Source organism: Phocoena phocoena, chromosome 17 (genome assembly GCF_963924675.1).
Source record: "Phocoena phocoena chromosome 17, mPhoPho1.1, whole genome shotgun sequence".
Lineage (NCBI taxonomy): Eukaryota > Metazoa > Chordata > Mammalia > Artiodactyla > Phocoenidae > Phocoena > Phocoena phocoena.
Window position 1 is genome coordinate 28,999,652 of NC_089235.1, and position 72,089 is coordinate 29,071,740.

Here is a 72,089-nt window from a genome sequence, read left to right on the forward strand (position 1 = left end):
ATCATTTTAAATGTCAATAGACTAAATGTTCCAAGCAAAAGATATAGGGTGGCTGACTGGATAAAACAAGACGCATTTATATGACATTTACAAGATCCTCACTTCAGAGCTAGAGACAAACAAAGACTGAACGTGAGGGGACAGGAAAAGATATTTCATACAAATGGAAATGACAAGAAAGCTGGGGTAGTAGTACTCATATAAGACAAAATAGACTTTAAAACAAAGTCTATAACAAAAGACAAAGAAAGGAATTATATAAGAATAGAGGGATCAATACAAGAAGAGATATAACACTCATTAACATATATGCACCTAATATATAAAGAATAGAATAGAAGCACCTAAACGTATAAAGCAAGTATTAACAGACATATGTGGAGATATTGAAAATAATACAATAATAGTAGGGAAATTTTTAACACCTCACTTACATCAATGGACAGATCTTCCAGAAAGTAAATTAATAAGAAAACAGTAGCTTTAAATGACACATTAAACCAGTTGGATTTAATAGACGCCTACAGGAAAATCTATCCAAAAGCAGCAGAATACACATTCTTTTCCAGTGCACATGGAACATTCTCCAGGATAGATCACAATGTAGGTCACAAAACAAGTCTCAACAAATTCAAGAGGATATAAATTATATTAATCATTTTTTTCTGACCACAATGGTATGAAACTAGAAAGCAACTACAGGAAGAAAAATGGAAAAACACAAACACATGGAAACTAAACAACATTTTATTTAAAAACAATGGGTCAGGACTTCCCTGGTGGTGCAGTGGTTAAAGAATCTGCCTGCCAATGCAGGGGACACAGGTTCGAGCTCTGGTGCAGGAGGATCCCACAGGCTGTGAAGCAACTAAGCCCATGCACCACAACTAATTAGTCTGTGCTCTAGAGCCTGTGAGCCACAACTACTGAGCCCATGTGCCACAACTACCGAAGCCCATGTGCCTAGAGCCCATGCTCCACAATAAGAGAAGCCACCGCAATGAGAAGCCTGCACATCGCAACGAAGAGTAGCCCCCACTCACCACGACTAGACAAAGCCTGCATGAAGCAACAAAGACACAACACAGCCAAAAATAAATTAAATAAATAAATTTAAAAAACCAACAATGGGTCAATGAAGAAATCAAAGAGCAAATCAGAAAATACCTCAAGACAAATGAAAATAACAACACAAATTTCCAAAATCTATGGGACACAGAAAAGCAGTGCTAAGAGGGAAGTTTATAGCAGTATAGACCTACCTAATGAAACAAGAAAAATCTCAAATAAACAACTTAACCTACCATCTAAAGAAATTAGAAAAAGTACAAACAAAGCCCAAAGTGAGGAGAAGGAAGGAAATAATAAAAATCAGAGTGGAAACAAATAAAATAGAGACAAAAAAACATTAAAGAATATCATGAAACCAAGAGGTTTTTTTTAAGATGAACAAAATTGATGTCTTTAGCTAGCTCATCAAGAAAAAGAGAGGACTCAAATGAACAAAATAAGAAATGAAAGAAGAGAAATAGCAACAGATACCACAGAGACACAAAAAATCATAAGAGAATACTATGAGCAGTTCTATGTCAACAAATTGGACAATCTAAAAGAAATGGATAAATTTCTAGGCATATGCAAACTTCCAAACCTGAATCAGGAAGAAATAGAAAATCTGAAAAAACATTAGTAGTGAAATTGAATTTATAATTAAAAAAAAACCCGAAAAACCCTCCCAGCAAACAAAAGGCCAGAACTGGATGGCTTCACAGGGGAATTCTACCTGACATATAAAGAACAGTTAATACCTATCCTCCTCAAGCTATTCAAAAAATTGAAGAGGAGGGGACTTCCCTGGAGGTCCAGTGGTTAAAATTCTGCACTTCCATTGCAGGGGGCACAGTTTCAATCCCTGGTCAGGGAACTAAGATCCTGCATGCCACATGGCACAGCCAAGAAAAAAAAAAAAAAAATGAAGAGGAGGGAACATTCCCAAATTCATTCTACAAGACCACCATTACCTAATACCAAAACCAGACAAAAACACTACAAAAGGGCTTCCCTGGTGGCGCAGTGGTTGAGAGTCCGCCTGCCGATGCAGGGGACACGGGTTCGTGCCCCGGTCCGGGAGGATCCCATATGCCGCGGAGCGGCTGGGCCGGTGAGCCATGGGCACTGAACCTGCGCGTCCGGAGCCTGTGCTCCGCGACGGGAGAGGCCACAACAGTGAGAGGCCCGCGTACCGCAAAAAAAAAAAAAAAAAAAAAAAAAAAACACTACAAAAAAAAGAAATTGCAGGCTAATATCTCTGGTGAATATAGATGCCAACATCCTCAACAAAATATTAGCAAACTGAATTAAACAATATATAAAAAAGATCATACACCATGATCAATGGGATTTATTCCTGGGATGCAAGGATAGTTCAATATCCACGAATTGACCAAAGTGATACACTACAGTAAGAAAAGGAAGAATAAAAATCACATGATCATCTCAATAAATGCAAAAAAAGCATTTGACAAAACTCAACACCAATTCATGACAAAAACTCTCATCAAAGTTGGTATAGAGGGAACATATTTCAATGTAATAAAGGCTATTTATGACAAACCCGTAGCTAACACCATACTCAATGGTGAAAAGCTGACAGATTTTCCTCTAAAAACAGGAATAAGACAAGGATGCCCACTCTTGCCACTTCTGTTTAATATAGTATTGGATGTCCTAGTTACAGCAATCAAGTAAGAAAAAGAAATAAAAGGCATTCAAAGGGGAAGGGTAGGAGTGAAAGTGTCACTATTTGCAGAAGACACAATACGGTATATAGAAAACCCTAAAGTCTCCACCCAAAAACTATAAGAACTAATCAATGAATTCAGCAAAGTTGCAGGATACAAGATTAATATACAGAAATCTGTTGCTTTTCTATACACTAAAAGTGAACTCTCAGAAAGAGAAAACAAGAAAATAATTCCGTTTGAAATTGTATCAATAGAATAAAATACCTAGGAATAAACTTAACCAAGGAGGTGAAAGTATTCTACTCTGAAAACTATAAGACATTGAATGAAGGAAGATGACACAAATAAATGGAAAGATATCCCATGTTTATGGGTTAGAAGAATTAATATTGTTAAACTGTCATTACTACCCAAAGCAATCAACAGATTTAATGCAATCCCTATCAGAATACCCATGACATTTTCACAGACTAGAACAATAATCCTAAAATTTACAGGGAACCACAAAAGACTCCAAGTAGCCAAAGCAATCTTGAGAAAGAAAAACTGAGCTGGAGGTATCATGCTCCCTGACTTTAGACTATACTACAAAGTTGTCAAAACAGTATGGTACTGACACAAAAACAGATGCATAGATCAATGGAACAGTAGAGAGTGCCCAGAAACAAACCCACACACCTATTGTCAATTAATCTATGACAAAAGAGACAAGAATATACAATGGAGAAAAGACAGTCTCTTCAATAAGTGGTGCTGGGAAAAATGGACAGCTACAATAAAAGTATGAAATTAGAAATTTTTCTCATAACATATACAAAAAAACTCTCACAAAACCAAAAACCTCAAAATGGATTAAAGACCTAAATGGAGGACCAGAAACTACAAAACTCCTAGAAGAAAACATAGGTAGAACACTGTTTGACAAAAATCATAGCAATATTTTTGGCTCTATCTCCTAAGGCAATGAAAACAAAAAGCAAAAATAAGCAAATGGGACCTCATCAAACTTGAAACCTTTGCACAGAAAAGGAAACTTCAACAAAACAAAAAGACAACCTACTGAATGGGAGAAAATACTTGCAAATGATATGTCCAATAAAGGGTTAATATCCAAAATATATGAACAGCTCATACAACTCAATATCAAAAAACCAAACAACCTGATTAAAAAATGGGCAGAAGAACTGAATTTTTCCAAAGAAGATATATAGATGTGCAGCAGGCACACAAAAATGTGCTCAACATTACTAATCATCAGAGAAATGGAAATCAAAATCATAAGAACATATCACTTCACTCCTGTCAGAATGGCTAGCATCGAAAAGTACAAATAACAAATGATTGGCAAGGATATGGAGAAGAGCGAACCCAAGTACACTGCTGGTTGGAATGTAAACTGGTGCAGCCACTGTGGGAAACAGTATGGAATTTCCTCAAAAAACTAAAAATAGAACTACCATATGATCCAGCAATTCCACTCCTGGGTACATATAAGAGGAAAATTAAAGCATTACTTTGAAAAGATGTATGCAGCCCAATATTCATAGCAGCATTACTTACAATAGCCAAGATATGAAAGCAATCTAAGTGTCCATCAACAGATGAATGGATAAAGAAGATGTGTCTCTCACACACACACACACACACACACACACACACACACACACAATGGAATGCTGCTCAGCCATAATAAAGAATGAAATTCTGCCATTTGCAGCAACATGGATGTACCTGAAGGGTATTATGCTTAGTAAAATAAATCAGACAAAGACAAACACTGTGTGTTATCACTTATATGTGAACTCTAAAAAATAAAGGAAACAAATTTACAAAACAGAAACAGATTCACAGATATAGAGATCAAACTAGTGGTTACCACTGGGGAAAAGGAATGGGTGAGGAGCAAGATAGGGATAGGGCATTAAGAGGTATAAACTACTATGTCTAAAATAAATAAGCTACAAGGATATATTGTACAACAGAGGGAATATAGCTGATATTTTATAATGATTTTAAATGGAGTATAATCTATAAAAATATACATCTGAAAATATTGAGTTGTATACCTGAAACTAATATAATATTGTAAATCAACTATACTTCAATTTTAAAAAAGAATTAGAAACGTAAGGATGTACGCATGAAACTTACATAATGTTATAAACCAATGTTACCTCAATAAAAAATAAATTATAAAAGAGATAAACTGAAGGCCAAAAATTATTTTTTTTGATTTTTTATTAGCCATATTTACATTTGTATCCCAGAATTTGTTCTCTGAAAATAAAAATGTGGTAGAAAATACATATGCCTATAACATATAAGATATTTAAGCATAATTATGTAATTATTTCAAATCCTAATTTATGCTTTGATCTCAGAGGTGAATAGGCAATTTCTCACTTCTTTTGTTTGTTTCTGATGCACTAGAAACACGAAATGTATCAACTTGCAGAAGATTTGACTTGGTTATATTACCTAGCATCTTGCAAAATAAAATGCCAAATCAAGAGTAAAAATATGTCTAAATTTTACCAACTTAGATATTTCGAGTTTATAATTTTAACATACCACCTGAAAGTTCTACATTCAGACACTCCCTCCTCCCAATAATTTTATTTATCCAAATTATCTTCCTTGATTACTCTGTTCTCTCTCTCTCTCTCTCTCTCTTCCTTTCTCTGTATGAACACACTCATTTTGGGGGATAAATCTTACAAATTGCCCAGTACATCAACTTTCCAATAATAGTACTAAGAGAAATACTATGTACTTGCTAAGGGATAATTTGTAGCTCTTTCTCTGGCATTATTTTTCTCAATGTATACCTATCAGTTTTCTTTTTTTAAGCCAACTCCAGAAATCTCAGTGTCTTGGACACAATTTAGATTTTTCTCTTTGCTCTGTTAACAGGGAATTTTGAAATTTATAGACAAATATACTGGAGTAAATCAATTAAGATGCAGATAATTAATTTGGGGTTGCTGAAAAATATATTATGGTCTAAAATGACATGATATAAACTGGCTTGAAATTCCAATTTTGATTAACTCTCACAAGAAAGTACAATGAAAAAACCAACATTAGTTTTCAAGACCACAAGCCCAAACCTATTAAACATTTCACTTTGCAAATTCTAACTAGTGTTTATGTGAAATTATGTGCTACTGTGCAAGTGTTTAATTTATTATTTTGCCGTCTTTTTAAAATTTTAATTAATGACAACCCATTTTAAAACTCTCTGCATAAATAGTAACAATATGATGAATTCCTGGATTGTTGGCCTTGCTTGGTAGAAAGACTTTATTAAAAAACTTTATCTGTATCATTACTGTATCAAATAACATGAAATTTAGTTACCAATCTTCTAAACACATATAGCAGAAAAAGAGAGATGGAAACAATTTCGTGAATTGGCACAGGATCGTAGTTTACTAATACAAATAATTATGCAGAATATAACCTCTATTAACCACAAACTACAGCAGCATACTATCACAGTGAAGCAGAAAAATGGCCCAGATATACCAACTCAGTAGCCTTTCTAATCCAACACTGACATATTTGAGCTCAGAGTCTAAGGGTATTTGCATTGCTGTTTGCTTGGATTTTCCAAACCATCTCAGTTCTTGATTCCACATCGCTATTGTGTGGATCAAATAATCCCTGGTCACAAAAATATGTTGGGGAGTGACTCCCCTGGCGTCCAGGTTATGAGTGTGGTTAGTCATTCCACATGCCTTGGGGATGAGCTATCTTTACCATGATGAGAGATTTCCTTTTCAAGTTTTGTAATCTCCAAATGCAAAAACCTAACATCAATAAAAGTCAAAGTAATTAAGAAAATGTATATTACAACCTTGTTCAAGACAGCACTGGAATTAGGCTTATCTCTTCTTGCTGTCTTTTTTAGAAATAAAATTAATACTGACCTGGAACAAAGAAAAATTTTTATATACTCTTAAAACTGTAAATATCTACTACACTGGTTCTTCAGTGTGAACTACAACCAGACATTTAAAAAGATATCTTCGACATGTGCACACTGGATATTCCAGTTCTATTCTCCTTTTGCGTGGGTTATCGTACTATAAAACAACTTGGGAGGGGGAGAAAAAAAAATACAAAGCAATTCTGGAAAACTTTTCCTCTCTCTTTTCTTCCAGTCTTTCATTATGTCTTGGAAAATGAGGTCATACGTTTTACACAATATTGCTCACTTTATGTTCGTGGCCTTCCAACAACCCAGAAGGTTCTCGACTTTTCGTGAGCAGACTTACAGCTCACGCAGTCGGTAAATCAGGCTCCTGCTCTGCGGTAACCTGCATCCAGATCTCTTCCCGATTCCTGAGACCCAGCCCTCGGAGTCCTGAGGACCAAAGGGACCCATGAGGTTAAGAAATGCTGTCTGGTGTGGTTCCAGGGATCTGGCATCGTCAATCTCTCAAGAATAACAGAGTTAGAGAGCCTGCCCTCCGGCCTCTTTCTTCCCATCCTTTGCTGCTAGGATTTTACAAGTTGCCTGCAAGGGAGTCAAACATGGGTCAGGCAAACAAACGTGTTCTTTCCAGCCACCGAAACCGGATCGCTGGAGGGAAATAAACCCGCAGAAGCATCTGGAGACCGCAGCCAGACCGGCAGCCTGCGCTAAAAGCAACTTCTAAGAGAGGCTGCAAGTGCCGGCGGGGTGCAGATTTTAGTTGGAGGCTAAGCACAACTACCACGCCCCATCCCCCATTACCAAAAAAAAAAAAAAAAAAAAAAAAAAGCTTGCAGGAGGGAGGGAGGAGAGGAGGAGGCGAAAGTCGCCGGCATTTCTGCACATCGGCGCGCGGGGTTAGAGAGCCGTGCAGCTTTAGGAGCCGGGAGGGAGGAATAGAAAGGCCAGGAGAAGCGCTTCCCCGGAGAGGGGAGGGGAGGGGAGGGGAGGGGAGGGGAGGGGAGGGGAGGGGGAGGGGAGGAAGGGGAAGGATGCCCTCCGCCCATCTCCCCCCACCCCGACAGCTGTCCAGCTCTTGGAATTCATTGGCTTTCCCACTCCGCCTCCCAAATACCACCCCAATCCTGGTTAGCCCCCCACCCCACCGTCGCTGACCTAATAAGGCCATGCAAGTGTGGGGGGACCTATATAAAAGGTGAGGGCTCGCGGGGACTGTGCACGGCGGAGGAGAGAAGGCAGCAGCCGTCCAGTGCCCAAGAAAACGACCATGGCCAAGGAGTGGGGCTACGCCGACCACAATGGTGAGTGTGGGCAGCGGCTCCCGGTCAGTCCGGGATGGTGCTGCTCAGAAAGTGCGCAACTCCAGCAAGTGCGGTGGAGTCGATGGAAACTAACATTTACCGAGCACTTCCCGAGTGCCAAATACTGCTGACCCTTTTACTTTATATTTGATTTAGTTCTCCGTGGTGTGGAGCTGTTTTTACTCCCATTGGAGGAAACTCAAGCGCAGAGAGGTTCGGTAACTAGCCCAGATCACAGTGCCTCTGACGGAGAAGTCAGACCACCGAGGGCCAGTTCTCACTGTCCCCTTCTCCATGTACTGGGCAAGCACTTAACCTCTCTGAGCCTGGTATTGGTCTAAGCTGCTCTGCCTGCAGCTCTTGCCTACCCATGGGAAAAGGAATATGGATATGCTCTGAAATCTACTTAGGGTCAGTGTTATTTTATTCCAGCTATATGACAGAAGATGGCATTGGTAAAACGTGATGAAATCCACTTCAAAAATAAGGCTCTAAGGCTATATTTGAGCAAATACATGGAAAATTTGAGGAAATACACGGAGTTAAATACAGTCTCCAGGTACACTATTAACAAAACTATGAACAGGTCTTAAACACTAAGCCTTGTATTGCCCAATCTGATATACAAGACCTTTTCATAATCACTGGCTAGCCTCTGTGTATTTTGCTGGTTTAGTCACTTAGAAAGAAGGCTTGGATTGTGCCACCAAATAAATAAATCCCCTCAATTTGATTTCCCAGGTCCTGACCACTGGCATGAACTTTACCCGATTGCCAAGGGAGACAACCAGTCGCCCATTGAATTGCACACTAAAGACATCAAGCACGACCCTTCTCTGAAGCCATGGTCAGCATCTTATGACCCCGGCTCTGCCAAGACCATCCTGAACAATGGGAAGACCTGCAGGGTGGTATTTGATGATACTTATGACAGGTCAAGTAAGTATCACACTTAGGTAGAGATACGTGACCATTTTCAACGTCCATATTGGCAAAATGTGATTTATGACACAGCAACAGAATTGGTGGGAAGCAGGGGGCACTTCTTCTCTGAAAAAGGAGATGACATTTAACTTTGCTCTAGTCTTGAAGAATTATATTTATACACAGAAGAGGAATGTCTCACTCTCTAATGCTGGTCACCCAGGCTGCTACAAAATGGCCCCATGCCCAAGCTAAAAGTTGGCAATGCATTCCTGAAATGAAGCTTGATAGGGAGGTGATGGTAATGAGTCCAAATGAGTGTTCTTCAGGCTCTGATGGTCTACACCTGAGGGGTTTTCTGCTTCCTAACCAAGGCCTGGAGAGCAAGGCTCCCAGTCCCCAAAGTGGCACAGATTCCATTCTACAGAGCAAGGAACATAGCAAAGAAACCAAGTAGGTACTCTCTTCCTCTGCTGTGTGGGTAGGGGCCAATCCAGGGGAGAGAGTAGACCCACTGTATGAATCAAGAAGACTTGCCTTCAATGCTTCAGTGGGGTTCATCTGACTAATCATTTTGGTGAGTGTTTTTGAAGAATCTGACAATTTCTCCTTGAGTTGTGATTTGTATTTGTGTGAAAATGAAAAATCTTATGTTTAAAAAAAATCTCTTTATTTCACCTACACTATTAAGCAAATCAATGAAATAAAAGAAGGCTAATTAGAAATGCTTTATTTCACTGTGATTGAAGTAAGAATCTACCTTTAGCATTTTGGTGCTTGACATACAGTAATACATTTTCCTATAACCACATTTGTAAAAAAATTAAAATTATCCTTACTGATGTATAGGAATGAATATTCTCAATGATGTTGTAGCTAAAGAGTAATAGTTATAATTTCTAACTACTAGCAGGTTCCAGGTAAGGAATATCATAAAAATATATTTTCTTAAACAATAATCTCGTTGGTATCTGCTACTTTTTTTCTCTTCTCCATTTAAATCAAGTTCCATTCTGAAGGATTAGTAACAAAATTAAACAGTATCTGCTAGGTTGGATCACATGAAAATGACTTTTTGTAAGCAAAAATGATTGACTATTGACAATTTCATATAATTCATCCTAATAAATTGGACTCATATGACCAAATAATAACTGTTCCTAGTGGTTGGATAGAAAAAAATGCAGTTAAGCAAACCACTCATTCCTACATGACCAAGCTTATACAAGCCTTGTTCTATTGTTTTAGACCTATACTATGGCTTTCAGTGTGCCATTTCAGCACCAACAGTTGGCCAATCTTTTCTAGAATAGCTATGCTCTGAATTTTATTTTGATCTAGCTTATGTTGCTAAATTTTGATTTTAGGGTTTCTGTATAGTTTCCAATATCCTTCAGAAAATATTTGAACTTCTAAATCATTCCGCAAGCTGAATGAAGTGAAACCAAGTTAAGTGCCAGGTTGAGGTATCTGGACAGCAAACTCACATTCATGCTATGGAGAATCATCTTGTTTAGGGGCCCACATTGATTGATTCCCTGGGAAACTTCTGAATTTTCCATTTCATCTCATTTGAGTAAACACAGTCTGAATTAGACATGGATGAGAGCTCTTGCCTGTAGTACTAAAGAAAAGTGCAGTGAGGCAAGACATGGAGAAGGAATTCACATTTGTTCAGTGATGACTGTGCTGGGCACTGTGATGAGCAGTTTAAAGCCCTTAATCTCATTTAATCCTCACAGCAGCTCTGAAAGGTCAGTATTATTATCACCTTCAGAGAGATGCAGAAACGGGTTCAGAGGAGTTTAGCAATTTGCCTGAGATCACACAACTAGCAAGGGGTGGGGCCGGGATTGGAACCTAAGTCTGCCTGGCTCTCAGCTATCCTGTTCTCTCCAATGCACCCACACAACAGACCTGTGCTTTGCTTGTTTTCATTGCCCATCTCCTGTTTTAATTGTATTTTCATACATGTTAAATTGACATTTAAAAAATAATCAAACAAGCAAACAAAATCAGAAGGACAGAGAAGAGAAAGCATTTATTTTGATATATCCCAAGACTTGACTTTGTGAGAAAGAGACCAGTGTGCTTGGGAATGGCACCATCAGCCCAGCCCATAATGCTTAGGCTATAAGGGCTGTTTAAAGCAGGGCTCTGTAAAAGAAGTGTGAATTCACTGCTGACCTAGCTTCTCTGAATCACAGTGCTGAGAGGTGGTCCTCTCACTGCACCCTACCGGCTTCGCCAGTTTCATCTTCACTGGGGCTCCTCGGATGATCACGGCTCTGAGCACAGCGTGGATGGAGTCAAGTATGCAGCGGAGGTAGGAGGAATTGCCGTTACCTACTCTGGATCTCACCCAGTGAAAACTGAAAACTGAACAATAATGACAGAAGAGCATCCAATGCGTTTGCTTCAAGCCTGTAGTTATGAAGAGAGCTGCAATAGTTTAGCATAAACTGAAGCTGCCAAACATTCTAGGTTAGACAGCTAAGAGAGTGTAGGTGAGTTAGTGTCATGCATGAAGAATTTCAAGGTTGTATTTAGAAACTGGATAGCAGCTTAATAATAATAATGTTTAAAAAGCCAGGGACCTGACTGGAACTGAAAAGATAATGGTAGCTAATACTTATTAAGTGCCTACAAGTACTAACTCATTTGATCCTCTCAGCACACTATGAGATGGGCTACAGACAAGGAAACTGAGGCACAGGAAGGTTACATAACAAAGTCACACAGCACATGAGTGCTAGACCTGTGCTCTACCTTATGCCGATTGGCTTCACAGTTCATCATCCTGCCTAGTGCTCTAAGCTGCCTCTTTTACAAGACTGTGGTGCTTTAAAAATAGCACTTAGTAATTCTGGCTAATGCTCATACTCTAGTCTCTTAATGAAGGGTGTGCATATGTGTGTGTATGTTTTTATATGTACATATGTACTTATACAGAGATAGCTAGATACAGATACACACAATTTAATATGAACAAATACTACTCTCTGTTCCAGTTAACCCATTAAAGGAAGGCATCAAATTACAAGGAAATAAGACAAGCCTCCTGCATGTTCTCTGTATAAAGCCAAGCCTATAACGGGTGACAAATGCCCTGGAGGTGAGGATAATTCCATTTGTACTGCCAAACTCTTCCAGAGGCAGACTCTGGTCAACCATAGGAGCTGAGACAGAAACCTTGGAGCCACTTGTGGACACTCATTTAGGCAGCATCATTAGGCAGCCTAACTAAATTTGACTAAACAGTTAAACTAAACTATAGGAGACCCGAAGTACTTCCCTGGGCTCATTTCTCTACAGCCCATTTAGACAGCCAGTGACAGAATAAGTTAATTGAGGATGCCTTCCAGACATCTTCCCCCACAAATGGGGAAAGTTTAGTATATTCCTTACAAATGTAGGCAAGGCTTGCGGTTTGGTCTTTACATGTGGGATTATCTCACACTTTTGGTCTTGAATAAAATACTTCTAAATTGTCATGAACTATTGTATTCTCTTGCCATTCTATATAATGCAATGTGAAAATTTTGACTAATTTAACTAGTGTCTATGTTATCACCTTAACATTATTAAGGTAAGGTTACCACCCGGTTCTAGACCATTTGTTGCTGAAAGGAGAGAGGCATGAAGACACGTAAGAATTTGTCCCCTTATTTTTCCTCTCCTACTTCCCAGTTAATTGTGACTTTAGAATGCTAGCAGATTCCTGTTTATAACTCTGTGTTTCACTGTTTGATTTGGTCAGAAAAAGGACTAATGTTATACACAACTAAAATAATATTTTGAATTGGTTTAACGAAAGTTCAGTTTTCACCGATTCTACCTATCATAACTTTTAATTTGAACCATTAAAAGTCTTACCAAAATATTGCATGTTAATTTTTAGAATTCTGTCAACTTCTGTGAGAGTGTTCAGCAACCTTAGACTGTATAATTATTGGGTTTATTGTGAATAATTTTATACTTATTTCCTTATTTTGGGAATTTACCTCATAACCTCTGTTCTATGGTTTCAGCTTCATTTGGTTCACTGGAATTCAAAGTATAACAGTTTTGGAAGTGCTCTGAAGCAACCTGATGGAGTAGCTGTGGTTGGCATTTTTCTGAAGGTAAGGTAAAAATTGACCATATATTTTTTACAAAGTTTAGTTCCTTATCAATGCTGAAGTTTTACTCCCTCCTTTTATTTAAACGGGAGAAAGGAATGAATTTCAGTATTCATTCAACTAGTCAAGATATTTCTGTTGGGCTTCCCTGGTGGCGCAGCGGTTGAGAGTCCGCCTGCCGATGCAGGGGACGCGGGTTCGTGCCCCGGTCCGGGAGGATCCCACATGCCGCGGAGCGGCTGGGCCCGTGAGCCATGGTCGCTGAGCCTGCGCGTCCGGAGCCTGTGCTCCGCAACGGGAGAGGCCGCAACAGTGAGAGGCCCGCGTAACGCAAAAACAAACAAAAAAAAAAAAAAAAAAAAAAAAGATATTTCTGTTAAGATCAGATCAAAATTTTTTGCTCTCCCTTAGAAGAGTAACTTTTGCCATACTTCAGTACCCCTAGCACTTCTAAATTTTCTCAACATGCAGGATGTAGGTGTGTGTGTGTGCGCGTGTGTGTATGTGTGTAGTGTGTGTGTAGGGGCAGTGGAGATGGAGCCTTTGAAGGAGCTTATTTCAGTGGCAGTGAGGGCAAGGGCAACATTGTTCATTACCCTTTCCTGCTACTCCACGTCAATTGCAGGGGAAACCAGAAAAGCCAATTTTGGGAACGTCTGTGATGCCAAGTCCCTGGCTGGACATCCACTCAGCTTAGGGTGGCCACCACTCACATGATCCCAGGCTAAGATAGCACATGGAATGTGTGTGTTGTTGAGCCAGCCTTGGTTTAGAGAGGACTTAGTGTCATTAACACATGAATTTAGTGCTAACATAATCTAGATTTTAAGCCAGAGGTGAAAATCTAGCTTCTTTCTTTTTGAATGACCTAATTTGTTTTATGTTCTGAATTCATTGGGTCATTTTCAGTGCTTGAACACAGTACTACAGGAAGTGGAGTGGGTCTGAGCAGAAAGACGAGTTCAGTTTTAGATACATTGAGTCCATCCTAGCTCTAATTCTATTAAAAAGAAAAGTAGACTGACTTCACAGAGAAGGTCAGGGACATAGATGTAAATCAACATGTAATTTGTGGTTTTGTACTTCAGAGGCCTGGAGTCCAAGTTTAGTTCAGAAAATATATACTCTAAAATCTTGAGGGGGGGGGAATAAACCTATGTTTTTGCTTAGTACAAGATATTCTGACACATTTATAAACACTAGTGGTAGATGGATGGATTAAAATTAGTTTTTAAGACAATCCTAAATTATGGAGAAGAGAAAAATATAGTTGTTGGTTTTCTTTTTCTTTTTTTTTTACAGATAGGACATGAGAAACACGAGTTCCAGCTGCTACTTGATGCGCTGGACAAAATTAAGACGAAGGTAAAAAAAATCATTTTCCCTCCCAGAACATAAAAGCAGGGTATGTCAATTTTTTCTTTTTACATTTTCAAGTGTATTTCTTTCACCTAAAATCTGTTAGTAAGTTTGATGAATATGCTAAGCATACATATGAAAGCAAATGCTATTATATTTGTATGTATATTTTTATGGTTTATAGTTTTTAGAGCAGTTTCACATACATAAGTTTATTTAATCTTCATAGTCAACCTGTCAGATAACTATATTTTTAATGAAGTGTTTGAGAGAGAAGTTGAGTGGTGTTCCCCTTCCCAACACACACACACACACACACACTTACACACATGCAGAGGTACTAAATGTTTGGGTCCTAGTGTTTCCCTTTCTCTCCTGGGTGGCACCTGTGTATTTTAAATCTTAACAGTAGATTCTTCTACTTAGCAGACTCACTTTAGTTCTTTTGTTCTAATCAAACACTTTATAGTTTTACCACCAGAGAAAGTAAGTATTCTGAGTATGATATTCAATAAAAATGCAAGCGTGTTTTGTATCATCGAGAACCACAGCATTAACTTGTATGAAATATTTCTGTTACAGTTTAGAATGAGTTTGTCCTTTTTCTTGAGAAATGATAGATTTTCACCTAGAGTGAATAAGGAATAAAATTGGCTGTGGCAAAGTCATACCATGCAAACCGGCCTCCCCCATCTGCCCTTTATTTCTGAAAGGCACATACTTGTTCACAAACTCTGTTTTCTCTATTGCATTTGAAATCCATTCTCCCCAAACGGTGAGACGCTGCGGCAGGCGATGCGCATGCGCCCGCTCACCGCGCGGGGTCCCGCTGTCTCCCAGGGCAAGGAGGCGCCCTTCCCGAACTTCGACCCGTCCTGCCTGTTCCCCGCCTGCCGAGACTACTGGACCTACCACGGCTCCTTCACCACGCCGCCCTGCGAGGAGTGCATCGTGTGGCTCCTGCTGAAGGAGCCGATCACCGTGAGCCACGAACAGGTGAGCGGCGGCCGCGGGCCGGCTTTGAGAGCACGCTGACTTACCGTCGCCGGCGGACTCTGTGAGATACAGACGCTGAACTGAAAATATAAAGCAGTAGATGCTTACCAAACAGCTCTGCGACTGGAGACTTCATAGTTTGCCCCGGTTAATTATGATCAGTCTGTTTAACTTTCTAAAACTCAACTTGCAAAGGGTACCAGGCTAAATGCAAAAACATTTAAAGGTGGTGGTGATGCTGAACAATGCCCAAGTTTGTGCTCTAGAAACACTGAAGGGTACAGATCCATATGAGTTAGACTTTGCTAATTTGGAGAACTCCCAAATACTGAGCCCTGTTTAGGAGATGGAATGGTAAATACAGGTCTGGGGAGAAGATGCTTGTGGAAGGGACTGAACATCCTTGTGAGGTGTATACTGGTTCCCCAGTTTTACAGTTAAGTAGGTTGAGGCTCAGATAGGTTAAGCAGTTTGCTCATGATCACACAGCCAAGGGCAGGATCTGAGATTGCAGCTCCAGTCTGTCCGCTTTCAACACCTTGGACCTCTCTCCTCAGGCCTCCCTTCTAAGTGTTCATGTAAATTGACTTCATTAACTTATGCAATGAAGGGCCAGTTGAGCTTATTGTTTGCACTGTCTTCCACTCCTACGTAAGGGATAGATTTCATACTGATCTGTCGAATTAAAATAATTGTTTCAGAATTCAGGAGGAAAAGGTTTTGACCAGAGGGTATGGTGATCCTGTATAAAAGGAAGAAAAGTGTTTTTACAAATTAAAAAAAAAAAAAAAAAAGGTTTTTGTTACTCAGAACCAAATAACTCTCACTGGACATTGGAGACAAGTTTTGTAGTTTGCTTGTTTAGAAAGCTGGCGATTTCTAACTCTTTGTCACACGCTTAATGTGTCCACTTGGTCTGAATGTCACGCTGACAGCCTTCCCTCGCCCCTTGCAGATGGCCAAGCTGCGTAGCCTCTACTCCAGCGCGGAAAATGAGCCCCCGGTGCCCCTGGTGAGGAACTGGCGCCCTCCACAGCCTGTCAAAGGCAGGGTAGTGAAGGCCTCCTTCAAATGAGGCTGCTGGAGCTTGCCCTCTTCAGGAAAGGAAACCTACACTGCAGAGTTTGGTTCCTTGTCTCCTTTCGGTGCTTCTTACTCCAAGTATATTTCACTTTTCCATACCAAGCAATGAAGATGAGAGATGTGATCACCAAGAAACCGGAATTAACTATTGACAAGGTCTAATATGAAAGTATTTGGCCTTTTTAATAATCACCTTTCCTGTAAAAACAACATTTCTAGTAAGGTTTCAAAGAAGAAGAAACAGAGTTGGAGGAAGAAAGGCAGAGAAAAATGGCTGTTGGGAACCGTTTTTGTGTCATCTTAAATTTCACAGAACTTCAGTTTACCCTTTTCATGTTATGAGTTATCCATCTTAAAGAAATAATGAGTAATTATATACATGGGGGTAGAGGTGTCTGAAGATCGTATAGCAATTCAGCATAAGCCAGAAATTAAAATGACTGTGGATACCAAGAATTGAGATGATGATGTGTTTTAACCCTTAAATAAAACCAATAAGAGGTCCATCACTTATTAACATTTAAACTACTGTAAAGATTGCCTGGTTTTGATTATCAATGAAAGTAAAATACACGGACTAGGAGTTTTTAAAAAAAATTTGACCCATTATTTGAACACTTTCTTCATAAAGGTGTTGACTTTATCCTAATATTTTTCTTTACCTGAAGGAGGGCCATTTATTTTTCATTTTACTACTTTTATCTTTGCATGCTTATTAAAATAAAAACTGCCTCTGATATCTTTCTAACTTGAGTGTGGGATTAATGATTCCTAGAACATGCAGGAGTGAATGCCTGCACTTGAAGTAAAAGCAGTTGTACTGATCATCAAAACTAATAAAGACATGAATGTAAACAGTTGAGTGTTGTATTTTTTAAGGAGGGAGAACATTGTAAGTTTGTTTTTATAACTGAAGTGACTCAAATTCTGAGTTGGATTGGAAGCTACATTCCTTGTAGAGCAGCTGAAGCAATTACTGGGGGCCTTCCAAGGAAATTGCAGTCCAGAAGAGGAATGTGTAGCCATACATTTGACAGTGTGGACTAGTTTCCAGAGGCCTCAAAGTTGGTTTAGGATTCTGGGGTCCATACCAGTACCATGGTTGCTAACTTAGGGGCATGGAATCAAGTCAGACTGTAGCCTTTATGTCCTTCTTTTTTTTTTTAATGTGCATCAAGGTAACACCAGTCTAACACTGCAAAAATCCATACATTGAGACCTTCAAAAATATCTTTAGACATAAAGTCTAATTTTGCAGTTAGTGGCTTTGATAAATCTTTTATCACATCACTGGCTAATATGTTAACTTACTTTCAAAAATGGCAGCAATAATTGAATTACCCTAAGGAATGAAAATGGTCTTGGGTCAGGAGAGTCCTGCAATGCTGGAAGTCAAGTCATGTGACAGAGTCCTAGGAGACTAATGTTACTTAATGGTTTACCACTTGGGTCAAGTAAAACCAGGTTGGTCAGTGCAAATTGGTTGTGTTAATTAAACTCCTTGAAATTAGGATGTGTGGAGCTTTCATCACTTAGTGGTAATACACAAAATGATTCTCTCAGGGTACTTGGTAATGCTGGTAATGCTGTAAAAATGTACCCAATGTACACTCTTATGTGGTGGAGGAACATATGACTTAATTCTAGCTATAATGGTGCTTACACAGGCTGGAACAGTTTTAAGGGAAAATGTCTAATCAAGAGAAGGTATCTCCCTAGACCATGAGCTCCATTAGGGCACAGACATTAATCCTGTACACTAACATCCCCCTTTTTGCCTAGTATGGTATCTGGCACTTGATAAGCACTCAATAAACATTTGATTTCATGAACATAGATGAACCCAGGACAAATACTCATCTTCTTTAACAACACAGGATTAAAACTAATACTGTTTTTTGCTCATCTCATTCAGTTTGGGTCTCCTTGGAAAATGATCTCTTTAGCTTCAGGTGGTAGCCTTCCAGTAGAACATATATTCCCTGCCCCCCCCATCCAAGTCATTGCCAATGATCACAATTATCACCCAACTTAAAACTTCCTCTCAACTTCTCCCTGCAACTCAAAGTGCTGAATTATTATAAATGTCCATTAGAATATTGAAACCACACTTGTGTCCTTATTCAGTGGGGGGACAATTTTCCTGACCATGCACAGTCTTCCAAACAATTACATTTTAGGCATACACAGCCTACAGAGGGGACATGGCTAGGAGCTGCTGTGGTGAAAAATGTTTCCACATCTGCCAACTTTTGTTCTTCAGATATAATCATTTCAGATATTTTAAAACTTCAGCAAAGGGCAGAAACTAATTTGAATGACGTGTGTTATAATAGATGATTATATCCTTAAAAGTCTATAAATAGGGCATCATCAATAAGAATTTACTGAACATAGGGCATTACTACATTTTGAGAGGGTGTACATAATTCCTACCCCTTTAATGGGGAGACAGAATATATTTATGAAGAGGTAAATAACTATTCAGAGCCACTGATCCAAAATTCTTTACGTGCAATCAGTGAATACGTATGTAGATGAATGGGAAGTATTCTACATAGAGCATGTAAAACTGAAGATTTTGGTGTCTAACTATAATCATTTACATAATTAAATAAATATGGGTGAAATTGATACAAATATAAACAAGCTTGGATAGATGTGAAAAATTAGTATGTCAGTTACTCATATAAGAATTGGCACAAATAAAATTGTTCTAAAAGAAATACATATGGTCCAAAACCACATCAGATACCATGTATAAATAAAATTAATGAGATTTTAGTTTTTCCTCTAATACCCTTTTATTTGATATTAAAAAGGAACTGCAGACATGAGCAAAATACACTATTTTAGCAGACAAAGAATAAGTGAGAAGAAAAACTGCAAATGTCATATTTTTAGAAATTCTAAACATTTCAAGTTTAGTATATGAAGATTTAATTATTTTTTTTAAATGACCCCTAAGGTAGCACTTAAAGACTTAAAATACAAATAAGACAAAATCAAGTTTGCATGTTATTTTCATTTAGATCACTGGATGGCAGCAACACATTTAAAAAATTTCACTTGGGTCCCTAGATGACAGCAAAATAATTACAAAAATGACAAATGAAATGTCATTCACAGAGCAATGAGGGTTTTTATTTTTAAATCCTGAATACCCTATTTCCTTTTCCCAAATGTTTAGTATTAACCATCAATATCTATCCACAACAGAAAAGATGGTGAGAGAGTCTTACATATTTCTGATATATATTTTTTTAAAACACATGGTCAATCTGTTTTTTTAAAAAATTAATTAATTAATTTTTGGCTGCATTCGGTCTTCGTTGCTGCACGCAGCCTTTCTCTAGTTGCAGAGAGCAGGGGCTACTCTTTGTTGCGGTGCACGGGCTTCACATTGCGGTGGCTTCTCTTGTTGCAGAGCACAGGCTCTAGGTGCGTGGGCTTCAGTAGTTGTGGCTTGCAGGCTCTAGAGTGCAGGCTCAGCAGTTGTGGTGCACGGGCTTAGTTGCTCCACCGCACGTGCGATCTTCCTGCACCAGGGCTTGAACCCATGTCCCCTGCATTGGCAGGCGGATTCTTAACCACTGTGCCACCAGAGAAGCCCCTTTCCGAGAATTTTAATAACCAAAAGTGAGGCCTGTGTGTTAGTAGTTGGTACACTAAAACTGAGACAAATGAGAAATGAACATTTTACAATCCTGTTCAGTCTTCTGGAGGCCTGGGTATAAGGTACACAGCACTCCCCCAATACGTGGCCTCAGGCAGGTTAACTTCTCTGTGCTTCGCTGACCTCATCTGAGTGATAAAAGTACCTGCTCAGAGTGTTAAGTATTAAATGAGTTAATATATGTAAACCTCTTAGAGTATTTATTCCAGACATAATAAAACTCTCAACAGCAGTTAACTATTATCTTCTGTAAGTTAATTTTACTTCGACCAAGAAAAATTCCAATGGCTTATTCAATACTTAAAGTCATGTTTCTTTCTTGATGTTTCTATGAGTAAGGTCATGAATCCATGTCTTATCAATTTAGATAAGACTAAGGAGTTAGTTACCATAACGGGCTCCCCTAATGAGTTCCCTCTGTGCTTGGCATTGGGGAAATGGTTTCTAAAAACAGTGGCGATAACTCTTGTCTGATACTTTTCAGCAGCAAAAACAAGTTGTGGCTCCATTAGAAACCAGCACAAAGCTAGAAGGGGTGATTTGGGGAGGATCAGAAAATTTTCTGGAGGAAGTTTCTATTCCAGAGCACTGCACCTGACCTTCTGAGGAAATGAATGATTAGCAAAACATCCAAAAACTAAATCAAAATAGAGAGGTGAGAGAACTATGGCGTTCACTCTGTTTGGCTGACTTTGGAATGTTGGCAGGTTAGAGTAGCTCGGAGTGCTGTGTGAAGTAGAAAATCTATCCTCACCGTAAGTACAGGAAGTCTCTTGCCTTGAAATTAATTTGGGACTTGTCTAGGCATGTCATAAAATCAGAATCCTGAATGAGATGCACAAGTCATCCTGGGGGATGAGTTTATCCATTTGGCGGCAACTCAGCTTCAATTGTACAAAAGGAAATAAAACAGTCGAGGCTTAAAATCCAGGATACAGGGAATGACTAGAGAACTAATTAACTACTTCGGATTTGAAGGCATTTAATGGCAACCACTTGACAACTTGACGAGGTGGATAATCACAGATAATCAGCAGGAGTAAGAGTGAGTGTAACGGTGCAGTCACAGGGGACCAAGTGCACTACAGAAGCATAAAACCCAGTGATTTAAAAACTAATTTTAGCCAGGTGAGAATCGACTCTGTGCAGTAAACGAGGAATCAGATTCTCTCTTGTATTTAAATTATTCTGAGGTAGGAGACGGGGGAAGATGGCGGAAGAGTAAGACGTGGAGATCGCCTTCCTCCTCACGGATACACCAGAAATACATCTACACGTGGAACAACTCCTACAGAACACCTACTGAAGGCTGGCAGAAGACCTCAGAGCTCCCAAAAGGCAAGAAACTCCCCACGTACCTGGGTAGGGCAAAAGAAAAAAGAAAAAACAGAGACAAAAGAATAAGGACAGCACCTGCACCAGTGGGAGGGAGCTGTGAAGGAGGAAAAGTTTCCACACACTAGGAAGCCCCTCCGCGGGCGGAGACTGCGGGAGGCGGAGGGGGGAGCTTCGGGACCGCGGAGTAGTGCACAGCGACGGGTGCGGAGGGCAAAGCGGGGAGATTCCTGCACAGACGATCGGTGCCGACCAGCACTCACCAACCCGAGAGGCTTGTCTGCTCACCCGCCGGGGCGGGTGGGGCTGCGAGCTGAGGCTCGGGTTTCGGTTTTGGACGGAGCGCAGGGAGAGAACTGGGGTTGGCGGCTTGAACATAGCCTGAAGGGGTTGGTGCGCCACGACTAGCCGGGAGGGAGTTCGGGGAAAAGCCTGCACCGCCGAAGAGGCAAGAGACTTTTTCTTCCCTCTTTGTTTCCTGGTGCGCGAGGAGAGGGGTTTAAGAGCGCTGCTTAAAGGAACTCCAGAGACGGGCGCGAGCCGCGGCTAAAAGCGCGAACCCCAGAGACGGGCGCGAGCCGCGGCTGAGGGCGCGAGCCCCCGAGACGGGCGCGAGCCGCGGTGGGAAGCGCGAACCCCAGAGACGGGCGCGAGCCGCGGCTAAAACCGCGGACCCCAGAGACGGGCGGGAGACGCTGGGGCTGCTGCTGCCGCCACCAGGGGGGCTGTGTGTGAGCACAGGTCACTCTCCGCGCCCCTCTTCCGCGGAGCCTGTGCAGGCCGCCACTGCCAGGTTCCCGGGATCCAGGGACAACTTCCCCGGGAGTACGCACGGCGGGTCTCAGGCTGGCCCAACGTCACGCCGGCCTCTGCCGCCGCAGGCCCGCCCCGCACTCAGTGCCCCTCCTTCCCCCATCCCCCAACCCCCGGCCTGAGTGAGCCAGAGCTCCCGAATCAGCGGCTCCTTTAACCCCATCCTGTCTGAGCAAAAAACAGACGCCCTCCAGCGACCTGCGCGCAGGGGCAGGACCGGGTACAAAGCTGAGCTCCTGTGAGTTGTGAGAGCAGGGAGGAGAGGGGGAGGTCTCTCCCGGCAGCCGCGGAGGCGGCGGATTGAAGCTCCACAATCAACTTGATGTGCCCTGCATTGTGGAATACCTGAATAGACAGGGAGTGATCCCAAATTGAAGAGGTGGAATTTAGGAGGGAGATCTGTGATTTTTTTCCCTTTTCCTCTTTTTGTGAATGTGTGCGTGTATGCATCTGTGTGAGATCTTGTCTGTATACTCTTGCTTCCACCATTTGTCCTAGGGCTCTATCCGTCCATGGTTTTTTTTTTTTTTTAATTTTTTTTTCTTAATAATTAATTTTAATTGTAATAACTTTATTGTACTTTACCTTCGTTCTTTCTTTCTTTCTTTCCTTCCTTCCTTCCCTCCTTTAGACAGCGAATCACCCCAGGTTGAGGAGGTTGTTTCTGGGAGCAGGATTTATGATTTTTCCCCCTTTGCCTCTCTTTGTGAACGTGTATGTGTATGCTTCTGTGTAAGATTTTCTCTGTATAGCTTTTCTTCCAACATTTGTCCTAGGGCTCTATCCGTCCATGTTTTTTTTTTTTTTAATTTTTTTTCTTAATAATTAATTTTAATTGTAATAACTTTATTGTACTTTACCTTCGTTCTTTCTTTCCTTCCTTCCTTCCCTCCTTTAGACAGCGAATCACCCCAGGTTGAGGAGGTGGTCTCTGGGAGCAGGATTTATGATTTTTCCCCCTTTTGCCTCTCTTTGTGAACGTGTATGTGTATGCTTCTGTGTAAGATTTTCTCTGTATAGCTTTGCTTCCAACATTTGTCCTAGGGTTCTATCCGTTCTCTTTTTTTTTTTTTTTCTAAATATTTTTTAGTACAATAACTATATTATACTTTATTTTATTTTCACTGTATCTTCTTTCTTTCTGTCTTTTTTCCTTCTTTCCCTCCTTCCTTCCTTCCTTCCTCCCTCCCTCCCTCCCTCCTTTCTTTCCTTCTTTGCTTCTTTCTTCCTTCCTTCCTTTCCTCCTTTCCTTCTTTCTTTCCTCATACTTCTACTAATTCTCTCTACATTTTCTCCTTCTATCCCTCCTTCCTTCCTTCTTTCCTCCCTCCCTCCCTCCCTCCCTCCTTTCTTTCCTTCTTTGCTTCTTCCTTCCTTCCTTTCCTCCTTTCCCTCTTTCTTTCCTCATACTTCTACTAATTCTCTCTACATTTTCTCCTTCTTTCCCTCCTTCCTTCCTTCCTCCCTCCCTCCCTCCTTTCTTTCCTTCTTTGCTTCTTTCTTCCTTCCTTCCTTTCCTCCTTTCCTTCTTTCTTTCCTCATACTTCTAATAATTCTCTCTACTTTTTCTTCCTTTTATTCTGAGCCGTGTGGATGAAAGGCTCTTGGTGCTCCAGCCCAGGAGGCAGGGCTCTGCCTCTGAGGTAGGAGAGCCAACTTCAGGACACTGGTCAACAAGAGACCTCCCAGCTCCACATAATATTAAACGGTGGAAATCTCCCAGAGACCTCCATCTTAACACCAGCACCCAGCTTCACTCAACGACCAGCAAGCTACAGTGCTGGACAACCTATGCCAAACAACTAGCAAAACAGGAACACAACCCCACCCATTAACAGAGAGGCTGCCTAAAATCATAACAAGGCCACAGACACCCCAAAACACACCACCAGACGTGAACCTGCCCACTAGAGAGACAAGATCCAGCCTCATCCAGCACAACACAGGCACTAGTCCCCTCCACCAGGAAGCCTACACAACCCACTGAAACAACCTTAGCCACTGGAGACAGACATCAAAAACAACGGGAACTACGAACGTGCAGCCTGCAAAAAGGAGACCCCAAACACACATCAAAAACAACGGGAACTACGAACGTGCAGCCTGCAAAAAGGAGACCCCAAACACAGTAAGCAAAATGAGAAGACAGAAAAACACACAGCAGATGAAGGAGCAAGATAAAAACCCACCAGACCTAACAAATGAAGAGGAAATAGGCAATCTACCTGAAAAAGAATTCAGAATAATGATAGTAAGGATGATCCGAAATCTTGGAAGTAGAATGGACAAAATGCAAGAAACAGTTAACAAGGACCTACAAGAACTAAAGATGAAACAAGCAACGATGAACAACGCAATAAATGAAATTAAAAGTACTCTAGATAGGATCAATAGCAGAATAACTGAGGCAGAAGAACGGATAAGTGACCTGGAAGATAAAGTAGTGGAAATAACTACTGCAGAGCAGAATAAAGAAAAAAGAATGAAAAGAACTGAGGACAGTCTCAGAGAGCTCTGGGACAACATTAAACGCACCAACATTCGAATTATAGGGGTTCCAGAAGAAGAAGAAAAAAAGAAAGGGACTGAGAAAATATTTGAAGAGATTATAGTTGAAAACTTCCCTAATATGGGAAAGGAAATAGTTAATCAAGTCCAGGAAGCACAGAGAGTCCCATACAGGATAAATACAAGGAGAAACACGCCAAGACACATATTAATCAAACTATCAAAAATTAAATACAAAGAAAGCATATTAAAAGCAGCAAGGGAAAAACAACAAATAACACACAAGGGAATCCCCATAAGGTTAACAGCTGATCTCTCAGCAGAAACCCTACAAGCCAGAAGGGAGTGGCAGGACATACTGAAAGTGATGAAGGAGAAAAACCTGCAACCAAGACTACTCTACCCAGCAAGGATCTCATTCAGATTTGATGGAGAAATTAAAACCTTTACAGACAAGCAAAAGCTGAGAGAGTTCAGCACCACCAAACCAGCTTTACAACAAATGCTAAAGGAACTTCTCTAGATAAGAAACACAAGAGAAGGAAACGACCTATAATAACGAACCTAAAACAATATAGAAAATGGGAATAGGAACATACATATCGATAATTACCTTAAATGTAAATGGACTAAATGCTCCCACCAAAAGACACAGATTGGCTGAATGGATACAAAAACAAGACCCTTATATATGCTGTCTACAAGAGACCCACCTCAGACCTAGAGACACATACAGACTGAAAGTAAGGGGATGGAAAAAGATATTCCATGCAAATGGAAACCAAAAGAAAGCTGGAGTTGCAATTCTCATATCAGACAAAATAGACTTAAAATAAGGACTATTAAAAGGGATAAAGAAGGCCACTACATAATGATCAAGGGATCGATCCAAGAAGAAGATATAACAATTGTAAATACTTATGCACCCAACATAGGAGCACCTCAATACATAAGGCAAATACTAACAGCCATAAAAGGGGAAATTGACAGTAACACATTCATAGTAGGGGACTTTAACACCCCACTTTCACCCATGGACAGATCATCCAAAATGAAAATAAATAAGGAAACACAAGCTTTAAATGATACATTAAACAAGATGGACTTAATTGATATTTATAGGACACTCCATCCAAAAACAACAGAATACACATTTTTCTCAAGTGCTCATGGAACATTCTCCAGGATAGATCATATCTTGGGTCACAAATCAAGCCTTGGTAAATTTAAGAAAATTGAAATTGTATCAAGTATCTTTTGTGACCACAACGCCATGAGACTAGATATCAATTACAGGAAAAGATCTGTAAAATATACAAACACATGGAGGCTAAACAATACACTACTTAATAATGAAGTGATCACTGAAGAAATCAAAGAGGAAATAAAAAAATACCTAGAAACAAATGACAATGGAGACACAACGACCCAAAACCTATGGGATGCAGCAAAAGCAGTTCTAAGGGGGAAGTTTATAGCAATACAAGCCCACCTTAAGAAGCAGGAAACATCTCGAATAAACAACCTAACCTTGCACCTCAAGCAATTAGAGAAAGAAGAACAAAAAAGCCCCAAAGCTAGCAGAAGGAAAGAAATCATAAAAATCAGATCAGAAATAAATGTAAAAGAAATGAAGGAAACGATAACAAAGATCAACAAAACTAAAAGCTGGTTCTTTGAGAAGATAAACAAAATAGATAAACCACTAGCCAGACTCATCAAGAAAAAAAGGGAGAAGACTCAAATCAATAGAATTAGAAATGAGAAAGGAGAAGTAACAACTGACACGGCAGAAATAAAAAAAATCATGAGAGATTACTACAAGCAACTCTATGCCAATAAAATGGACAACCTGGAAGAAATGGACAAATTCCTAGAAATGCACAACCTGCCAAGATTGAATCAGGAAGAAATAGAAAATATGAACAGACCAATCACAAGCACTGAAATTGAAACTGTGATTTAAAATCTTCCAACAAACAAAAGCCCAGGACCAGATGGCTTCACAGGTGAATTCTATCAAACGTTTAGAGAAGAGCTAACACCTATTCTTCTCAAACTCTTCCAAAATATAGCAGAGGGAGGAACACTCCCAAATTCCTTCTACAAGGCCGCCATCACCTTGATACCAAAACCAGACAAGGATGTCACAAAGAAAGAAAACTACAGGCCAATAACACTGATGAACATAGATGCAAAAATCCTCAACAAAATACTAGCAAACAGAATCCAACAGCACATTAAAAGGATCATACACCATGATCAAGTGGGGTTTATTCCAGGAATGCAAGGATTCTTCAATATACGCAAATCTATCAATGTGATAAACTATATTAACAAATTGAAGGAGAAAAACCATATGATCATCTCAATAGATGCAGAGAAAGCTTTCAACAAAATTCAACACCCATTTATGATAAAAACCCTCCAGAAAGTAGGCATAGAGGGAACTTTCCTCAACATAATAAAGGCCATATATGACAAGCCCACAGCAAACATCATCCTCAATGGTGAAAAACTGAAATCATTTCCACTAAGATCAGGAACAAGACAAGGTTGCCCACTCTCACCACTCTTATTCAACGTAGTTTTGGAAGTTTTAGCCACAGCAATCAGAGAAGAAAAGGAAATAAAAGGAATCCAAATCGGACAAGAAGAAGTAAATCTGTCACTGTTTGCAGATGACATGATACTATACATAGAGAATCCTAAAGATGCTACCAGAAAACTACTGGAGCTAATCAATGAATTTGGTAAAGTAGCAGGATACAAAATTAATGCACAAATATCTCTGGCATTCCTATATACTAATGATGAAAAATCTGAAAGTGAAATCAAGAAAACACTCCCATTTACCATTGCAACAAAAAGAATAAAATATCTAGGAATAAACCTACCTAAGGATACGAAAGACCTGTGTGCAGAAAATTATAAGACACTGATGAAAGAAATTAAAGATGATACAAATAGATGGAGAGATATACCATGTTCTTGGATGGGAAGAATCAATATTGTGAAAATGACTCTACTGCCCAAAGCAATCTACAGATTCAATGCAATCCCTATCAAACTACCACTGGCATTTTTCACAGAACTAGAACAAAAAATTTCACAATTTGTATGGAAACACAAAAGACCCCGAATAGCCAAAGCAATCTTGAGAACGAAAAAAGGAGCTGGAGGAATCAGGCTCCCTGACTTCAGACTATACTACGAAGCAACAGTAATCAAGACAGTATGGTACTGGCACAAAAACAGAAAGATAGATCAGTGGAACAGGATAGAAAGCCCAGAGATAAACCCACGCACATATGGACACCTTATCTTTGATAAAGGAGGCAGGAATGTACAGTGGAGAAAGGACAGCTTCTTCAATAAATGGTGCTGGGAAAACTGGACAGGTACATGTAAAAGTATGAGAGTAGATCACTCCCTAACACCATACACAAAAATAAGCTCAAAATGGATTAAAGACCTAAATGTAAGGCTAGAAACTATCAAACTCTTAGAGGAAAACATAGGAAGAACACTCTATGACATAAATCACAGCAAGATCCTTTCTGACCCACCTCCTAGAGTAATGGAAATAAAAACAAAAATAAACAAATGGGACCTAATGAAACTTCAAAGCTTTTGCACAGCAAAGGAAACCATAATCAAGACCAAAAGACAACCCTCAGAATGGGAGAAAACATTTGCAAATGAAGCAACTGACAAAGGATTAATCTCCAAAATTTATAAGCAGTTCATGCAGCTCAATAACAAAAAAACAAAAACCCCATCCAAAAATGGGCAGAAGACCTAAACAGACATTTCTCCAAAGAAGATATAAAGAATGCCAACAAACACATGAAAGAATGCTCAACATCATTAATCATTAGAGAAATGCAAATCAAAACTACAATGAGATATCATCTCACACCAGTCAGAATGGCCATCATCAAAAAATCTATAAACAATAAATGCTGGAGAGGGTGTGGAGAAAAGGGGACACTCTTGCACTGCTGGTGGGAATGTGAATTGGTTCAGCCATTATGGAGAACAGTATGGAGGTTCCTTAAAAACTACAAATAGAATTACCATATGACCCAGCAATCCCACTACTGGGCATATACCCTGAGAAAACCAAAATTCAAAAAGAGTCATGTACCAAAATGTTCATTGCAGCTCTATTTACAATAGCCCGGAGATGGAAAGAACCTAAGTGCCCATCATCGGACGAATGGATAAAGAAGATGTGGCACATATACACAATGGAATATTACTCAGCCTTAAAAAGAAATGAAATTGAGTTATTTGTAATGAGGTGGATAGACCTAGAGTCTGTCATACAGAGTGAAGTAAGTCAGAAAGAAAAAGACAAATACCGTATGCTAGCACATATATATGGAATTTAAGGGAAAAAAATGTCATGAAGAACCTAGGGATAAGACAGGAATAGAGGCGCAGACCTACTGGAGAACGGACTTGAGGATATGGGGAGGGGGAAGGGTGAGTTTTGACAGGGCGAGAGAGAGTCATGGACATATACACACTAACAAACGTAGTAAGGTAGATAGCTAGGGGGAAGCAGCCGCAAGGCACAGGGATATTAGCTCGGGGCTTTGGGACAGCCTGGAGGGGTGGGATGGGGAGGGTGGGAGGGAGGGAGATGCAAGAGGGAAGACATGTGGGAGCATATGTATATGTATAGCTGATTCACTTTGTTATGGAGCAGAAACTAACACACCATTGTAAAGCAACTGTACCCCAATAAAGATGTTAAAAAAATAAAAAAAATAAAAAATAAATTATTCTGAGGTAGAGGAGCCTGGAAGTTCAGGAAAAATATTTTGGCCATTAAATGTGCATATTCTGTTTCAGCATGCCCGTACATTTCTATCATACTCACTCAGCTCATTTGAAATTTGGATGGTTACAAACACATTTGTTCAAGGGAAGTCATTCCCCCAAGGACAATTGAGTCCCATGAAAGTATATGACAAATGGAAGTGTCTGAAAATACAGAGCAACTTGGGTTCAAAGAATTCACACTTCTCCCTCCTGTGTGTGTGATTGGTTTAGTGGAACACAGGACCCCAGAGAAGAGGCCTGACATGGGTAGGGAGACTGTACAAGCCAAGCAGAGAAGATGGAAGGGTGGGGCCCAGCCCAGGGAAGAACTGAGAGCTAAGCAGGAAAAGGTGCATTTTGACAGTCGGCAATACGGAAACTTTCGTCCAGTGAAGACCTAGGGCTCAGGTTCTTGTACCAGGAATTTATTAATTTGAAGAGTAACAAGATTACTTATCAATCTATCTGTAATGTAAGTCGGTGTGTACATGTGTGTATGTAAGTGTGATGAGTAGTGGGGGCAGGGAGATTCTAGGTGGGTAAGGACTTTCTCTGTCTTGTTATACTACAGAGGTCCCAGTACCTAACACAATTATCTGGAACATAGTCAGTGCTGGAAAAGTACTTGTTGAATGAAGGGAGGAATGGACGGGTGGATGGACAGATGGATAGATGGAAGAGGCAGTGAGAGTCCTAAACTAATGAATGCCAGTCTAAGTTCCTGAGCTGGTGGGAGCTATGTCCTCATCCTAGGAAGGTCAGTGACTGATATCTGGAAGGGTTCTTGGAGAAAAGCAGGGGTTTCCATTGCTGCCACCCAGGCTTCTCTGTACAGAGAGTGTGGGTGCCAGAAGAGAAACAGTTTTACATGTATCCAAACCTTATCATTTGCAAATTTAACTGAGTATAGAAGAGACATATTTTAAGAGATATAAAAGGAGATTCTCTACCAGAGTATTTATCTCTTAGCACTCATGCTTCTAATATGCAAACTGAAGGTAGTTGGCAATGAGCCTGTGACATTGGGCTCTGGTGATACTAACTGGCACGATTCATGCTAGTGCTTGAACTTTTATAAATTTGCCTTTATTTTCTCATTTGTCATTTTAGTTCTCCATTTCATTCACCTTTGTGCTCATAGCAATTCCACGTACATAATAAAAATAACTCTTTAACTCAAATGCTTGTGTTATGGACAAAGTATGATACTTCTGAAAATTCAGTAAAGAGTTTCAACTGACAGGTTCCACCCCACCCAAGCAAATGATGGTCAATTCAGGTAAATGTCCTGCCCTCCACAAACAACACAGACATATACACCACATATATCCTCACACACTTGTAATTACTACCTGGAGCTTTACAATATAGTGGATGATTCTTTGAGGAAAAACATTTACTCAGGCAGTGAATTTACCAGAAATCAAACTCAAGTTCTGTTTTGACAGGTGGGGAGGGGGGTAGGAAATGCTAGTTGGCAGCTCAATTCATAACTAGAAGTGTAAATCTCTGGTTGCCTCTATAATTTTTTTTAATTTAAAGAAGTATTTTAATGATATTTCATCAGAGGTCTAATTTCTTTCTATTAGTTTGTTTTCTCTAACAAAGGGCCTGTTGTCAAGATTGTGAGGTGCACTAAGCCTCTTGTTCTTAGCAGCTTGATATGGAACATTGATTAGGCCCTCATACGAGGGGGGAGTTTCAGAGGAATTAAAAAATAAGCACAAGGAGCAAAGAAGAAAGTTTGCAGCTTGCTAAGAATGTCGTGGTTTTAGCTGGGCAGAAGCATTCAATATTTGATATATAATTTTAAAAGTATTAGCACTTGACTAAAAAAACCCTTTTCTTTAAAGGATTTCATGCTTTTCAAAAGCAATTATGTGTCGAGTATAAAAGAAATAAAAGTAGGTCAAGGATCTACCTGGAAGCATCAAGGAAGAGAAAAAAAAAATGAAAAGAAAGAGTCCACCTTCAAACATTACTCAAGAGAAATTGTACTAAATGTGGCTGTGACTGCTGAGGGGAAGGCCTTATCGGGCATGGCCATGGTGCCCAGCACACTGGGCATGAAATACATGGTAAATAGTGATATCAGTGTCATTGGAAAGAAGGAAAAGATAACAGAACCAAGGGCACAGGCGACCTGCAAAACCTGGCCCTGGGTCACCTAGGCCTCTAGGCCAATAGTGGACTCCAGACTCTTTTTGGATGATATAGCCACTAGGGCTTAGTTTTAGAGCATGAACCCCCAATATAGAATTTTTAAAAATAAATTATGTACTCACAGTATTATACTGCTATATATGTTATAAAATATAAATAAAGTGGAAATTTTCAGGGAGTGAAAAAATAGCTATTAAGAGAAACATTCTCATGTTCTTTTTTCCTGCCATGGAGTGGTCCTTCATGTGCACCCCAAGGTGTGTGCATTGCATGTGGAGGTGGCTGGTTTGGAGCCATCCACTAACAAGACCAGCTTAGACAGTCTCCTGCCAGCCAATCAACTTCACTCTGTTCTATGATTCCTCACCTCACTGGGCCACTGTTGCATTCACTGTCTCACCCAGTGAGGATTAGCTGAGTGTAGAAGTAGAAAGGATAACTCTATCATACGTGTTAGAAAAATAGTGCAAATAGGACCTGCTGTGAATTGTGAGAAGTCTAGCACACAGCTTTGACTGACCAGTTTTGACCTTGGGTTGGGTGGTTTTTTGAACTGGTTATAAACTCTTTTAGCTCAGTCAAAGATGGCCAAAGAGAAAAACAAGAAAAAGAAGAAAGAAAAAGGCATCCCATCTTATCAAAGATAACTCAAGGGATATTTACTATACTATTCCTTCTGTCCCTTAAAATATGGAAATTTATTCATTCAAGTGTGTATTCTGTACAAGGCACTATGCTCTAGAGGAAGAGAAAGAGAAGGAAGAAGAGGAAGAATAAGAAGAAGAAGAAGAAGAAAGAAAGAAAAGAGGAAGAAGAAGAAGAAGAAGAAGAAGAAGAAGAAGAAGCAGAAGAAGAAGAAGAAGAAGAAGGAGAAGGAGAAGGAGAAGGAGAAGGAGAAGGAGAAGGAGAAGAAGAAGGAGAAGAAGAAGAAGAAGAAGAAGAAAGGGAGGAGGAGGGGGAGGAAGGGAAAGAGAGAAAGAGGCACTCAGAAATATGGAGAAAATTTGTGTGGAATAACTTTGAAAATGTTGCGGCTTGTAAAACAAAGAAAATTTTTGTGAAGTGGTAAAACAAATGCACATAAGTAATATGAAGCAAAGAAGTGTAATGGAAATGCTATGGGGTTTCAACATCAGGAGCAATATTTTTAGGTTATGGACTACTTCTCTTTTAGCCCCAAATCCTCATTTAGCCGTCCAAAACTTTCAAGATATCTTTTATTTTTTCAAGATATCTTTTCTTGCCTAAAATAAACTTACTTTCTGTTTAGGATTAACCTGGATAAGTACAAAATGAGCAAACTACAGAATTATAAAATGTAACCATCTCTGTTTCCTGTGGCCTATCCATATATATTTTAAGATTATAAAAGTGCTGGTTTCCCATTTGTATACTCTTAAGACAGTTTCCACAAAACAAAATTTATCTGGATCTAAGCCTTCCATGGGCTATTCTGGCATGAGTGACGCTCTAGAAGCATAAAGTAATTTACTTTACTCCTGTTCTTAAAATGACGGCTAAAGGCTAAGGTTCTCACTGGGGGAAAAGACAACTACATGGAGACACTTGAGGGCACCCTAACCAACAGCCTAAAACAACAACAACAGCTCATTAAAAGTATATATTCAAATTTAAAATTTGGGGTAGGAAACTATGTTTTGGCTCTAGTTTATGACACCAGTGAATCCTGACTCCTGCCCTTGATAAGGGGGAAAAAACTGCTTGTCATGCCTATAATTCCCCTTGCATGGAAAAGTTAAATTGTTCTTGTTACTAAAAGGAAGTCAAAAATTCCCCATTCAAGGTGGTGATTTATAAGCAAATGAGAAGTTTAATCATGTGATAAAGTTACTACTAACATAACCAGCTCTCATGATTTGGTAGAAAAGCCATTATTGAATACATGCTGAAGCAAAGTGAATAAACAACCATTGTAAGGTGCAGACATGAGATTTTATGCTTTTCTATCCAATCCAACCAACAAAAATGAGTGAGAGCATATTATGGGCAAAGCACTCTCCTAGGGCCCACGTGTTGCTGGATACATACATAACTTTTACAAAAGCATTACCATACAGATACACTTAAGACAGGGTCTCATGATCATGGTACTATTAACATTTTGGGCTGAGTAATTCTTTGTTACAGGGGGCTGCTCTGTGCATTATAGGGTGTTTAGCAACATTCCTGGATGCCAGTATCACACTACCCCCCCCCATCACAAGCAGAATGTCTCCAGACACTGTCAGTTTTGCCTCCAGGTGAGAACCAATGCTCTAAGAAAAGGTGGACTTTTATTAAATTGAATACTTCATCGTGCCACGTGTGGTAGCTTCCATGGAACATAAAATATTTTAAATGTATAATTTGCATTTTTAGTGTAATTGTCTCACTTGATATTTTCATTCCAGTTCTGGTTGATTGAAACAATGTTTGAATTCACCAACTACTCTTAAAAATTAAATAGATTTAATTACTACAGAAAAGTTGAAATGTTACTAGCTTCCATGAAAGAAAAAGACACATTTAGCAACTAACTTTTTAAACGTCTGAAAAGCAGTTTACTAAGGGAAGTTGAACTCATCTGTTTATTTGATGTATACTTGATGCCAGCTCCTGCCACTTTAGTGATTGGTAGGAAACCTGAAAAATGACAAGTATGTCGATATAACTTTGTTTTACAGAATAGTAATGCATGCATAATCCGAATGCACTGTTACTATATCACCTTGAGGCCACACAGCAGATGGCTAAGTACTCAAACTGTAAAGTGGGACAACCTGGGGCAAAATGACCTACATCTATGCCTCAGGGCTGTGTAAAACCTTCAGAATCATGCTTGCAGCATAATCAGATTTCCAAAATTGTTATTTTTTTATAAGAGTAGGAACTCCAAACATATTCCGTAAGTAAATGTGAGTTTTTTCATCCAAGTTAGAGAAACAGAAAAGCCAAATCATGATTTTACAATGGGAAGTACTATAATAATAATTATACCATTTATTCAATAAAGAAAATGTTCCAGAACCATATCTGCTATCTTCCAGATGTTAGCTCTCATCATAATGCTTCAGACCTAGAATTTCCCCCTAATTAACAAATAAAGTAAGTAAAGTTCAGAAGGATCGTGTAGCTCACTCAAGGTGATGGTAAAACAGCATGTGAGTGTTAGAGCCAGAATCTGGACTCAGGTCCATCTTCTCAGAAAGTTCATTCCCACTGCACAGTTCTATGCCTCTCTGCTACACTAACAAGAATCCTAACGGAGCAGCTAACAACATCAGGCATCATGCTAGCTTACGTGACTAAATCACACAAATCAGCCCATCTAACATTCACAACAACCCTAGGTACTCTTATTACATTTGGATGTAGAAACTGAGGCTTGAGGAGGTGAAATAAATCATCCAAGGCTGAGTAGAAGGTAAGTCGTAGAAGCTGAATCCAAACTCAGGAAGCCTGGGCTCTTGGCCACTATGTGATACTGCCTCCCATCCTATGGTAGAAGAATGTCAAGAGACTCAGAGGCTAAGAAGGAAGCCAGAACCAGGATTAAAATGGCTTGATGGATCAGGAAAAGGAGTTTGAATCTTTTTGTGAAAAGTCATCTTCAGATGGTCAAAGGCAAGGGAGTGAGGGAACAGCAAGTGCATTCTGGGAACCTCTACCAATTTCCTCATCCATAAAATAAATAATCAGACTAGATAATCTCTAAACTCCTTTTAGTTCTGAAGCACACTATATTATTGCAGTTTATATCATTTCCTTCCTTCCAACCTCCTGGTGGCTTCCCTGCGTAATTAGTATAAAATCCTTCCCGGGGAGCAGGGTCTGAAAGACTCTGCAAGTAGCTGCCCCTGCCTGCCTCTGACTTCACCTCTTTGTCTTCTTTTCCTCAATCACAGTGCTACCATCACAAGTTTTTCTGTTCTAGAAATGTCCTTGTTCAGGGCCTTTACATTTACTTTTTCCTCTGCTTGAAATGTCCTTCCCCAGGTCTTTCCTTAATGGTTCCAGAAATGCCACTGTTTTCAATAGGTCTACCATAACCACTGCACCTACAATAACATCCACCCCATTACTCATGGAAAGTCACTTTACTTGTTGCTTATTTATTTATTGTATTCTGCCCCCATCCATCCCCATGTAAGCTCCACGAAGGCAGGGACTCTGTGGATCTGGTGCATGGCTGCAGCTCGTGTGCTGCAGCCTGGCACATAACAGTACTTGACTGATTTATTGAATGAATGAATGGATAGATGACTACAGTTTTTACAGCCCACATAGTACCTAAAAAATAGTAAACACATAACAGGAGTTCAAAAAACATATAATAGTAGTAATGATAACTAGGATTTATCAAGTTCTAAATACTGGCACTGTGCTAAATCTTTTATACAAATTATGTACATTAGTCCTTGCCTACTCTAGCAGGTGGGTAATTTTATTATCCTAGTTTTTCAAATGAGGAAATTGAATCTTTGCAAGACCAAGCAATTTGCCCAAGGTCAGAGTGCTAGTAAATTAGCCCAGATTCAAAACCAAGTCTAATTTCAGCACAATGTTATTTGTTAACCGACTGGCTTCTGTACAGAGTAACTGCTATTGCCTTCATTTGGATTAGTGACTTCATAATTTCAAACAGCATTACTTGGGTAGTTACTAGTTGTGTCCGGGGGCTCATGCCAGATAAAAGTCATAGATACCTAGGATTCGGAGGTGAATAATGTGATACAGTTCCCAACCTTATGTGGCTCAATTTAATAAGAAAAACAAATATGCAAGTGTGCTAGAATGGACTTCTCCATAGCCCAAACACTCCTCCCTCCCCCTACAAAAAGCTGCATGCTGCAGAAAGCTCATTCTTCTTGTTTCCCTGAACCTTGCCCAGGTATTTAATTTTGCATTTATTACATTATATTCTAACGGTTTAGCACTGTCTGGGGTGAACTGAATAGCCATTTACTGAGTGCCTTGATGTAGCAGGTGATTTATACATAGTCTCTAATTGAATCCTTATAATAACCCTGAGGTGTGTGTCATTATTCCTACTTCACAAATGAGCAGCCAGCAGCTTCTTGGGATGGTGGATTACAACTTGATGATCATAATAGTGTCTGATTAGAATGTGCTATCGAAAATACTTGGATGGATGAATATGTGTGCAAAGACCTACAGGAGCCCCAGGAAGGGATTGGCTCTTAGCCTGCATAGATATTTACTTGAAAACTATGATTGTAACAAACATGAGACTAGTTAACTTTTTATTATCTTATTAGTTCTGTAGTTAAATGTTTAATAAACTATGTATATTTCACCTTATAAAATATACTAACAATATCTTTACTTTGAGGGGGGGGGAAAGCAAATACTTTTCCATTTTATTTTATATTTTTAGCAAGATTAATATGTTAGAAGCCTTTTTATTATGATAATTAGAGCATGGACTTCAAGATTTTTATATTATATTTCCCTGATCTATAGCCTGCCATTTCTTCCTCCTGGGGCAGGAAAAAAGTGCCTTTCTTCAGATACTGTACAGTTTCTTCATTTAGAATTATTCTGAAATGAACAAGTCTTTCCCTCTAGTAGAAACATGGGGACAGGAAAATTAATATTTTTTATATTTAAAAATCCAATCTTAGAGTAGTCTTTTGAACATAACTGAATTATGACTGCCTACTAAGAATGCCCTCAGTAAAATAAAGTTACATTCTGAATGTATCTACATGAAGGCACAAAGCCATCTCCAGCACTGAAAAAAAATGGACAGAAAAAAGTATTGACAATCACTGTAATAAAAAAAGTTAATAAAAAAATGTAGATCTCTGCTGAATATCCAAAGGTGAGATATATTTTCTGCCCTGCAGTGAGCATGTGACATTCTCCCCAAGCACAGCTCTGTGGGGAGGGCCTGCTCCACTGAAAATGAGTTCATTTTCTAGAAGTGAGAGAGAAGGGAGAAACTCACTTGAATAATAAGAATCTATTTTCTGAACTGCAGTTTGGTGGCGTTTGAAGTTTTAGAGATATTTAATAATCAAAATATACTCTTGTTACTTCCATGTTAGTAAAGCCACAATCCAGCTCCACAGAAAATGAGAGAGACACAAGGATTCCAAGGATTCTGAAAGCCTAGCTAGCGTCACAGAATCTTTAGAACCCACTTTACATTCATAGACTTAGTATTCAACTCTTAGCACTTACCAACTTTACATCCCCAGGGCCTGGTGAAGAGTCTCGTAGAAACTGCAAGGCCCTCTCCTTTTGAATTAAGTAAATATTTCAAAATTATGCAAAGAATCAAAATTATTTTACTGGGCTCCACAAGAGACTAGGCAGCTACAGAGGCCTAAATAAAAGGTTCTTTGTAACTACAAACTACATTTTCTGATGTTACTAGAAATCAAAAATAGCTCATTGCCTAAGAATTCACGGTGACATCAACCAGAAGACCCCAACACAAAGAGGTATACACTTTTCTGGATACTTAGGACAAAAACAAGTAAATCTAAATATGAATCATATTTGTTTGTGTGGAATTGACTGAAATAAATAGTAAATAATGATTTTGAGATCAACATTACAAAAATTTACACTAATATTATAATTTATCTTTTTATTTGTCTATAAGAGTAATATGATGTTAAGGCTGATAGAACTGTGTAAAACTGTGTCTTGCTGCCCCAATTTTAACCCTAATACTATGCTCTCAAAGATCATAGAGATCCACAGGAAAGAAAATCCTTCTCCACTCTTTATGGCAAAGTCCCCTGAGGGAAATGAATTCTGTCCCCACCTCAAAACAGTCCTGACTTACCCATTAGGTACAGGAAAAACAGTAGCTCAGGCTCACAACACTTTTCAATATCCATGAAAATATTTTCTTTTAAAATCAGAAGAAAAAATTGAACATTTAGATCAAAGAAAAAATTTTAATATATAATATTAAGGTATTAATCTTTATATCAATACAGCCATAAATACCTGTATGTGTGTGTGAGCTTGTGCCTGTGTGTATGTTTATGAAGAAGGAACCCATAAAGGCAAAATGCCTAGGGCCCAGGAAAGCTATAATGCTGCCTTGTCTCAAAAATATCCTGTCTTAAATTTCTTTCAATTGGTTTTTAGGTATGCCAGATGCCAAGTTTCCTTTGTCAGCCAAGGAAATTCTCATCTTTTTGCAAGAAATTCTTTCTTTTACCCAATTCCTGTTAGAAAAGTGATTCTTTAGAAGTTTTGATTGCTTTAAATTAATATGTACTCAACTAGGAAGTCTCTCCCGCAAAGTTAATTTTTTAAAGAGAAAAAAGAAGATAGGAGGAGATGAGCACTTTATATGAGACCTTGACAGCTCTCAAGGAAATGCATTCTCCCTTGCTCGCCTCAGTTTGGACTTATGCAAAAGAGACTCTCTCCTCTTTCTTGATTTATTCCACGGCCTTCCAGCAGGGGGAGCGTGGTTCTCAGCCCAAAGCGGCTCGCTCCCCAGCGCCTCAAGGGACCGTATCCCTATTTGCCCCAAGGTCAAAGCTCCTAACCGAGCTTGCCGGCCCAGGGCCGGGGATACCGGTCAGCAACCCTCCGGGCTGGAGACCTCGGCGCGGGTGGGGCCGATGGGGCTGGGCGGAAGGGCTCCGAGGCCAAGGATGCGGTCACAAAGGGGACAGGGGATGAGAGGCACCGGGCCCGGGTCCCGAGCTGTCAGCTCTGCCGCCAGCCTCAGGGCCCCGGAGGGGGATGGGGTGCACGTAGACGCTCCGCAGCCCAGTCCAACCCAGGAGCCCAGGAGCAGCTGCCGCCGCCGCCGCCGCCACGCGCGCAGAGAGCTCGGAGCCTCTTGGCTGCCCAGGGACCGGGGACCCGGGCCGCGGGCCGAGGGAGCCGGGCGTTGGGAGAGGAGCTCTTGAACCTGGCCGAGCGCCCGCCGGGAGGGCGTTCTCCCCGCCCCCGGAGCCTCTCCAGCCCGGCCCGCCCCGAGTGCGGGGAGATCACCTCCGCCTGTCACCTCCTCCCCGCGTCGCCCAGGTCCACCCGGGGCCCCCTCCCCCGGGCCGCCCCCAAGCACGAAGTTGGCGGGAGCCTTATAAAAGCCGGCTACGGCGCGACCCGCGGACACACGTTGCAGGCGCCAGAGCAGCCGCCGCTTAGATCCGCGCCAACTCCTCTGCCCGGACCTACGGCGCGACCATGTCCCATCACTGGGGATACGGCAAGCACAACGGTGAGTGCGGCCGGCGGGCGGCGCGGTGCGGCGCCCGGGGCCCCGGTACCCGCAGCGCCCGCACCTACTGTTTACCGCTGCCGTCCGGAGCACCCGAGGCTCAGGTGCGCCTCCGGCGCCCGCCCCGCCCGCCGCTCCCAGGCACGGGATGCCCCCAGCACAGATCCCTAGACCACCGTCGAGGAATCCCTGAGTCCCGCTGCGGTGCGCAGGGCCCGGGGAAAGGGGTGCGCAGCCGCAGCCGCGGGACCCACGGACAGCCACTCCAGGGTCACGAGCCGGAGACCATCCTATCCCGACCCAGGAATAAACTAGGAAGGGTTGTAAGGAAACATTTTAGTTGATCGCAGAGAAATTAGGGAACCCCCTTCACCCACCCACCCGCAACTTCATCCTCAGCACCACCTGTGGCTAAGACTCTCAGCACGAACTGTTCCGGGGCATTTTCTTGGGCTGGCCTGAATCCTTTGCGTTGATTTCTGAGTTTTCCCTTCATCTCTCGACTTCTTATGTTAGGAGGTCACCAGGAACCCGGTTTTATCAGGGCCGCAGATCTGGGTTCTCCCGGGCCAGCAAACGCAAGGAAAAGATGTGTCTGGCGCATCTTTGAACATCTTTAGGGGGTTGGGGATCCCCAGGTCATGGGGATCCTGACCATTAAAGGAGGGGTGCCCGGGCCTGAGCAGTTAACTCTGTCCTTACATCTAGTCCGAGGACTAGAGGAAGGAATTCCGATCTGCTGGAGTGTCCTAAGTGAGCTTGCATATCCCAAATCCTAATCACAAACCCAGTGTCAGTTGCTCAATTTCAGTAAAAGGAGCATGAAAATGGCTAATATTTATATGGCGCTCACTACTTGTTCTAAAAGCTTTACATGTATTGATTCTAATTCTCACACCAACCTCTATAAGCTAGATGTTATTATTACCCCCTAATACAAGTGAGAAAACTAAGGCACAGATTAAATGTTTTCCCAAAGGTTATTCAGCTGTTCGGTGGTGCCGCCAAAACTGGAGCTGAGCAGTTTGGCTCCAGAGTCATTGCCCTTTTCTAGGGGTCTGCATGTGCCCTTCCCCACATTGGGGAGTTCACACGTCTGTTCTCAAACCCAGGACCCGAGCAATGGCATAAAGACTTCCCCATCGCCAACGGAGAGCGCCAGTCCCCTGTTGACATCCACACCCAGGCAGCCGTTCATGACCCTACCCTGAAGCCTCTGTCTCTTCGCTATGAGCAAGCGACTTCCCGGAGAATTATCAACAACGGTCACTCTTTCAACGTGGAGTTTGATGACTCCCAGGACAAAGCAGGTCAGTGTTTAAAAAATAACTTGTGCAGTTCAGCCAGTAGCTGTTTTCCCAGCTTAACAGGAGCAGCAGCAGGACCCCTGTAATACTACACTCTGATAATCTTCATTAGGTTGCAGTCTCTGAGGAGTAGGCTAATTACTTTGAAGTGGCAGGGGCTGTCTCTCCCTGTAAAATTCCTGGTTTCTATGTAGGGCATATGCCTGGGAAAAGTCACAAAAGGCAAGGTGCCCTGGCAACAGAGATCAGCAAAGATGAGATTTGCAAAACTTGAACTTTTAAGACTCTAAAATATTTGTTTTCCAGAATTGATGCCTATCCAAGAAAAAGCACATCCTAGGGTGATCTGCAAGGTAGCAGTGAGAAGAGTGATGGAAACCTAATACTTTAAAATCCTGAAATTCTTGGAAACATTATATTTACAAATATTTTCTCAGCATTGGGCTAGTGTGATAAAGGTGGTCATGTATCTTGGTATCCACCCAGAAATTCATTCCACAAAGGAAAATGTTTTAGATTTGGTTGGACATACCTGGTCCATTACTGACAAAACCAATTACCATAATTTATTTGTAGTGAGGCTGTTTACAGAATGCCCTTTGAATTGTTCTTTTCTTCTTGCTTAGAAATAGGAGAACAATCCCCTTGATTTTGTTGCCAGTGTCCTATTTTCCTGAGTGCTTTCCTCTGAAGGGCACTGAGTGAATGGAGCTACAAACACATTATGTGTGGTGGTGTGGGAGTCTGGGGGTGGGGGGCAGGGAGCATTGGAGCAAAATGAGGGAAGATAGAGACAACATTCAATAATGCTGTCAGAATGTTGGAGTAATGACCTATAGTACTCACATGGTATATAAATGTAATTATCGTCATTATAATAGAGTTGACTATTCTCTTTCAGTAGCTATCCAAAGTATTCAGTACAGTTTTGAAAAAATTCTTCCTTCCTCCCCTCTTGGGAGTGATAGTAACTTAACCTAAGTTTTTGTTTTCTTAACTGTAAAATTGGAGTAGCAGTATCTATTACAGAGGAAGGATTGAATGGGACAGACATATAAAACCTAGTGCTTGTCACCTAACAATTCCTCAATAAATGACCATTGCTCTTGTTGGGTCTACACACCATTTGACTGCCTTTATTAGGCAATTGCTGTAGCTATTGCACCTCTGATAAGTTTTTTGAATTAAGTTTTTAATTAGCTTTAAAATTACTTCCCATCACTTGATGGCATTTTAAAATCTTACTTTTATATTGTCCCAAACATGCCATTTATCATATTAAACTATGTACTGATTTTATATATGACATTATTACATAGTAATATGTCTTACCATGAATATGTCAAGTTCTGATGGATTTCTACATAAGCAGGAACTGATGAGAGCTAGCCACCTTTGTCTAACTACTTCTGGTGAATAACACATACATTACTAAAGCAACTGGCCATGTTTAGATTGTGAAACAGATGAAAATCAAGTGGTTCAGATAGAGGCTCAAACCCATGTCTTTAGAGACAGAGGTATTATTCACCTAGTTTTATGCAAAAAACCAAAATTCTTACAAATACCACTTATATGTTAAGACAAGCTAGGCATCTTGAAGGCAGGATGGAGTCCTGGTCCCTCTCCTGCATCCCCAGAGACCATGATGGTGATACCTCAGGTAGAAAGACATAGAAATAATAGACGCTGACAGTCACTTTGATAAGTGCAACAAGGAAGTATCCCAAGGAAATATGGAAAGCAGGTTTGGAGTTGGCCTGAGCAAGTCAGAAAAGATTTTTCAGGATGAATAAAGTTTGTGGTTGAAGGATTTCAGTTTCTTGGAGGAGACTCCAGGCAAAAGGAAGTAGGAAACATGGGGGACTTGAGAGAGCTAGGCAAGAGGTACAGTAAAAACAAGAGGAGTGAATGTTAGAAAGACTTGTTCTCCTTTAAATACGGAAGACTCCTTTGTACTTTTGCCCATATCTCTTCAACATTAGCAGTTGTTTTGATTAAACAGGAAGCATTTTTTTTCTAGAATACAGAATATATTAAATGCTGATGTTAAGGGAAAACACATCTACAGGATAGAAAAAAGAAAAAACAGTGAAACAAAACCAATCATACCATGCAGAGAAACACCCTTTAGGCTTTTTTTTTTAAGATCCTAGACTCTCAAGTTAGAACAAATGGTAGAGATACTCTAGTCAAACCCACTTAAAATAAACATGAAGAAACAGAACGCTCAAGAGTTTAAGTTACTTGCTAATCATCTCCTTCCTAGTTTGTTGGAATGAGACTAAATGGCAACCACTTAAAAATAGAAATTGAATAAGAATCTTTGAAGGACCATCATAGTTAATATTTAGTGTGTTTGTACTTGTACCATGTTTTTAAAAACTGATATACTTTTATGTTCACTTAAGTCAAAAAATAATTTTTCATTTTGGTCACTCAGTTTTTTAAAATGGACAGTTTATCATAGCTTTTTGTTAGGAATTATTTTCATGGTGTTAACATTTTTAGATATCCTTTATTTTCTGTAGTTAAATGCTTCAGTTCATTTACTTCCCCCCTCCACCCCCAGTGAGATTTCAGTCTTCTAGAACTTCTCATGGACTCAGATTTTCAGATGTATCCTAAATGTTATCTTATACCTAAACTTAAATACTTGGGTATAAGGAACTGAACTGGTAGAATTTATTGCTATGTTTAAGCTTGAGAGAAATCTTTTAAAATGCGGAGTTAATAGGCTTTAACTAGAAGCTTGGGTTAAAGCTCTCATCAATCTTCTAAATTCCTTTAAAAATAAACCACCTTAAATTAATGAAAAATTGTTAATTCTGTTAGGTTTTTTTTATTATTAAAAAATAAATCTTCCTGCTTGAGATCTTTTATTACATGCTTCATCTGGGATAAAAGAATAGTAGTCAAATTGTTAACTCCTGCTAACTTATTAACTTTTATTAATGAGTTTAAAACTCTCCTGCTTTATAGCAAAGTTAGAGGCAAATATCATTGAAAAACCAATGTTCGAATTATTGGGCCAACCCATATACAACTCTCACATCATTTCTGCTTTTAGAAATTGGAATATTTTTATCTGTTTTTATTATTTCAAGAAAGAGAAGGAAGGAAGCTGAGTTCACCTGTGCTCATTTCAAGCAGATCATTGTTTGTATGATATGATGGATCGTCATACAAGAGTCCTGCTTGATTTTCACAGACTTGCTTTTGAAGCTTTAACATTTTCCTTTTACAAACAATTATAAGTTAAAAGGAAACAGAACAACAAAAAATGGAAGGGCTTGTCCTGGCTACTGCTAATGGTGTGAACAGAATCCTAAACTTCTATAAAACTGACAAAAGCATCCTAGACACTGTATTTAATAATGTTCATGTCAAAGAGTTACTTTTTTTTTACTCTTGTACAATTGCCATAAACCTGAAACTGAAAATTTCTGCTCTCTTGAATCTTAATTGTGCTTACACTAGTGAAAGTGACAGCTAAACATTTCACTACATAAAAAGAAATGGAATGTGGGTGTCTATTTCTCAGATTTGTCTACACTGACATTTGTTTTTTTAACCTTAGTAGGTAGCCCTAGGATTATTGACCACTGCCGAAAAACCAAAACCGATTTAATAAATTTCAAATTATTCACCTGCTAGAAATGTGTTTTTAGTAGACTTATTCATTTACTTCATTAATAGGAAATCCCTTAAATTTTAGTTTTAAACTAAGGATTATTGGGAGTAGTTTATTTATATTTTGGACTTAGGAGAGATTATTGACATTCACTAAGGTCTTTAGTTTGTTATTTGGATGCATCTTATATTAAGTAATAATAAAGTGATTAAGAAGGAAAAAAAATTTTAACATTAAATTTTTAATTTATATAAGTATCTAATTTATTTCAATATTACTGGAATGAATCTCTTACTTTTCACAAGTAATGTATAATTTACAAAAGTAATACGTATAGGAAGACAGATTATAATATTACATTTAGTGCTTATTTTGTGTTTTATATATAGTATGTATAATTGATGGAAGACCATAAAAGTTAAACTCTTCTGGGGCTCTTGGTTTTGAGATTTGGATTTAAATTAAGTTTGGAGAAGTCTTCAACAAGACATTGAGTCTCTGAGTAGAAAACCCCATTTGTGTATCTCTATCACTTGTGGAAAACATTTCTATGGTACAAGAGGTGATTGACTCTTCAGAACCCCACTAACAGACTTCACAGAGGAAAAAATAAACAATTTTTTAAAAGAATATCAGCAATTTCTGATATTCTTTAAAATTATTTTTGCATTAGAAAACCAGGTTTTATTTTAAACTGGGGTAGTTTAGAAAATGGCTTGGAGCAATCAAATTAAGTAAAAAAATAAGTAGATCCAGAATATTGTGTAAGCTCCATCTTTAACCTTGTCTTTCCTATTTCTCAAATAAAAAGATGTATGCTACCTTTATTAGAGTTTATGGCAATTTATTATTATAACAATGTTTTGAGGGATTTCATTGACTAATCTCCATGCTAAGAATTTGCTGAGGAATGACCAATTAGTTGAAGAAGACCAGAAATGCTGCTTTTTGTAGCAATTAAACTTCAAAAATTTAATACCTTTCCTAATTACAGTGGGCTTCTAATCTACATAGCAACATAGTTTTATTTTAACAGGAGTTCAAACAGGTATGGGAATAATAGATTAGCCATGAAAGTGTTTAATCTTTGAATTTAGAGTGTTTCTTTTTTTTTTTTAGTATTAGAAAACCTTATTTAATAAAAGCTCATATACTCTTGCCTACTTCTAAATCTTTTCTGAAATATGATCAGTTATCTTAGATGCTTACTATGGTTTTATTTAACTAATTTTGCCATTTGGTAGAATTAATGATGTTACAAATGGTTTTTATGATCAGCCAGTTAGTTAGTAGTTTAAAAAAGTTATTATAAAGGAATTAATTTTGGTATCAATTTACCTTATAAACATGTATTTTGTTTTAAGGGTATATATAATTATGAAAAATGGGAATTCCTTCATTTTGGAAAAAGTCTATTTTGGGGATATAAGGATAATTCTTTCCTTATCAGATTTAGAAAAACACTTTTACAATAAAAGTTAAGTTTCAAGAGATGTGATATTATCAGAATACATCCAAATTCATGTTTCTTAATAGATCTGTAATGTAATACCATTTATAATTTGTTCTCTTTCTTTTTTTTTTATTCTTTTCTTCTCCTGGCCTATTGTAAGGCAGATCTGGCAGCCAGAGGTTGTATCAGGAGCCATAGAAAGGCCTGACTGCTTAAGTATCTTCCAGCCAGCTTTATCTTTTCTTTGAATAGATGAATGGGTATTGCTGCCATCTAAGCATATTTAGGTGAAGTTGAGCGAACAAACTTTTTGTACAGACTTTGTCCCTTGGTTTTACAAAGCCAAAATTAGTTTGGGCTCATTACTCTGTGGAATTATAAATCAAAGCTAATAAAATACACTTATAGCAAAAGGTGTTCTAATCCCAGTTCTAGAGAAATAAAATTGAAGTAGTAGAACTAAACTAATTTTAAAAGCTTTTATCAGTTAAGTCCCATTAATACATATAAATTAGGTAAAAGGCTTTTTGGAGGGAATGGGGGAAACAGTGATTTCTTACTATTTTAATCCTCTCTTAAGACACAGCTCATTAATTATCTACAGATAGACTATAGTCTAAGAATGTGATTTCTAATATGGATTTAAGTATAATAAAGTTACATTAATATCAGAACAGTAGAATCATGGGATGGTTATTAAAGTTAGAATTTCAAGAAAGCATTATGCACTGCGTCTCACAGATGATCAGTCAATTCTTAGTGAAGTAGTAAATAATTGGAGGTATTCATTCTACAAAGGAGCAAATTAAGATCAGAAAGTCAAATAGAACATTTTAAGGGTATAAAGCTAATTAGTAGCAGCGACAATCTGCTGTGTAAGGAAAATTGTAAGCCTGTGTAAGGAAAATTGATTTTATGTTGTTAAGCTCAAGGGAATGTCTATTGTTTCACAAATTCTGGTAAGAACTGGTATCAGAGGTTAGCAAGGCCGGCTGAAGGTCAGTCACTGGGCCGTGGCAGAGGAGAGATTCCTCAGCTTGCAGGTGTGCAGCAGACCAGCACTGACGAGTAGCTGTGGGCACTTCCTCACTGATTCACAGAGGAATTCATAGTTCCCCTGAAAATTTCCTCTCTCTGAACCTGACCCTGAACCTATGAGAAGGCCCCAAAAAAATCTGGAAGAGAAGTGCCACTGTGCTCAGAAAACAGATGGGAAAAGCATCCATCCTTCAGTCAATAAAAGTGAGGAAAAAATAAAACAGTTGAAATGATCCTCTTCAGCTCTGTAGACTAAACCTGAGTCTAGATTGAATTTTCAGAGTGAAAATGTTGGTTCAGGCATAAATTTAGTACTATAAAATGGGATTAAAGATTGTAATATTCAGTAGTGTGTGTTTCACGTGCATATATATGTGTATGTATGTAAATGTGTGTGTGTGTGTGTGTGTATATATATATTTTTTTTAATTTTAGTGCTAGAAGGAGGACCCCTCACTGGCACCTACAGGTTGATTCAGTTTCACTTTCACTGGGGTTCATCTGATGAGCAAGGTTCTGAGCATACTGTGGATAAAAAGAAATATGCTGCAGAGGTAAGATACACTTTTTTTCTTTCAAAAGCTTAATTTTGTAAACTCAAGCCCCCTATTTTACAAAGGATCTTCACATTTGCTTTTTATAACTTTTATTTGTGATATTACGATTAATGCTGCAAAACTTTCTCTAAGACCTCCATTTGCACAAAATTAATAAATTCAAATTGGAGGATCCTGTTTTAATGGAAATCTAGAAATAAACTTTCTGTCTTTCCTCAAAAGTATGCAACTCTTTTTCTTAGAGTTGTTGAAGGAATCACTTGATATTATGCCAGTTAGAATTAAAATACAAGTTTATATTTAAAATTATCCACATTTTCACTTTCTTTAGCTGTGAAGAAAAGATCGCTAGATAGCTGTGTAGGCTTTTATCATGTAAATCATTTGTTGTTTGTGGTTTTGTCTCCTACTTTAGCTCCACTTGGTTCATTGGAACACCAAGTACGGGGAGTTTGGAAAAGCAGCGCAACAGCCTGACGGACTGGCTGTTTTGGGTATTTTTCTGAAGGTTAGTTGATGGCCCAATTCTTTTTATTCCCTGTTTTCAAAAAAGATTAACTGGACAGAACATTCATAACAAATAGGACATTCTACAAAGAGCCTAGGAAATGCCCTTGGCTCTGAAGTATTTTCAGGCTTATTTTCCCGTGCATCTGCTAGTAGCAGTAGAGATGGGGGACAAAATTGCAGAGGTATTTCATAGGTACCATTTGGATGTAAATGTGAAGGGTATATACATGTGAAATGTGAAATGAGACAGAGGCATATTTTGGGTGAATACTAGTATTTTTTTTTCATTCAACCTTAAGCTAGAAAGTACTATTTTATGATAGTGCTAAATTAAGACCAAGTTTTGGGGAAGTGAAGGACAGTGACTCCATATTGGAGAATTCAGGCAACAAGAGTAGGACATACAGGTTGAGCTGCCCTCTGGATAGTTGTCGACCCAGTGGAGAAAGGTCTGGGCTGCAGATTCATGATTCTGGAAATCCTGTGTCAAAGTGGAAGCTACAAGTGTATATGAAATCATCCGAGGAAAGCATGAAGAGGGAGGATAAAACTGCTCAGCAAACAACCCTAAGAAACTTCCAACTGTAAGGAAAGATGCTGATTAAATGACTAAAAACGAATACAGGAGTCAAGGGAGATTTGGGAGGCTGGAGAGCAGGAGGAAAGCCAAAAGAGGGGAAAATTTTTAAAAGGAGGGAAGATGATAGCACAAAATCCTGCATGAAGCTTAAAGTAAGCACGTGAACAGTGCTCTTTGCTTTGGCAGTTGGAGATACTGGTGACATTTGAGAAGGTAATTTCAGGGGAACTACAGGGGCAGAAGCAGAAGGAGGTTGTCAGTGAAAGAAGGGAAATCAAACTAAGACTGATGGGTGCCGTGTAACAAATGGTGGGTTTTGGTTTGCTATTTGGAGAAATTTTACCATAGAGCTACCTTAACTAAAAGCTGGTGTAGTGCCAACTGGAATACACTATCTTGTCCCTTGTCTCTTTCTATAGATTGGTGATGCTAAACCAGGCCTCCAGAAAGTCGTTGATGTGCTGGATTCCATTAAAGCAAAGGTATAGTTGAATTTTTTGCCACCTGAATAAGGTACCTATCTTCCATACCCCACTCAGTTTTGAAAATTCTTTTGCTCAAATTGAGTAGTCTCGGTTTGACGTGTGGTGCTTAGATGAGCAGTTAATAAAGGTAAAATGTTGCTTATGCGTTTATTTAATTTATCTTTAACCCAAAGTTGATCCTAATACTTGTATAATTTTAAGACTTGTATTTATTTAATCTTGCTTCCCATCATTTGAACATCCATATGCAAGAGTCAGAGAAAATCATGATTGCAAGGAGGCTGAAAGATCATCTGGTCAAATTATTCACTCATTCATACAGCAGATATTTGCTGAGTACTTACTACATTCTGGTCACTTTGTTAATCTAGGAAATACAGTGGTGAACATGACAAGTCAAGTCATGTTTTGTGGAGATTTATATTCTATGACCTCTTTGAATTCATGTTTAAATCCGCTCCACAGCACAGTTGTGCTGAGGTCATGGAGCATCTGCTTATAAATACTACCATCAGCAGTAGCAACCTGGCTTTATAAAACTCATCCTCAAATCGAAGCAGCATCTATCTTCTGAAATGCTTACCTGTTACCCTGAGCTTGACTCCCTTGATTCACATAGAATAAACCTGATCCTACAACACTAATTCAAAGAGATACATGCACCCCCTCGTTCACTGGAGCATTATTTACAATTGCCAAGATAGAAACAGCCTAAGCATCCCGTAACAAATAAATGTATAAAGAAAATGTGGTAAATAGATAGATAGATATAATGGATTCAGCCATAAAAAAGAATGAAATCATGCCATTTGTGACAACATGGATGGACCTTGAGGGCATTAGGCTAAGTGAGATAAGTCAAAGAAAGAAAGACAAATACCATATGAACTCATATGTGGAATCTAAATAAATAAGCAAAACAAAACAAGCAAACAAACAAAAAACCAACTCAAAAGTACAGAGAATAGATTGGTGGTTGCAAGAGGTGGGGGTGAGGCCAAAATGAGTGAAAGGGGTCAAAAGTTACAAATTTTCGGTTATAAAATAAGTCGTGGGGATGACTTATAAATAAGTCAAAATGAGTACTATATTGTAGTTAATAATACTGTATTGCCTACTTGAAAGTTGTGAGGAGTATATTTAAAAGTTCTTAACACAAGAAAAGAAAATTCTGTAACTCTATATGTTGACAGGTGTTGACTTATTGTGGGTGATAATTTCACAACATATTCAAATATTGAATCTTTACATTGTATTCCTGAAACTGATATAACATGTCAATTATACCTCAAAAAAAAAAAAAAAAAAAGAACCAAAGCAAAACCTAATCTTCCTTTCACTTGACCCTATTCTCTGTCAGCCTTTTACCTACCCCCAGGCTAATTGTCTTTAGTCCCCTTTAACTAGTCTTACATGACAGTTGTGTCTTTGCAGCAAACTTGTCACTCTTCCAGTAACTCTTTCTTGTTGCTTCTGTTGCTCTAAAAGCATGGTGTCCAGGACTGAATACAGTTCTTCAGTTCTGCCCGAGCCATCAAATGGGACAGCAAGACAATTACCTCCTCGTCAAGGATACTATATATTTTCTGTTACAGCAACCTAAAATTGCCTCATTTCAGTGGCAGCAATTTCACTTTAAATACTGGCTATGATCAATGAATGACTTAAAGAAAAATATAAGGGATTATTTTAGAGCAGGGGTCCCCAACTCCGGGCCACAGACAAGTCCGTGGCCTGTTAGGAACTGGGCCACACAGCAGGAGGTGAGTGGTGGGCAAGTAAGCAAAGCTTCATCTGTATTTACAGCGGCTCCCCATAGCTCACATTACCGCCTGAGCTCCGCCTCCTTACAGATCAGTGGTGGCATTAGATTCTCATAGGAGTGCAAACCCTACTGTGAACTGCACATGCGACGGATCTAGGTTGCACAGTCTTTATGAGAATCTAATGCCTGATGATCTGAGGTGGAGCTGAGGCAGTGATGCTAGCACTGGGGAGTGGCTGCAAATACAGATTATCATTAGAGGAGAGGTTTGACTGCACAGAGACCATAATAAATCAATTGCTTGCAGACTCATATCAAAACCCTATCAGTGGGTGTCAAGTGAAAACAAGCTCAGGGCTCCCACTGATTCTGCATTATGGTGAGTTGTATAATTATTTCATTATATATTACAATGTAATAAAGAAACAAAGTGAACAGTAAATGTAATACGTTTGAATCGTCCCCAAACCATTCCACCCCCTCCCCTGGTCCGTGGAAAAATTGTCTTCCACGAAACCAGCCAAAATGGTTGGGTACCTCTGTTTTAGAGGACAAGGTGAGAAAATGGATAGGTGAAATTAATAGTCAGGTTCTCTTGCTCATATCTGCCAGTCTAAATTTCCATGTCAAATGTCTTCTGTTAATTTGTTTTATTCTGTTTTCTGGTGAACATGGAACTTCTCTTTAAAAAAATTGAAAGTTTTCTGGGTACCAGAGGGGAATATTTCTGTTTCCTATTCTCCTGCCTCCCCCCTACTCTGATCATGTGACATTTTTAACACGTATATTTCCTTGTTCCAGGGTAAGAGTGCCGACTTCACTAACTTTGATCCTCGTGGCCTCCTTCCTGAAAGCTTGGACTACTGGACCTACCCTGGTTCACTGACCACCCCTCCTCTCCTGGAAAGCGTGACCTGGCTCGTGCTCAAAGAACCCATCTCTGTTAGCAGTGAGCAGGTCTGTTTGCTAAAGTCAGGTGGAGCATTTAGTCCAGGCAGAAGGACTTGGCCTTTGGAGTCAGACAGACCTGGGCTTTAATCCTCCTCCTGATGCTTTTAGCTGTGCAACTAGTGCCAACAACAGTGCTTAGCAGATATAATCAGCACTCAATAAGTATTTGTTGTTGTTAACTATAACCTTAGGCAGTTTTTTCTTTTATACTCTAAAGTTGGATAAAATTGAAGATTACATGAGAAAGGTGTCTGTCACCTAATAAATGCTTTTTTGTAAACTATGAAGAAACTGAGGCTGGGAACAAAGAGATTTTATATTCAAGGGTGCATAGGTATGGGTGATAATTCCCAGCCTACTGCTCACTCACCTAAGAGCTTACTGCAGTTTATTTATGTCAGAATACATTTCTGGATCCTGACAAAGGCAAGAGTCATCCCTTAGAGAAAATATGTCTATTAAAAGTCATTCCAGGTTGCTTTAGCAGCTTAGACCAGATACACATTTCCTATACAGTGTAGTTTGTGCTGTTCGAGTGATCAGTGCATGCAGTGACCATGGCTGTGCCTGTTACAGTAGTTGGCTTACATGAAGTTGACTTCCTGGGGGGTGATCGAGGGAATATTAGTGGACCAAAGAGATCAGGTTCAAGGCTATTGATTCATGGGCAGCTACATTACTTCCCAAACCACCCTTCTTCATTTAGATCAAGTCATGCTTAAGGAAAGGGAAGTGCCAATTTGCAAAAAGAACCTCAAAGAAGAAAGAAACTGGTTGAGGGCTGCCTATGTCACATCACTGTGCCAGGAACTGACACAAATTTAATAGGGAATCAAAATTAACCAATGATAAGGATTTGAAATCCCAGCTTGGGCAGATTCATTCCTGTGTTTCTATAAATTTAAGAAGAGATGTCAGCCCATCATTCGGCCCTGGAATTTGCAGATCCTGGATCACTTCATCTAATTGTACAGATGCTGTCGTTTATCTTCCCTGGGGTAGAAAACCAAACCTTAATTGGGATCTAGAATTGTTATTATTACTTTACATCTCAGAATTATTTTATAGGCTTTTGATGTTTGATTATAAAATTAAAAGAGGAAAAAAATCAAGCTCTCCAAAAATTTCCTTTCAAATGACAGCAAGATTTTGTGTGTATTTTATAGAAATTGATTTGTTGTATAAAAGCATATATATTGATCTATATGTGATTATATATCTATTGGGACTCAAATTAAATTTTGAACATTGCAACATGGAACTGTGAATATTGGGGAATGTATTTCAAGATTTAACACAAACACATAATTGAATACTCCTGTGAAACTTTTATTTTTAATTTTTTCATCTTTGATTTTGTCTTTTAGTTATCGAAATTCTGTACCCTTAACTTCAACGCAGAGGGCGAACCTGAACACCTGATGGTGAACAACTGGCGTCCGACTCAGCCACTGAAAAACAGACAAATCAAAGCTTCCTTCAAATAAAATGGTCCCAGAGCCTGTGTCCAGTGAAGTCTTTGGGTTTCCCTTTAGCTAAGCACAAGTCTACCTTGGTGAATTGGACCCTGGCTGCTTTGTATCTATTTGGTTTTCTAGACCCTACTAGACCTGACGTGCTTACTACTAAAATGTGAAAACCTAGACCAATTGTCAGGCTTGACAGAATTGCTGTGACTGGTGCTTTGCTTATGGTAGTAGCCTTTTTGTAACAGAGAATAATATAAGGAGTAGGAGAAAAGTACCTTGACTTTGTTTGTAGCACGTGGGCTAATAAGCATTCACAATTGTTCACTAAAATGCTATTTTTAAAACATAAGAACGTAGGATGATTGAATGCAAAGCCATATAATGAGATAAATTGAGCTGTGTAATATGAATCAGGTAAAATAGTCATGATCCTATGTAATGTAAATCAGATAAAATAAATGTTTGTGGTTCCAATATGGTAAATTAAAGAAAAATTTTAAATTCTTATATATTTGTAGCAATGTTATGTTAAATATTAATTATGTTGTAATTTAGTGACTTTTGAAATATAGGGATGTAAATGAAGTATTATCTGTAAAGATTGTTATAGTTGTGATACAGAGTATATTTCCATTCAAATAATATATCATAACTTAATAAATATTGTATTTTAGATATATCCTCTAGTAAAATCTGGAATTCTATTTTGAGTTATTTTATTTTATGCTGGGCAGTGGGTAATAGTGGAGGAGCAAATATGTACTTTTATAATTCATATTAATTCACTGTTATTAATAAGCCATCATAATTGACTTTCTCATAATTGATGGAGTCTCCATAAAAGGAAAACCCCTGAAGGTCATTTATTATTTGCCAAGCACTGTTTTAAGTGACTTGTGAGCACTCACTCATGTGATCTCCATGAGGACTGATCCTGCAAAGGAGAGGAAGTGGTGATATGAACAGCAGAAGGGGGGTGGGGGGATGTCCTGAATCAACACATGCTCCCTGGAAATACAACAAATAAAAATCCATTTAATTCAAAAAGGGAATCCAAGTGGTACCCAGAAGTAAAAGAGTCATTTGAATCTTAGGAAGGTAAATTACCCTATTACAGGTAGGAAGAAGAGTGGATAGATGAAATACCAATCTCCTACTACTATGGCTGTTTTGGATCTAGCTCCGTGCCAGGACCATGGGATGTTTGGCTAATGAGTTATTATGGGAAGCCAAATTTAACACATAACTCAGGTTCCACACTTTGAGGAACAAAAACTCTTTGTTAGCAGAGATAGCAAACTCTCTAAACTCACTCTCACCTGCTTTCCTAAGGAACTAAGCTGAGTTTTCTGCAGAAGAAAGATCACAAGCTTTGGAGTTTGATGATTTGTTTTGAATCCCAGCTCTTCTCAACCTCTCTGATCCTGAGTGTAAAAAGAGAATAACACCCAGGATATTCATAATTATATGGGGTAATGTCTGGTGTATAAGAGGTAGTCAAAAATAACACATTTTAAATGTGTTGTGTGTATGTGTATGTGTGTGTGTGTGTGTGTGTGTGTGAGTCTGTCAACTTAGTTTCCTGGAACAAGGTTTCTCCTCTAATTTGTTGTTTATTGCTTTGAGTATGGAACCCACAAAGCCAAATTGAAACAGAATCATGTATGAACTAACGCAAGAGGGAGGAGATATGGGGATGTATGTATACGTATAGCTGATCCACTTTGTTATACAGCAGAAATTAACACACCATTGTAAAGCAATTATACTCCAATAAAGATGTTAAAAAAAAATCCCTTATTTTTCAAATCAAAAAAAAAAAAGTAAATACTCCAGGTGAGCTGCAGAGGGCCTCTTCTAAATACGAAGAGTTTAATTTGTGTATATTTTTACATATTGGTTTTCAGTTATATATGGAAGCAGAAACTTGTCAACAACTGAGTTCTATATATAGATGAATTATGATGTTCTTGGTGCCTAATAAATGATCTCTATATTCTGCAATGAAAACATTTTATATCACTTTCAGCTGGGATTAAATGTAATCAGGAGACATTTTCTTGAATTTTTTTTTGAGAAACAAAAAACTTTCACAAATTATTCTAATTTATACCAGTGCTTTTCAGATGTTCCATCAAAATATTCCTTAAAGCAGAGAAGAAATTCCTTAGGCACAGTTTGGAGCGGATCATTGCTTCTTTATAGTCTCATGTTTTACTAAATTTACTCAAAATTTCCATTCTACTCTGTATTATAGCCATGTTCAATTTTTTTTTTTTTTTTTTTTTTTTTTTGCGGTACACGGACCTCTCACTGTTGTGGCCTCTCCCGTTGTAGAGCGCAAGCTCTGGACGCGCAGGCTCAGTGGCCATGGTTCACGGGCCCAGCCACTCCACAGCACGTGGTACCCTCCCAGACCGGGGCAAGAACCCGTGTCCCCTGCATCGATAGGCGGACTCTCAACCACTGTGCCATCAGCGAAGCCCAGCCATGTTCATTTTTAACATAAAATGTTTTAACTGGCTCATTACAATGAATAAAATTGGCACTGGAGCAGTGTTTATACTGCAACTTATTGTCACCTCTGGTTATCAGGTGTACCTGCTGGGACCCAGGTAGCCCCAGTTTGAGAAGTACTAATAAAGTAATGTTGGGAGGCAGGAAACAATTTAATGTTAACTATTGAGGATTTTGATTATATAATATTTATTTCTCCAAGGACAATTGTTAGTTTTAAATGGTGTTCACCTTGATACCTTAATGCAGCAGTCCCCAACCTTTTTGGCACCGGGGACCGGTTTCTCAGAAGACAATTTTTCCACAGACCACTTGGGGGGGGGGGTGGTTTGGGGATGATTCAAGTGCATTACATTTATTGTACACTTTATTTCTATTATTATTACATTGTAATATATAATGAAATAACTATACAACTCACCATGATGCTGACAGGAGGTGGAGCTCAGGCAGTAATGCAAGCGATGGGGAGCGGCTGTATATACAGATGAAGCTTCACTTGCTCGATTGCCCGCTGCTCACCTCCTGCTGTGCAGCCCGGTTCCTAACAGGCCACCAACTGGTACCTGTCATGGCCCGGGCTTTGTGGACCCCTGCCTTAATGGATATCATAATTGGTATAAGTATGTTTACATTTTTTTAAGTATATTTGAATTTTTCTTTCGCATTTCACTAATAGGATTCTAACTCAGTTATTCTCACTGAATAAAAAGAAGGGAAGTAACATAAATGATACTGTAGTAGGCATATAGGGGCCCTCCAAAGATGCCTACATCCCAAAATTGTGAATATGCTACCTTACATTGTAAAAGAGACTTTACAGATTTGATTATATTAAGGATTTTGAAATGAGGTGATTATCCTGAACTATCCTCATGGGCCCATTGTAATCACTAGGGTTATTATCAGAGGGAGACAAGAAGGTCAGAAGCAGAGGAAGGAGATGGGGCAACAGAAGCAGAGACTGGGTTGATGCAGCCACAAGCAAGGGAAGCTGGCAGCCTCTGGAATCTGGAAGAGGCAAGGAACAGACTCTCCTCTGGAGCCTCCAGAACCAGCCCTGCTGACACCTGGATTTTAGCCCTGTAAGACTCACTTTGGACTTCTGACCTCTAGAAAGATAAAATAATAAATCTGTTGTTTTATGCCATAAGTTTGTGGTGATTTGTTATAGCAGCAATGGGAACATAATACAGATGCAGGAATTATATGGAAAATCCATATGAAAATAAACTGTGAATAGCCAAAAGTTTACCTGTCCAGCCTTGGAGCCCTGGTAGAAATCATTCCTTGGCCTAGAATGTTCCTCCTCTCCAACACTAACTGTGAAATCTTACCCATCCTTGGATGCCAAGCTCTAACATCAACTCTTAACATCAACCCCCAATCTCTCATTCAAAAGAGTTTGTGATTCTATGGCTTCTAACACCAGTACCCTTCTCCACCTGGGACTACAATCATGACACATCTGTCTCCCTTCAGCCTTGAAAGCCCCCGGAGGGCAGCTTTTGTTTCACTGCTGAGCTCTCTGTACATGGCTGGTGTTTGGCAAACGTGTGGGATGGAATTAATCAGGAAAAGCCTTCTGAGGAGAGTGAACTTTGTCCTAGACCTGAAATGAATCAAGTGGGTGGGTGTTGGAAGATGCCCTGCTCTCAGACGTGTACTCTGCACTTTGTGTGCAAAGAAAATGTAGCTCTTTATTTACTAAGGCTCATCTCATCTTCCCCAGGCCCACCCTCATCCACAATGCTCTGTGTAGTGGTGGTGGGGTGGTTGAAAACTCAAACCTGCCACCAAAGAGCATCTCAATCTATTTTGGTTTGAAGCAGATTTTTAAAGGTTTTCTATCTCTTAATTCCTCACCAGGCTGCACAAATGGCATGCCTGGGTGACTGGAGCAGGCCTGGATCCGTAAGAGGTCCCCTAGGTGCTAGATGGCCTCTGCTGTGGGGTGGCCTGCCTAGGCTGGCCCTGACCTCAGTCTGTGTCTGCTGACACTTGTTTCGTCTGGTCTTTGGAGGTGTCTACAGCTGAATTTATCCCCACCACTGCCCCAATTGCAAAGTCCTGTACTCTCCCATTATAGCCCTAGGAGAGTGTCCAGGTGAATACTGTTTCCAAAAGGGAACAGAGTATAAGGGAAGCCCCTTTCACACAGGAAGAATCACACAGAGACAGCCTCCCTCTTCTGACTCAGGTACTGGGGGCCTTGCTTTCCCCTCATCACCCAGATTTGACCCTGAAAGAAGGTGGCAGTGGGGATGAGGACATTAGTACCTGACCTCTTTTCTAGCTTCCCCTCCCATTCTCCTCTTTACACTGGTCAGAAAGGTAGTCTGTCTCTTCTTCATATATGATGGGGCTGTCCTTATACACTGTTTTCTTCTGGAAGCAATATTCACCAGAACCCTTCCCCACAGTCATAACAGCAGATAAAATGCACATAAAGAAAATTGGTTTCACCAGTAGAGGAAAGTCTATCAGAAAATATTTCAAAATTACTATCGTTGTTATACCTAGCGATATGTTGTTATGGAGACTTCAAGAGCTCTCTTTAGCCTAATTGGTAAAAATCTAGAAGATATTTAATTTGTGTTTCTTCCCCTTTTCTCTCTATTCTCTCTCTGTCCTGAAACCCTACCTTCATTATGAAGTAAATAGTGCTTAAATAAGTCAACGACACATAGCATCATTACTTTTCTTCTAATATTTCTAACAATTTGATGGAATGAAACAAGAGAAAACTCTGTAGTCTCTGGTACTGAAAGGTTTATGTTTAACAAGTAGAGAATCACACAACTTCCTTTATATGTGTGACACCCTAGGGTCGGATGGTCTTTCTGTGGGATTTGGGGGAGAATCACATCACTAGGATACCTGATGGAGTTACATTCTGCAGAGCAGCATGGTGGCTCTGCTGTGGAGGACTTGCCTTACAAGTTTACATGGTCTATTATGCTTGGAAGGAGGCTCAGCCCTCAGCCCCAGGGGCCTGCAGTTGCTTGTGGAGAGAGTGGGCCCAGTGCAGTCCCCGCCCCCTGCACACTTTCCTCCATGGGGACTGGAACTGTCGGTTTCTACCGGATGTCCCCAGTGTTTTTGAAAGATGTCCCCAGTGTTTTTAGAGAAGACATTGTTCCTGGACTTCCTCTTAGAAGAATAATTCTGGCTTGTGTGGCAGAGGCCAGCACACCCTCCCAAGCAGGGCTTTCCAACACTCAGTCACTAGTCTGTCTTTCTCTCCCTCCCTTCACTCCACCCGAGTTTCTCCTTTGTAAAAGTTTTCAAGTCTGTGTGCTTTGTTATCTGAAGTTTATTCTCAGAAAGTTCTGGCAGGAGGTATGATGCCTTTCAGCTCTGAGACCTGTGCATATATATAGAATTTCAAAACAATTTTTGTTAAACATACACCCACACACAGAGTGACTGGCAACTTAACAAAGATTAAAATGATAAATTTTATGTGGATTTTATCACAGTTTTTTAAAAAGTCAAATGTAAATTCCTTTTACAATATCCACTGTTTCATTATTCACTTCTCCCCTGTCAGTTGAAAACAGGCTCAAAAGAGAAGAGACATTTACAATCTCACTTGAAAGATGGATGGGTCCTTAAACAAGATTGTGGCACCAACATGAGCAGGATTGAAGGGCAGCAAATGTTGTGGTTAATCATAATGGATTGTCTAGATTCAATGCCTTTTTGTCTCTTAGAGCATGAAGTGGGGCAAGTTATTTAATCTCTTTAAATCTCCTTTTCCTCATCTGTAAATTGAGGATTATAATACTAGCTGTCACATAAGGTTTTTGGAAGATAATCCATGTAAAAGGAATACTATCATGCTTAGAAAACAATAAAAAATATCAGCTAGGGGCTTCCCTGGTGACGCAGTGGTTGAGAGTCTGCCTGCCGATGCAGGGGACGTGAGTTCGTGCCCCGGTCCAGGAAGATCCCACATGCCGCGGAGCGGCTGGGCCCGTGGGACATGGCCGCTGAGCCTGTGCATCCGGAGCCTGTGCTCCACAATGGGAGAGGCCACAACAGTGAGAGGCCTGCGTACCGCAAAAAAAAAAAAAAATTTATATATATATATATATATATATATATATATATATATATATATATATATCAGCTATGACAAGTAAGAAGTTATAGACCCCAAAAGTGACTAAAGATGAAAAGTCTTCAGTATTAGTCCAACTCAGACCGGGCTGCTGCTTGCAAACAGCTGTGAATGACTCCGTATGTCATCTTTCCTCTTTCTCCTAGGAATCAGGATGCCATCTGTGCTGCATTCTTGGACAATGCGCCCAAGAATTCATGTGTGCCCTGATTGTTCTCTGAAGTACATACTAGATGAATGAAGAACAAGCTTTTTTCCCCTTTGCTTCAAAGTCTACAGAGCCCTTATGCAACCAGAAAAAGAGATGATGAATCCATTTCAGATTGACATTTTTACTTGTTTTATTTACCGACCCTGGGGGAGATTAACTACTATAGAGAGCACTTTCTTAGCTTATCTTAGCCGGCTGGGGCATGAAAATAGAAATATCAGCCTCGAGGAAAAAGGTGTTCCATATGCATCATTGTTATCCATAGAGTTTTATAGGTACGATATCAAAAACAAACCAAAAAGAAACATCAAGAAAGAAGTTTAGAACAGGAAGTATATAGCCTTTAGAGTCCAACTGAGAGATGTTTTTCAGACTGTGTGACCTTGAACAAGTTGCTTCATGACTCAAACCTGTTCTTTCACGTGTAAAATGGTGATAATATATATCAGAGAGTTGATGTCAGAAGTAAATGCGGTTTGTACGAAGAGCACCATTGTAGTCTGGCACATGGTAAGTGCTCAAGAGATAGTCGCTCTTGTATGCATGCTCAAAATAAGATCTATTTTCCTGTCAGACAAAATCCTCTTTATTGAGGATCACATCAGCCTCCATCTGCTGCCTGAGGTACGGTTAGGCAGAGGGTAAGAGTGTGAGGGTCTGGCTGCTGACATTTGAACACAGGCTCAGCTATCACTCACTGAGAGATGATAGGTAAGGTACTTAACCCCCCAGAGCTTCAGTTTCCTCATCCGTTCCATGGAGATAGTAAGGGTACCTACATGTGAGAGCTGTTTCTGGGATTAAAAGTGATAACCTAGGTAAAACTCTTAATCACCATACTTTGCTCATGGCAAGTGCTCCATAAGTGCTAGCTATGGTTATTAAAAATTCATTGACTCAACCACACAGAAAGCCACTGGATTTTTTCCAGCCTTCTGGAAATGCATCACCAAAGGGGTGACTTTCATATGCTGCCTCCAACAATTGTATTGGGGTTTTTCACTTCAGAACACACATTGATCATGCTGCAAGCCCAGTGCAATGTCTGAGTCTTCTGGGTATAGTTGTGGAACACCCACCATGACATCTCCAACAGTGGAGGCCATAGAGCAGATAAATGGCTCATTAACTGTGGAATGGAATGAGTGTGTGAAGACACAGTATCTGACGCCTTCTTTGGTGTAGAGATAGAGCTGTCAGCCCCGACAGGCTCTTCCGTTTATTTTTTCAGCTGATCTTGTAGTGTTCAAGAAACCTCTTTCGGGCCACCCCCAAGTTTTCACAGTGGAAAACCCTAAGGTTTTCCACTGTGCCAGTGAGCAAACCTTCACTGTTTTTGCTTAGTTTTCATTTACCTGCTTCTCAGGTAAATTTACTAACTACAAAATAGTTGTTACAGCCATGAAGTTACAATACATGGCTTTTTAAAAATGTCATTGTCCTTGAAATAATTAATTTTATATACATATTAAAGACAATAAATTTACTTTAAATGTATACTAGTAAGATTGCTATATCCAGATTTGCATACAAGTCTGGAAACATTTATATTAATGTTTAAAGTTTTGATGCTTCAATCTTATCTGATAGGCTTGCAGAAACTTTGATCTGTGCTGATAGATTCTTTCTCTCCAGATATTTGTGCAGGTCTGATGGGTGCCTACAATTATTCCAAAATTATCCCTTGGGCATAATATACTATTATTGCCTGCTGAGGAAGTGGAAAAAATCAGACATTCCTTGTGGGAAAATTCCATAGGTGATGCACCCCTGAAGGTTTCTGATTCTGTGTTTCCATCGTTCCTACTCCCAGTGAGGGAATGGGAGATCTGCTATTGCAGTCGAGGCTGGGAACTCACCACATCACTGGTGGTACTGTCACGCTGGCCAGGGCTTTCAGCTTGAGCCTTGCTAGTCCCATGGCCTTAGTGTAGACCACTTTCTGCCTACACAGGTTGTGATGCTCTTGGAAAAAAAGGGCATTAAACTTGCTTGGGGCTGTCCCACCCACTACAGAACTGTCTGTGCATTCTCTCTCTCTCTCTCTCTCTCACACACACACACACACACACACACACACACACACACGTCATTACCTCCAGGATGCTTCCATAGCACCAGGACTCTTTGGCCTTCATGCTGCAGGCAGCTCAGGGGCCAGACTTCATCTGCCCCAGTAGTATTATCTCTTCCATGGTTCATTCTGATTTTAATCATGTGCTACACAGTGTGCATGTTTCTATAAACTTGGATCCCAAAGAGGTCAGTGTTCCTGTGTCTTTTCAAAGGCAGATTTTCAGCTCTTACGTACATTAACTCATCCTAATAGGTGGGTGGGGTATTGTCCAGCTGTGCTCCTCCACAGCTGCAAGCTCAACGTTCTTATAGATTCCTTGAATGAAGGAGATTCCTAAAGCCACCCACCAGCAGCAGCTGACCATCTATGTTAGTTTACTAGGGTTTCTGTTAACACAGTACCATAAACTGAGTGGCTTAAGCAACACTTTACTGTCTCACAGTCTTAGAGGCTGGAAGTCCAAGATCAAGGTCAGGGCCTCTGAAGGCACTAGGGAAGGATCTGTTCCAGGTCCCTCTCATAGTTCCTTGACTCATGGTAGCATAACTCTAACACTCTTGGTGTTCCCCTGTGTGTCTGTGTCCAAATTTCCCCTTTTTATAAGGACATCAGTCATATTGGCTTAGGGGCCCACCCTACTCCAGCACAACCTCATCTTAACTAATTATGTCTGCAATCACCTGATTTCCAAAAAAGGTCACATTCTGAAGTATTGGGGTTAAGACTTCAACATTCCTTTTTGAGGGAAGAGAGACACAATTTAACCCATAACACTAATTAAATGTCCTTTTACATAATATTTGTGTTCAATGACAAAGTGAAATTACATTCTTCAGAAATTCCTAAATATTCCTTATTTGGACATATACTTTACTTAATTATGAATAGTTCCTTCTAAAGGATTTAATGGAATTTACATGGCAAGGTTTAATCACTGCAACAGAAAATTTTAAATTTTATTTTGTTTTTATTTCTTGGCCGGGTTGCACGGCATACAGGATCTTAGTTCCCTAACCAGGGATTAAACCAGTGCCCCCAGCAGTGGAAGTGGGAGTCTTAACCACTGGACTGCCAGGGAAGTCCAGAAATTTTTAAAAAGAGGGGAAAAAGGAAAGCACAATTTAGAGTTCCCATGTGTTCATACTGTATGTAAACTTTCCCAAGAGGCAGAAATTTTTACAGAGTATTTTTGTATGTGCCAAACTGAAAAAAATAAACACTTATCAAGCTACACTCACACCCCTAATATCTTATATATATATCTAACAAAATACATTTTGTTAGAAACCTTCATTTTCTCAGGAAGCAGTGAGTCTCTTACTCATGTTGTCTGTTTCACCAGCATGTTTGTTATTCTAGAGTTTCAGTTACAAGGCACGTTCTTTTACAGTTGGGGCAAAACTATTTCTATATACATTAGAATACGACCTCCTGCTACCAGTGTATCAAATTTCTACATTTTATGTAAAATAATGCTCTAATAGCTCTGTTAGTTGAAAAACTGCTTTTTGTATAAAGTAAGTAGTGCATGAATTTTGTTTTGTGTCAACTCATTGAATCTTTAAGGAGAAACAATTCACTTTCAAACTTCTTCCTTAAACGTCTAAAATTCTGGCACATCTAGATTTCAGGTAAGTTCCTTTTTAAAAAGAATTCTGAGTCGATACTTCATATAATTTTCCTTTGCTCTTCAAGGACAGGAAGCAAAGCATTAGACTTGTACTGAAATGACCCGGGTGGAGAGTTAGCCAAACTCTGTGCTGTTCTCACAAATTAAATCAGATCATTAGGTGAAAGATCACAGGAACTAATGCATCGGTCATGATCACCTTGCCAAGTCACCTTCCAGCTGAAGTTGTCTTTCTGCTGTTTTCCATTCAGAAAAGCAGGGCTTGGTTGTTCTCTGAGCACTATTGACCACCTATTGGACTGAACTGGGGACCCAGCTCAAATCTGGACCAAGAAATGGCCTGGAATAAAGATTTCTGCCCAAAGAGATAACAGTGAGTAGGTGAGCCTATCAGGCAGACCTTTACAAATCAGAGTTGAGATTACAAAGAGGATTGCCTAATAGAAAGAGGGGAAGAAAACAGCACAGGGAGCCCACAGGCAAAGATCTGGAAGCCCAAAATACAGGAGGGAGAAGCTGGTCCCCAGGTCTGCCTGGGTCTCTGCCAGCTCTCTGTTTCTATTTACGTGAATTCCTAGCCTCCCTGTTCTTAAGGTAGCCTGAGCTATTTTTCCTTTGTATTATCCAAAGTGCCAGAGATCACTTTATTTCCATGAATATTTTTGAGCTCCTCCTATTAGGTGCTGAGCTCTGAGCTAAAGACTTCCAGTCTTCCAGGAATGCACAGAGAAATCCTCTATGGATTGTTCTTCTTATCTAAATAAAGGACCACTTAAATGTGTCTCTTTCATTAGTATACTAGCAGAACTATATTTAATTTTCATTTCTCTCTTCCTGAAAGATCTTGTAAATGGATCACAAACCCATTTTGAGTCAGGGGTGCAGGAATTTCTTCCCTCATGTGTCACACTTACATGAATAACATGTGATTTGCATGATCAGGCCACTCAAGATGGCTGCTCTCTTGATCTCTGTACATCCCCTTCTAGACAAGTCCCTGCATCACCTACACCCTATTCCCCTACTGATCTTCCCTCTTAATCATAGGGCTGAATCAGCAAATGCCTACATATTCACCCCCCGCCCCAGCTAGTGATTGTTCAAATCTTTAGATCAGAACATCACCACTATGACAGTTTATCAAAGGGGCAGTGAAGGGCATATTCCTCTGCTGGCTTCCCTGGTAACAGATGAGCCAACCTGATGTCAGTTCCCTCTATAACTGGTAACCTTCCCCTCCTCTTGGTGGCAAAGACTGCTGTCCTGTCCTGCCTGCCTTCTGCTGTCCACAGTGTAGTGTTGCTCCAGGACTCTTTTGCCTCAGGCATGTAAGATTCCCTATCCAATAAACCATTATGTCTCTGTCTCGGGGCTCTTTCCTCGGTCTTGAGGCTGGACAATTACAAGGCTTGTAGGCCTGTGGGGTGCAGTCCAACACTTGTGGTCACAGTCAGATGGAATGAAATGGTGTTGAGTAGAACTCTAAGAATTCCTACATAGTGTCATTATTTTTCTTCTTCAAAATAAATGTAAATAAGAAATAAAGTCATTTGTCATAGTTATGTGACAAAGTTTTTGCTAATGTGGATGATGACATTATAGTTAATTGTTGCAGTTGGAATTTGGATAGACCATGCATTGGCTCCCTGATACGGTACGTTAGGGAATTAACTTCCCTGAGTTTCAACGTTTCCATCTTGAAAAATGTAGGTAAATAATAACCCTAAAAGGGTTAGTATTTATCAAAAAATGTTCTTTTTTGATTCTTTGGTGAGAATCAAAAAAGAACACATTTTAGAGTACTTAGCATAGTGTTTGGCACATGACTGAACAATAATTGTTAGTGCCTTTCCTTTCCTCCTTTACTTCATCCTTTCCAATGCTTGTTATCAATAAAATCACATGCAATCTTTAAACGTCTACTTTTAAATTTTACCTCAAGAACCACATCCTCAAACCTAAGTGGCAGTATATTTTATTATTCTGAGTCAACTCTACTTTGTGTGACATTCATTTCTTATTTCACATATACTGGCTGACCTTAAATGCAAACCAAAGAAAAATAGTTTTCTCCCCATGTCCTATATAAGCTTTCAGAGGAAGCATGGTGAAATAACTTGTAACTCTGCTCTTTCTACAACAAGGCATGTGCTTGGGAAATGGGAAGTATTCTTTTTTGGAAATGGGACTCCAAAAGTATACAAGATACAGTTAATTCTTCCTAGTGACAGACATGGATCTTTCCAGTGATTAAATCTGTGCCACACTTCTTCTTTCCTTGGACCCCTCCCAGCCATCTAGTATTCCCAGACCTCTTATCTAAGCATTGACTCTGATAGGTCTCAATATTAGGCTAATTGACTAACCTGTCTGATTGACTGTAGTAATATTTAGTTAAAGATGAAAATTAAAGAGACGATATTAAGCAAATACGCAAAACTCTTTAGATACAAATTAAAACATAGTATATTTGAGTAAAAGCTTGTCCTATATTCAGGATCAGAAACTCTGAGGTTCAAAGCAAGGGACTACTCAGTTACTATCTGTGCACACCTGGGCAAGTTATGTCAACCAATTCAGCTACAAATCCATGTCCTTGTTCACAGCAAATCTCTAAGAGTTGTCTATACCTGCTGTCTCCACTTCCTCCTTCCCTTCTCTCCTTGGCTCACTCCAATCAGCATTTTGTCTCCAGTGGACCACTGACGTGGCACTAGGGAAGGCTACAAAGACACCCTTCTCTCTCCTCACCTTACTTGTCACCTTGATGCATTCGATAGAGTGCATCACCCTTATTTTCTTAACACTCACTTCAGTTAACTTCAGTGATGCCACACTCACAGTTTTCCTGACAGTGTAATGCCTGTCCCACGTTAGCCTCACACAAACCTATTCTTTGCCCATTTTCCCTCTAGGTACACTTTCTACGTACTTTATCTCATCCAGGGTTTCAACTTTAAAGGCTACCTACATGTTGAAGACTCCCAATCTTTAATCTCCACTCGAGACCTCTTCCCAGAACCACAGCCTTTCCTTTCCATTTGTCTGTTTGACTTTGCTACTTGGATGTCTAACAGGAACCTTCAACTTCAGTATGATCAAAAAGACCAATTGAGCTCTGCAATCTTCTCTATTCTCACGGCCTTTTCTAGTTCAGCAAATGGCATCACCTCTCACCCAGTTGCTCATGCCATAGACTTAGAAATCACATCTGATTTCTCTTTCCCTAACACTTTCCATGCAACCCTGTCCAAGCCATCACTGTATCTTCCCTGAAGTACTGCAATAACATCTCAACATGTCTTCTGCCTCTATTCTGGTTACTCTGCTGTTTATTGTCCACACAGACACCAGCCTTGCCGATCTAAAGCATAAATTAGATCTTATTACTCTCCTCCCTGAAACCCTCCAATGACTTCCCATGGAATTGACAAGAAAATCTAAACCTGTCCTCAAGGCCCTACGCAATCTGGCTTGAGCCTTCCACTTTGAACTTGCTGCCCTCTTTTCCTGTTTCACTGCATTCCAGTATACTTCCATTTTTTTGTGTGCCTCAGGGCCTTTACACATGCTATTCTTCCTCCTTGGAATGCTTTTCTCTGAGGTTTTCAAATGGCCCTTTCCTCTCCTTTGAGGTTTTAGCTGAAATGATGCCATTTTATGAAGCCCTTACCTTACTATCCTAGTTAAAATAGCTCCCCCAGTTCTCTATCTCTGTCACTCTCCAGAGTATCATTCTATTTTATTTTCTGCAAGGCACCTACCACTATTTGAAAAGATCTTATTTATTTATATGTCTTGGTTTACTGTATTTCTCTGGCCTCTAGAATGTAAGAACTTTTTGTATCAACAGCACCTAGAACAGTGGCCGGCACACAGCAGGGGTTTCTTCCATTAATAGTTGTCAGCTGTCTTACTAGATGCTTTAGTTTCTCTGTAAGGTTGAGACAGAAACAAGACTTCTATCTTAGGACTGTTTATAAAGTTATATATATATATATATATATATATATATGCCACACGGCTTGTGGGATCTTAGTTCCCCGACCAGGGATTGAACCCAGGCTCTTGGTAGTAAAAGCACAGAGTCCTAACCACTAGACCACCAGGGAATTTCCTAAAATATAATTTTTGGTCTAGAAAATTTGCTATCTATTAGCTATTAGTAATGCTGAATAGGTGTGATGAAACAGACATTCTCAGACATTGCTGGTAGAAACTGAATCCTCTTAGAGAGCTATGGGACTTATGCAGCAAGAGCACCAACTGTTATGAAAGACCTTGGTAATTTTCATACTCTTTGATTCATAAATATATGAAGATATGAGAAAATTATATCTATATTTTCATAAAGTAAACTTAATTTTAAGAACATTCATCCATCATTATTTGTAATAGTATGAAGGCAGAAGCTACCTTAATAGGGTAATACTTAACTATAATATGGTTATAAAATTTATACAATAATATGGAAAATTTAAGTACATATTCTTAAATTAAAAACTTACACAAACTTGTACTATGGTAAGTGTCTCCCCCTCAAATAAAAATCCATTGAAAAATGGGAATAGAAATACATAAACAGTGATTTTTCTCTAATTTCCAACTTTCTTTAATTATTTCTACTTTTATTATGAGTATATGATAAGTAAACAGAAGTACATATTCATAAATTTTGATTAAAGCAGCTTTTTTAACACAACCTTATATATCCAGTAATCTAGGTTTCATTTGTCAATTACTTTTTAAATAGTGAAAAAATATAGAAAAGTACCAAAGTATTATAATAAATACTCATATTCTCATCATCCTCTATCAACTGTTAATCTTTCCTTGTTTTGGCTTTGTCTTTTCTCCTCAGTTATTAATTTAAAAAATTACATCACTAAGATTTGCAAATATGCAAGTCATGTTTCTTTGTTGATTATTAGTCACCTTTTCAAGAGTATTAATAATTCTTCTCTCTTTGTGTCTCTATAACCAGTCAGCCAAGTACTTTCAGGACCCCTAATTGAACTACTCTTTCTAGGTGTTTGATTTTGACAGGAACTCTTTACCTCATCCGAGGCTGACATTCTTTCTCATTCGTTACCATCGTTATTCTGAATATTTAATTCTCAATCGCAACCATGCACTTATCCTTTCTTTTCATCAGACAACGTTACCTTCTACTTCAATGTGAAAATAAAGGTCAGGTCACTAAGCACAAACATCAACTTTCCTCCCCATTGCTCAGGACTCCCCATCGCTTCCAAGAAACTAACTATATGCCCCTGATATACACATGGGTTGTTTGAATCACTCTGTTCCGTATCATTGATACCCCAGGTCAAACAGGTTAATCACTGTTTTGAATATCGCGTCTGTCGCCACTTCAAAATTTACCAATATTTTATTCTTACTTCTGTCTGTCTCAGAAGAAGAAAATTTCACTTTCAGGCAACAGCTAATTTCTGTATTTCACTTCTTCATAATTTTTCACCAATAATTATTTTGCCTTCCCTTTGATCTTCAACCTCTTCCTATTCACCAACTCCTTTTACTCCATGTGTGACTTACTCAAACCTTCCTCAGTATTAAAAAAAAATCCATGATGATTTTAGACCTAATTTTCATTTATAAAAATGCGAGAGTAGAGGAACTGACTGATTTTATCTAGAAATCTTAAACATGAAAGAAAAAAAAAGTGGGGGGAAGGCCTGTTTTAGATTGCAAGAAACTTAAAAGGAGGCACAACAATCAAATTCCCTGATTCCAAAAAACTAACTGTAGAGGACTTATTTTGAGACAATAGGAAAAATTTGAATACAAACTGGGAATTAGGAATAATAGAGTTACCATTAATTTTGTTGGATATAAACATGGCATTATATTTATAAAGGAAAAATACAGATTTTTAGTGAAGCATGGTGAAGGATACGGGGATTAAATAACATGATGTCTGGGACTTTCCATAAAATAATTCAGAAAAGAGAACAAGAGAAAGGAAAAATGTAGTAAATGTAGCAATATAATTATTGATAATTGTTTAGTCTGAATTGTGATGGTTCATTTTACTTCTTTCTACTTTTGTGTATGCTTCAAATTTTTTCTTCAAAAAGTTGTTTTAAAAAGCTATAAGAACAAAAAAGTCTCCTTTAACCTCATTTCTCTTCAAGGTTCATTCTCTTCTCTCTTTTTTCTCTTGTTATTTCTAGAAATAGCTATTTGACTAACCATCTCCACTTCCTTATTTACCTACAGCAATTTGATTTTTACACACACAATCTTCTTGAAATTGCTCTATCAAAAAGTGGTTTAGGACTTCCCTAGTGGCGCAGTGGTTAAGAGTCCGCCTGCCGATGCAGGGGACACGGGTTCGTGCCCCGGTCCGGGAAGATCCCACATGCCGCGGAGCAGCTAGGCCCGTAAGCCATGGCCGCTGAGCCTGCGCGTCCGGAGTCTGTGCTCCGCAACGGTAGAGGCCCACGTACTGCAAAAAAAAAAAAAAAAAAAAGTGGTTTATATGTGTCATCTGCCAATTCATTTTCCACTGTAATGCAGAGCAGGAAAGGCTGTCTCACCACAGAGGGAAGGAGAGAGGATGCACAGTGTTTGCGTGTGGGAGGGCGCGGAGGGTCACTCCAAAAACCGTTAACATGATGACTTAACTTGCATGATTTGTTCACAGACATAAGGTCACCACACAGGATGTTATAGTAATCCTTTTGAAAAAGTAACTATCAACTATGAAAACCACAATAGCCTTGACTGAGCAGAGGATTAATTCCTTCCCTGCTTGCCAATGGATCCGTCAACAGAAAAATAAGGGTGTGTTTAGACGTCGCCATCCACTTCATGAGGATAGTTTGAGGTTTCTTGTCACAGGAACAAAACATGCCCTTAAATAAAGAACAAATTCTTCCACGTGACCTCTAAGGCCTGGCAGGATTGGCTGTCTCTGTGGCACATGCGCCCTGTGTTCTGCACTGCAACCCGCATGCCACTGGGTCTTTGCATCCCCTATCCTCTCTGTTCCTTTGAGCACCACTGCCCTTTCCCTATCCTCTCCCCAGAGCTTCTGAGCTCAGCACAGTCTTTCCTTTCTCAGGAAAACCTGTCCTCCCGGAGGAGACAAATCCTGCTCTCCCAGCTCCTTGCACTGCTCCTTCCTAGCTCTTATCAAGCTATAATTTTACATTTATTTGAGTCTTTCATAAAGTATGTCTTCATTATACTATAGACTCCATGAAGGCAGGGATGAGATTTTGTTTGCCCTCAGTAATCCTTAGTGCCTTAGAAGTGGTATGCTCTTAATTAGTCCTTGATCAATCTCCCAACATGTAAGCCTGGAGTCATTTGATTTCTCTCTCATCTCAACCCATACTGCTCCATACTTCCTATTTATGACCCACATTTATATGTTCCTTTTCAGGCCAATCCCGAAGCTATATACTCTGGGGGCCTCATGAACTTTGTGATTAAAAAGAAGAGTCAATATTCTCCTAAATCCCAGCTGTTGTATTTAAACCCAACTGCTTTTCCTTCCTTATGTAAAACTTCACTGTCTTTAGTATCTGTCCTCCTACTGGTACACTGCTCACTTCCCAATAATAAAAGATTTTGAAACGTACTTTTTTATGTACCTCATGTCCTGCCAACATAACAGTGACTTCCATGGTCATGTGAATGACCCACGTGAAACCTGGTCGTGCAGTCAGTCCCTTGATTTCCTTATCTCCAAAGATCCTGACCTTCCCTCCACCTCAGTTGCACCTAG

The 72,089-nt window shown here is 39.5% G+C and overlaps 2 protein-coding genes across 2 annotated transcripts; both read left to right on the forward strand.

The window, feature by feature from the left end:
* The first annotated feature begins 7,747 nt into the window (after positions 1-7,747).
* On the forward strand, positions 7,748-17,325 carry CA3 (carbonic anhydrase 3). Its single transcript, XM_065895591.1, has 7 exons — positions 7,748-7,985; positions 8,727-8,924; positions 11,117-11,235; positions 12,941-13,033; positions 14,333-14,395; positions 15,230-15,385; positions 16,341-17,325. The coding sequence occupies exons 1-7, from the start codon at positions 7,952-7,954 to the stop codon at positions 16,458-16,460; spliced, it is 783 nt and encodes a 260-aa protein (XP_065751663.1). The 5' UTR covers positions 7,748-7,951; the 3' UTR covers positions 16,461-17,325.
* A 22,436-nt stretch (positions 17,326-39,761) lies between these two features.
* Positions 39,762-54,473, forward strand: CA2 (carbonic anhydrase 2). Its single transcript, XM_065895004.1, has 7 exons — positions 39,762-40,020; positions 41,133-41,330; positions 47,888-48,006; positions 48,425-48,517; positions 49,519-49,581; positions 52,151-52,306; positions 53,668-54,473. The coding sequence occupies exons 1-7, from the start codon at positions 39,987-39,989 to the stop codon at positions 53,785-53,787; spliced, it is 783 nt and encodes a 260-aa protein (XP_065751076.1). The 5' UTR covers positions 39,762-39,986; the 3' UTR covers positions 53,788-54,473.
* The last annotated feature ends 17,616 nt before the right edge of the window (positions 54,474-72,089 follow it).

Coding starts and splice junctions, on each gene's coding strand:
- CA3 (XM_065895591.1), top strand. CDS start 7,952: ATGGCCAAGGAGTGGGGCTACGCCGACCACAATG. Junction 7,986..8,726: donor GGGCTACGCCGACCACAATG/GTGAGTGTGGGC, acceptor TTGATTTCCCAG/GTCCTGACCACTGGCATGAA. Junction 15,386..16,340: donor TCACCGTGAGCCACGAACAG/GTGAGCGGCGGC, acceptor CGCCCCTTGCAG/ATGGCCAAGCTGCGTAGCCT.
- CA2 (XM_065895004.1), top strand. CDS start 39,987: ATGTCCCATCACTGGGGATACGGCAAGCACAACG. Junction 48,518..49,518: donor TTTTGGGTATTTTTCTGAAG/GTTAGTTGATGG, acceptor CTCTTTCTATAG/ATTGGTGATGCTAAACCAGG. Junction 49,582..52,150: donor TGGATTCCATTAAAGCAAAG/GTATAGTTGAAT, acceptor TCCTTGTTCCAG/GGTAAGAGTGCCGACTTCAC.